The 70,730-nt window shown below is 50.2% G+C and overlaps 1 protein-coding gene across 1 annotated transcript; it reads left to right on the top strand.

The window, feature by feature from the left end:
• Nucleotides 1-16,501: 16,501 nt before the first annotated feature.
• Nucleotides 16,502-40,630, top strand: ADAMTS15 (ADAM metallopeptidase with thrombospondin type 1 motif 15; the record flags this gene model as incomplete). The annotated part of the gene is made up of 8 exons (XM_079708884.1): nucleotides 16,502-17,473; nucleotides 28,914-29,046; nucleotides 29,815-29,982; nucleotides 30,160-30,443; nucleotides 35,966-36,143; nucleotides 37,887-38,068; nucleotides 38,170-38,345; nucleotides 39,856-40,630. Exons 1-8 carry the CDS (start codon nucleotides 16,517-16,519, stop codon nucleotides 40,628-40,630), a joined length of 2,853 nt encoding a protein of 950 aa, XP_079565010.1. The 5' UTR covers nucleotides 16,502-16,516.
• Nucleotides 40,631-70,730: the final 30,100 nt, after the last annotated feature.

Raw genomic sequence — 70,730 nt, 5'->3', positions numbered from 1 at the left:
TTGGTTAAAGCAGCCAAGGACTTTGTGACTGCCCGGTCGGGGGCTGGGGGCAGAACCCAGCACGGGGGTAAATTATGCCAGGGGAGGTGGCAGCAGGGTGGAATCACGCCGGGCAGGTAAGCGCTTGGCGAGGAGGGCACCTGAGCTCCAGGGGCTTCGTGTCTGGCCCTGAAAACTCAACTGGAACAGTGCTCAGCTGCCCGGGGACCTCAAGAAAGGTGGCACTCCCACCCCCCATCGCACTGCCCATGGCTGTGGGTATCGGTGTGTATGAGAGTTGATTCATTCTGTCCCACGACGTCACCTCCCTGGGATGAGAGGGGCTGAAACCTGGAGAGGGGAATGTTACGGTCCTCTCTCAAGACCACAAAAAGCTGCACTGGCTGGCACCCCAGTCCTAATGGCACAGGTCTGGGCTGGGCCAAGGGTCCTCTTCTCTAAGGATGGGCTCTGAGTTGTCAGTGTGGGAGATTCCTGGGGCTCAGGGCCTTTGCCGGCTCACCTACCCCAGCTGCCCAGTTCTCCACCTGGGTTGTGGTGCCAACAGACAGTCGGGGTCGCCCCTTCTCCATCTTAGCCCATTCTGCTCCCTCACCGTCTATGCAGGATCAGCATGAATGTGAGACTCTCAGGGCTTCTTAATCCCGAACAGGAGCCCCTCACAGACACAAAAGTTCCTTAGCGACTACAGAATCCCAGGGCAAGTCCTGGCAAATTCCCTCCAAGTGTCCCCTCTCTCTGCTTTCTCAGAAACACAGAAGGCTTTGAGTTAGATGAAAGGAAGGATGAGCTTTTTATCGTATCATGCTCCCGAGAATTCTTTCCTGGATAATTTACAAGACAGGAATAACTGGAGTGTTGGGGAAACACTTCCGGAGGCAGGGGGATGGAAAGAATGGCCTCTTCAATCCTTTTCCAAAAATGAGCCAAACACTTCATCCCAGGACAATGGTATAACAGCCCTGGGGGAGTCTGACCAGGGCAGGCAATGAGTAATCCCATTTGCTTCAGGCCTTTTGTAACACTGCAGTCTTTGCTTCCTAGAGCCTAAAGTCCCCTATTCACCATCCCCCCAACCCCGGCCGCCCAGTAGAACTCCTGATGATCAATAGTAATTGGGTCCTTACGTTTTCTTTCTTTCTCCTTCGTTGGGGAGGCAACGGTTGTTCTCAGTCCCCTTCCTCCCATGTGTATATTAATGGCTGCATGTGGGAGATTTAACCAGACCAGGGAAAGTCTTGGACATCCTTGGGCCTCCTGGTTTCAGCTGGGAGGGCTCTGGGAGTTGTTGTTGTTTTTAAATAGAATAAAACGCCTCCAAAGACAGCTCTTTGGAAGTTCCTTTGGAGAGAGGTCGGGTAGTGGACTTTGGGCTGAGCGTGCGTGGCTGGCCTCCTATCTCCCTTCTGGATCCACCCTTCCCCGGAGCTGTATGTGCCTTGCTGGTAACTCCAGGGTGGTGCCTGCCACTTGCACTGCATCCTCAAGATGTCAGGCTTACCTTAGGTATGCTTCCGCCTAGTGCCCTTGCTGCTGGGACTGAGAGGGGGTCCCTGGCTTGTGGTGAAAACCCTCAGGAGAATGGCAGGTGGAAACAGTACAAAACAAAATGCGACAACGGGCCGGGGGGTTATCTGCCAGTAGTGGATTTCCTACGTTACCACGTTCTTTCCCAAAATGCATAATTACACCAGGGGCTGGCAAACCACAGCCCGTGGGCTAAATCCTGCGTGCTGCCTGCTTTTGTATAGTCCACAAACTAAGGATGCTTCCCACCTCCATTTTTTTTTTTTTTTTTTTTTTTTTTCTTTGTGGTACACGGGCCTCTCACTGTTGTGGCCTCTCCCGTTGCGGAGCACAGGCTCCGGATGCGCAGGCTCAGGGGCCATGGCTCACGGGCCTAGCCGCTCCACGGCATGTGGGATCCTCCCGGACCGGGGCACGAACCCGTGTCCCCTGCATCGGCAGGCAGACTCTCAACCACTGCGCCACCAGGGAAGCCCCCCACCCCCATTTTTTAAATGATTGAAAAAAATGAAAAAGAACAGTAAAATTTCACGATGCTTGAAAATGGTATGAAATTCACACTTCAGTGTCCATAAATAACGTTTTTTTGGAAAGCAGCTGCAGTCATTCATCTACACATTGGCTGTTCTTGTACTATAAGGGCAGGGTTAAGCGCCCCTAAAATATATATACTATCTGGCCCTTTACAGAAACAGTTTGTTGACCTCTGAATTACAGTAGAGCGACATTAATTTGGAGTCCTCAAATTTGGAATGTGGGATTATTTAGACTCAGTGTCTGTGATTCATGTGGAGTAAGAATTTTAACATAATTTCTTGCTCTGAATATGAAGGGGAAATTATATAAAAAATAAAAATCAAAATATCTCTGTCTTTAATTCTGTATCTAGCAATTATTTATTTAATTAGTCCTTAAATAATTAAAGGAAGTTTATGTTTATGGTACCTTATACTACAGGTTTATTATGAATTTCAAGTTTTTAATTAACTCATACTATTAGTAACTGGTTATCTCTTAGCTTATCACTAGAGATTTATAGAGTATATATTATAAATTTATAATGTATCCTAAGCTCTGCTATCTCTAGAATCTCCTTCCAATTGGAAGATCCATTATTGGCCATCTGATCCATTTCCACTCAAATTTTGCAGAGAAAAAACAAATTCAGAGGTTAAGTGACCTACCCAAAGACACATAATTAGTGGTAAAATTTTTCCTAAAATGCTATGGTACCCACTGCATGAAGATAAAAAAAATGTATTGCTTTAAAATTTCATTTGCAATTCATACCTTTCTGTTAAAAGTGAGTGCTTACTCTGAGCCAGGCAATGTCCTAGAGATTCATTTAAATTTAATGTCCATTAAATCCTCGGTAATAATAGCAGCCATCTTTTTTTTTTTCAGTACGCGGGCTTCTCACTGTTGTGGCTTCTCCCATTGCGGAGCACAGGCTCCGGACGCGCAGGCTCAGCGGCCGTGGCTCACGGGCCCAACCGCTCCGCGGCATGTGGGATCTTCCCGGACTGGGGCACGAACCCGTGTCCCCTGCATCGGGAGGCGGACTCTCAACCACAGCGCCACTAGGGAAGCCCCTAGCATCCATCTTTTGGCTGCTTGCTGTGGGCTAGGCACTGTGCTGAACAGCTCACAAAACGTGATTTCACTTTACCGTTAAGACAATCCTCTGAAAAGGGCATCTAACAGATAAAGAAATAGGTTGAGAGAGGTTAGATAACTTGCTTAGGGTCACTGAGTTAATAAGTGGTGGAAACAGCATTCTTAACTAAGGTCGCATTCATAAACTACTAATTAAATATAATATTTTTCTAGTGATGATGTCCTACACTGAATTAGTGTTTCTTTGTTTAGAGCCAAAGATTAAATCATGGTATTACAGAGCTGGAAGGGCCTCTAGGACTTCGATTTCAAAGAAGGGAATAAACAGCTTTTCTCAAAAGCCTGTGATGGCATTTAAATATAAACAGTTCTTTTTTTCTAAACAAAATAATACCGTTTTTTGCGTCAATTCATGTTCATTTTCTATAACTTTGGTTAATTGCTATGACCCACACATTGCCTATAACAGAGGGAGGATTTCCTGGTCCTTCCCTGTCTCACTAGTGAGCTCAGACCCCCAGCAGTTCGGGTTTGGTTTTTGACATCACTTTTGTGCTGATGTGCCTTTGTATTCCCTTTGGTATGCAGGGTTTTGTGAGCGCGACTTGTACGTACACAAGCATTCCTCTGTGTTTTTATTTGCTTAATCCTTTCTTAGTCCTAAATATTCTATCTTTTGGAACCTTTGGAACTTCACCCAGTATATGGAAAATCTTTAATTCATATTCTTGAGGCCACTTTAAGTTCAATGTCCTAACTCCTGTGCAGCGCTAGCTACTCTGATTATTTTTCCTACCTTCATCTGGCTGTTCTGGTGTTTACAGACAGTCTCAATGGGCACATTCCCAATCCTGTTATTTACATCACCGAGAACCAGATCTAGCGCAAACTTTAGTCCGATATTGACGTCGACTTGGTTGCTGACCAGACGTTGATTGATTTTAATATAACAAGCAGAAGCAAACAAACTTTTTTTGTTCCTACTTTGTATATTCAATGACTGACTGCCAAGTATTGGGCTCATTGTGGGGCACCCCAAATATAAGGTCGCCCCAGATCCATGTGGGCTGCATCCGTGATGACAATCTGTGGTCACTACCGTAACTGGCCAGTCACTTGCGCATTTTGAGCCTTACATGCCGTAACGATGGCCACAAAGATGAATGACAAGAGGCTTGGGTCATGTTTGCTTTACCACCAAATGGCCAGCAGGTGGCACTGTTCAACATGACATTTATCCACTGCAGAGTAACTTTTTCCAAAGTTAGAAATTTCTATCACATCATGCAAGTCTGAGGCGGCAGTCCTTCACAACTGTGCACATAAATCTAAGTGTTCATTCTATTTCTCACACCCAGTCCCCGGAGGAAGTTGAAGGAGGTGTTGTGTGGTTGTCCTGCTTGTTATAACCAGTGCTTCTCCCCTTCCCACCATCTTTCCTTCACCTCGATTTCCGGTCTTCATCAGACCAGTGTGTCTCAATTCAAATTACCTGGCAGTCTTGGAGAGCTGACCAAGCCGCGGTGTCTCCAGGGCCCAGGACCACCTTAATCGTGAGGATGGTTTGGCTTTCGTGCATCCTTTAATCATTAATGAAAACAATCCAGTTCCTCTACATCGTCATTATTGATTCTAACCACCAGATGGCAGTCTTGTCACATTTACTTTTAATAGCCGATGCAAGAGGGTCTGAAGTCTCTCTAAACAATGGGTCTAATTAACCACTTCTGATTATACACACACAGGCACACACACACATATAAATATATTTTATTGTACTAACGTGCAACGCTGCATGCATTTCTCCTTGTAACAGATGGAAGAAAAGAGGGATGAAGGAAAGGAGCTGGGATTTCAGAATGGAGGGTGACTTCTCAGGGCAGATGAAGTGCTTACTCAAGGTCATCAAGGGACTTGATATAAAAACGATCCACTTTTTATAAACATATTCCCAGTGAGTTAGGATGGGAAGTGCTAAGCAGAGTGCGTGGCCCACGGTAGGCGTATGTAAATGGCCACTGTTTTCCATCACATCGTCATCACTGTCATCATCGTTATCTACCCGCCCTGGTCTGGTAGACCAGTCGTAAAGACTCCGGAGTTTATCTGGGCCTCATTCCCCTCACCCTCAGCTTCCCTCTTCTTCAGAGTTGTCCAGGGTGCTTCCCTGACCTGCCCTCATTGACAGAAAGGAATCCAAACCAAATTCCTTTGGTTTGATAGCAAGTACCCCTAAGAGTGTTTGAATTTTAAGAGACCGGAGGAAGGGGAACCAACAGAAATAAACAACTAATGGTGGAATTTCAGACACCATGGCTGTAGCCTGAGCGAGAAATCTGGGGGCCAGGGACACACACCAGGGCTACTAAGTGATAGATGGGGGCACCCGAAAGGGTGTTAAAAGAGGATTTTAAAAAACTTTTTATTCTATATTGGAATATAGTTGATTAACAATGTTGTGTTAGTTTCAGGTGTTCAGCAAAGTGATTTAATTATACATACACATGTGTGTATTCTTTTTCAAATTAAAAGAGGATTTTTGAACTGGGCGGGGGATGATGTTATGAGAACGTGAGGGCCCCATCCATTCTATTTTCCTGGTGTCCTTGGGCAGTGGAGGAAATGAACATTCTCTTGATTCTGGATAAAAAATCTAGATATTTTTCTCTTAGACATCTGGGCCTAGTGCAAACTGTCCACACATCCCACTTCCTGAGGTTATAGGACTTATTTCTTTTTTTCAGGACATTGTTCCTTGCAGTCCTCTCTGTCTGCACCAAGCTCACTGGATTTGAGAATTTAAAGAGGACGGTAGACATTAGATGCGGCTGGCAGAGGTCATTTCTCCATCCTCCCGTTTTACAGATGGGGAGGTTGAGACCTGCAAGGCCGTCCTCCTCCCCGAGTCACACAGCTGGTCGGCAGACAGGAGATTCAGGGCCTGAATGTGCGTTCTCAGCCTGGCGTTCTCTCTGTGTCCCATCTAACGCCACCTTCTCCTGCAGAACAGGACCTGAGCTCAGAGGGTTCATCTGACACGACCCAAGTCCCAGTGCTGCCTGGAGACGGGCCTGGCGGCAGAGCCCCAGTCCGTGGGTACAGCGAGGCATGCGGGTGTATTTCAGCATCCTTCGTCATCCAGCATGTTATCTTCACTCAGAACCCTTCCTTGGTATGTTTGCTTTTTCTCCAGTAAAAGAACCTTCCATTAAGGAAGAATTCAAAGTATTTAGACTTTAGCCATACTTAGTGACTTACAGAGGACCGTTTCACCCTGAGTGATACTATCGAAGAATGTGGAGGTATCTTCCGAATGCCTCAGAAGGTGATGGGGAAACAGGAGAGACCTGAGGACTTAGGAAGAGAGTGGCATTTGAGCAGCCACGTGGCTGGGGAGGAAGAGGAAGAGGATACAGATGGAGGGCCTGGTGCCCTTGCGTGGAAAAGCTTTTTAATTAGCATCGAAGCTTTGAAATATCGAAGGCTCTTTTTCCACGTCTTGTCGTGTGTGTGTGTGTGTGTGTGTGTGCGTGTGTGTGTGTGCGCGCGCACGCACCACGCACCCGCTCATACCTATACCCTGCAGCGCGCGCGCGCGGGCCTGTGCGCACGCACGCACGCACGCATGCACACACACGGACATTAAAGGAGGTTTTGCGCTTGGGAAGGAATGGAGTTCAGTGCGTGTTTCAGGTCTGGAGCGGCGGAAGTGGCGGGCAGTGAAGCAGTCGCTGGGGCAGGTGTGAGGGGTGTATTTGTTACCTGTGCACTTGAGTGCGGAAGCAGGGAAGTGACATGACTGCATCCACCTTTTAGAAGGATGACTCCAGCAATTATGTAGAATGAGGATCGCATTAAGGGAGAGATTAGAGTAACACGGACCCGCTTTGACACACTTTCCAGCGGCGGTGTGCGCCTGAGGGAAGGAAGGGGCGGTGGAGACGCACAGGAACGCACTGGAGTCTTTGATCTCGTCTGGTGATGGTGCAGGGGGCCGAGGGGAGGGAGGAGGTGGGGCTGACGCACGGCGTGATGAGGTGGACAGAGGTGCCGTTGTCCCAGTTGCAGAAAACGGCACGAGGTGTACGTGTACGCGCAGGATGCTTTGGGAATGTGCGTGGGAGGGAGTGATACCTTTGGTTTCAGACCTGTTGAGCGCCCTCTGGGACGGCTGGTGGGGATGGATACACATCCACGAGGCTCAGGCAGGTGTGGGGCCGGGCGTGTGGATGTGGAGCTGGCTGCCAAGATGGGTAGTTGAAGCTATGAGTGTGCTCTGCTCTGCAAATGTGTGCGCAGTTAAGGAGCCTCTTTGTTCCCTCCTAAGTTTCTACTCGTCTTCCCAGCATCTCCCCATTCCCTCACTTTCCTCTCTTTTCGCACCTCCCAGGGTGCAGGTGAGGCCAGCCTGTCCGATCCCCGTTCTGGGGTCTTTCCCGAAGAGTCAGCACCCTTGGTCCTCCTTGATGAGATGCGGTGATTTTCACCCACCTGGGCTCTGTGGTCTGCAGGTGTCTTCCAGTTGGTCTGTTGGCTGACTTGGATGTGAGGGTGGGATGCCCTGGTGAAGGAGGAGATTCCTGGCTGGCCTGGAGAGAGCAGGGGAGAAGTCTTTACTTGGAGTGACTCGATGTCTGGAGTCTCACCAACCACAGCTGGAAAGTACTGGATGGGTTTCTGGGCTGATACTGCCAGGCTGGCTGAGAAGTGACATGACTGGATCCCATCACCTCTTGACTCTCGACAGTGACCAGGGAGACCGCACAGAGGTGCTGGGAGGAGGAGGCGAGCGCGGGCAGAGTGCGAGAGCCTTGATGAAGGGGATGGCATCCTGCCTCGCTACAGAGCTTTGGGGCACCCCGGCTGGGAGCAAGCAGGGATCTGCCGGGCACCCGGGCTCTGCTCTGGGAGCCCCGCTCAGGTGGGAGGAGGCCCAGGCCAGGAGAGCCAGAGCAGCTTGCCTTTTCCCGATGGACTGGTCAGGGGCTCATTCTATGTTCTACTTTAGTTTTTTTTTAAGTAAATAATTCTATTTATTTATTTATTTTTTGGCTGCGTTGGGTGTTCGTTGCGGTGCACAGGCTTCTCATTACGCAACTTCTTTAGTTGTGGGAGCACGGGCTCTAGGCGCTCCGGCTTCAGTAGCTGTGGCTCGTGGGCTCTAGGCACGCAGGCTCAGTGATTGTGGGGCACAGGCTTAGTTGCTCCGTGGCATGTGGGATCTTCCCAGACCAGGGCTCGAGCCCGTGTCCCCTGCATTGGCAGGTGGATTCTTAACCACTGTGCCACCAGGGAAGTCCCGTTCTTTAGTTAAATACCAGGGTTTTCTGCCATTTAATTTCTTTCTTTCTTTCTTCTTTTTTTGGCCAGGCCATGCAGGATGTGGGATCTTAGTTCCCCAACCAGGGATCGAACCCATGCCCCCTGCATTGGAAGTGTGGAGTCCTAACCACTGGACCACCAGGGAATTCCCGGTCTGCCCTTTAATTTCTGATGTCCTGTAAGCATGTCCGTGAATGCTGGGTCATGGAGGCTCAGGTGGGAATTGTCTCTGCTGCTCTGGCTCCTGCTCTGACCTTGGCCATCCATGGCACCTGTTCCCTTTGCCCCCTCGCTTCTCTGCTTCCAGGGTGAAGCAGAGAGGCCTAAGTGCATTGACCCCATTAGGGACATACGGGGCGGGGAGGCAGTTCACAAAGCATTTTTTTTTTTTTTTTTTTTTTTTTTTTTTGCGGTACGTGGGCCTCTCACTGTTGTGGCCTCTCCCGCTGCGGAGCACAGGCTCCGGACGCGCAGGCTCAGCTGCCATGGCTCACGGGCCCAGCCGCTCCGCGGCATGTGGGATCTTCCCGGTCCGGGGCACGAACCCGTGTCCCCTGCATCGGCAGGCGGACTCTCAACCACTGCGCCACCAGGGAAGCCCCTCACAAAGCATTTCTAAATGAGATGCCAGAGGAAAAACTCAAGGACAGTAGCTTCCTAAGTGGACACCCTCTAGTCCTGGGAGGTTCTGTAAGAACCCTTCCAGCCTGTTGGGCCCAGGGAACAGAGTGATGGGTGAGAGCAGTGTGGGGACACGAATCAGATGTGGCACAGGTGGTTTCTTTCTCATGGTTTTTGAGACCTGCGCCCCCAGAGCTGGGCTGTGACCCTGCCTGGGAAGGTCTCTGTGCCACCCTGTCGCCCTCCTACCCTCTTAAAGCACCTCACTTGGTGGCCACTCTCTATCTACTGTCAGAACTTTGTTTTGGAAAAGGCTTTGATCCTTTTAAGGTGTAAATATACGTGAATGGGAAACATTTTAAAACTGTTATCAGTTGCTTGCACCTTAGTGCAAATGAAGCCGGTGGCAGCAGCAGATTTTGAGAAAGCGGAGTGAGGATGCAGGAATTGGAGAGAGGACAGAAAGCCTGGCAGGGGTGGGGGGGGGATGGGGAAGCAGAGGGTGGAGGGGGCAGGGTGGGGTGCAGACGGGAAGAGCTGGCCCCCGGGGTTTCCACGGGCCACATGCCCCTCCCCCCGATTTCCCCACAGGAGCTCGCCTCAGGTTTTCCTGGCAAACTCCTGAAGTGAGAACTGTGCCATACCTTCTAATGACAAGAGCCCCAAATGATGCTCCTCAGTCTGTGGGCTCCATGGGTCCTTACTAATGACGGTAAGAATAGTCCTCCTCTTCCGTAGATAGATAGGGACCTCAAAGCTGCAGGAGACGGGGCCATTTAGCTGGCCCCCCCAAACTACCCATCACCAGAGCTGGGGCTGGGCGCCGGCTTGCAGATCTGCAGTTTGGGGCAGTGAGCTACCCTCAGTCACATAAGGGCTGCTTTTTTTTTTGCCCAGGTCCTGCTGTGGCCTATCTGATGTTCAAGTATTTTAACAACAGGTGTGAGAGGAGATTTTTCCTCTTGTTTGGGCACAGGCAGGACTTGCTAAGCCTCCAGGAGCAGAGGGATGGGCTTCTGAGGGTCTACAAATCTCCCAAAGTTACCGGCAAAGTTTTGAGTGTGTGTCTGCGCCTGGGTGTTTCCAGGGATCAGGTTTCTCAGTGTTTGGGACATCCTCTGTGGTCCCTAAGAGGCTCAGGATCGCTACATTGGAGCAAACTGTGGTCTATGCTGAGTTCCATAGGGTTGGGTTCCCTTAGTGCCCTAGCTTAGAAGGAAGGAAGTGAAAGTGAATACAACAGAAACAAACGCTCTTTGAATGCAAATTAAATAATACTCCTCTGCTATGTTAAGGTGTTCTCTGTGACTTTTTGTAAAAACTCCAAACACAGTAGCTCAGTCACTTTAGGGCCATCAAGTTGTTTTTCTTACCCATAGTGGAGACGTTACTCACTCCTGTCCCACCACTCCCCCTCCCCCAGTGTTTTGTGAGGATAAAGGGAGATAATATACATCAATATGAACTCCTTTACAGATCACATGCTATTCTGTACATGTCAAGAATTTTTATTAAGAAGGAGAATGGGTGGATGGAGAAGAACGTGGCGCTTGGGAGGAATGATGAAATTATCTTGGGGCCTTTTCTGACATCCTGATGTTTAGAGGTGGTGCTTCCTACTGACCGCGCAGGGGGCCTGGGGCTCTGGTCCAAGCCCAATCTTGAAGCTACTCTTCTGGATGCTGATGATGGTGGGAAAGCATATACTGGAGGAGCAGATCAGCGAGAAGCTTGCTTGGCAGAAAGAACGAGCTGCTTTCTAAATCCCCAGGCAGGAGTTGAGGATTTAGCCTCATTTCATCTCCATTCTAGGTATTGCTCCTGCACCCGTTCAAAGGCCAGCGATATCCCGAACAGCCAAGAGCTCCACAGTAATTTACACTGGCACGCGCGCGCGCGTGTGTGTAAATCTATGAAATAAGTTACTAAATTGGGGATCCTGAGATATGAGTGTGGTGGCTGTTATTTAAGATGGTTGAAGGGGAACTCAGGGTGCAAGAAGGGGGAAGCCTGGAGCTATTATCTGGTGAGTGTCCCCAGGCCAAGTCAGGACCCTTTGTTCTAACCTCCTAGCATCCAAGAGAAGAGGTACAGGACTTAAGTACCAGAGGGATGTCTATTAAATACTGAGCCCCAGAGGAAAAACAGAGTGGGAAAAAATAGAGTTAAATATTTCCTGTGAGCAGAAAAGAATGGACCCAGGCCCAGGGCTATAATTCAAGGGGCCTTAGGTGAAACTCCAGCTGCCTCAGCTGTCTCCACATCTGGGGGAAGACCCAGAGCTCTGGCTGGCCAAGAGCTCCAGCACTGGTGTGAGCCCGTGGATGATGCCTTTAACACTTCCTGAGCCTTCCAGAAAGCTTCCCTAATGCCTCTGTGGATGTTATCTGCTTTGCCCGTCTCTATAGCACAGTTTCCATGAAAAGCAGATTAAACACACCTGGGACTTTCAGGGATCTTTGCCAGCGAATGGTAGCGACATACAGCACATGCACAAAAATGGTACGTTCTTAAATCTATTTTCTGATCGAAATGCTAACATGGTAAACCAATGATTTAATAACACCTGATCTGAGGAGTTGAGAGACATCCCTCCCCACTGAAATCTTGCCTCGACCATAGGGCTTCTTCCTCCTTTCTCCCCCACTCTCTTTTCTCCTTAATTCTTATCTCCTGTTTGGGGAGATACGCCACGATGCTCGATTTTACAGGAGGCAGAAGTCATCCTTGGTTCTGATGTTGGTGAATAAGCAGAATCTGAAAGAAGTGAGTTCTAAGTCTCCTAACGGAATCCTGTGGCTGTATCCTCTGGCCTCAGTACATCGCCCTTTGAGGCTGATCTTCTACCTGGAAACTTCAGCACCCTCCTGGCTCAGCCAAGCCACCCACAGCTGCTCTGAGGACTGTCATGGAGACTCATGTGAAAGAAAAGGAAGCCTCAGTTTTGCTGAGTTTCCGGTCCAGTGTGGCTGTAGCCCAGTCCCAGGAAAAGGGTTTAATATTTAATTAGCGAAAGGTAAGCAAGTTCAAATTGAATGTTCATTTGCTAGAAATGGAATACACATATGCTGAAGGAGCTAAGAGAAAAGGTATAATCAAAGCTGTGAGAGTTAAATGAAGTGGTTTCCTACAGGAGGTGAGAGTTATAGAGACAAGCAGAGGTGACGTTGGGAGGGCATCCCCCGTCGGGGAGATGGTGAGCTGAAGTAACAGTGTCGGAGCAGAAGAAGCCAAACTAATTAATTTAGCTAAAGCCAGGTTTTCATGGAAAGCGTAAAGAGAAATGAGTTTATAAGATGAGCAAAGCAGCTCGCTGGCAAGGAACTTTCTCTCTCTGGACCTCAGCAGCCTCAACTATGACACGAGGGTCCTGGGCTGGGTGACTACGGTGCTGGGCTGAGTTTCCATCACAGAGGTGTAGGGAATTAATAATTATGGGAGCAGATGTTAGGCGCTCCCAATTCTCCTAGGAGATAGCCTTACCCCCATTTTGGAGCTGAAGTTCCTCGTCCACTGTGAGTGGCCGAGCTGAGATTAGAATCGGGTGAATTCATTCATTCACTCAGTATTTATGGAGAGCTCCCTATTGGCCAAATGCTGGGCCAGGCCCTGGGGAGGTAACAGTGAAGGAGACAGAGGAGGTCCCACTCTCATTCTGTAGTTGGGGGGGGTTCAATAAAGAAGTAAAGATCCAAGTGAACAAAATAGGTTTAGATGGAGGTAAATGCTGTGGAGAAAAATAAAATATGGACTCATAATCATGATTTGGGGCTTTTTAGGTTGGGTGGCCTAGCAAGGCCTCTCTGAGGGGGTGGCACTTGGGCTGAGGTCAGAAGACCAGGAAGAGGTCAGCCTAGTAGGTAAAGGGCATGAAGGCCAAGCTGAGGTATTCAGATCTGACAGCAGGGCCAGGCCCCAATCTTTCTTTGGGGGAAGAGCTGTTTTTTATCTCCCAAAGGTCTTAACGTCTGGGAGGACAGGAAGAAGTAAGAGGGTGGCACTTGCAGTGTCCTAGCATGGAAGCAGGGCCACCAAAGTGACATTGGGAGGCCCAGCAGAGCTGGGAGAAGGTGGTCCCACTAGCTTTCTTCCTTTCCCGCTAGAAATACCAGAAACTTCAGAAGGTGATGATGCAATCATCTCGGAAGGTCAAGTAAAGCTTGGTAGTAATAATAATTCACAATAATAGCTAATAAGTATATTCACAGCACTACTAGATAACTTTGAGAAAGCTTTTTTATGCACCAGCACTTCCGAGCACTTTTTAAGCAATCACTTATTTAATCCTCATAATAAGTACAGGACATGGGTAGTATTATTGCGCTAATTTTAATAATGAAGAAGCTGAGGCTTAAGGAGGTACAGTAACTCACCCAAGATGGCACAACTAAGATGGGGTGGAGCCAGGATGCACACTGGGTCCTCCGAACCTGGGCTCCCAATCGTTACGCTCTGCCGCCTTCCACAGGCCTGGAACAGTCAGGTGGTATTTGATCTGGATGTGATCATAGACATCACCTAGACCAGAGATTTCCAATGCAGTCTTCCAACCGAAGACCTCTGATGGAGGAGAATCCCTCTTCCTTTGACACGTGAGAAAGTGTAGGGTCAGAGAATCAGATCGGTGATAGCACTGGAGCGTTCATGTGGAGTTCTCCTACCTTCTGCTCAAGGGTTCTATGTGTTTTACCTCGGCATTGTCCTAGAGCCTCAATTCCTGCTTAGGAACCCCTGGTAAAGGTGCCTGGACAGAATTGCAGCTTCCCAAGCGTGAAGAGACCAGCGTTAAATAAGAACGCATATAAAACTCAGTGCAGTGCTTAGCGGCGAGTAAGGGCTCAGTGCATGCTCGTGCCTTTGAGGACGTCCACGTGTTTCTGTGGTCAGGGGTGAGAGCAGCTGGGGTGAGACTGGGGAAGGGGAAGCGAGGCCCACAGGTGGGGAAAGGCTTCCTCTCATGGGCCTGCCATCGTGAGTGACATGCCATGGCCCCCTACCAAACCCCATGGATCACAGTGAAAGTAACCTTGTAACTCACCATTAAAACTGCTGGGTGGGGCTTCCCTGGTGGCGCAGTGGTTAAGAGTCCGCCTGCCGATGCAGGGGACGCGGGTTCGTGCCCTGGTCCAGGAGGATCCCACATGCCGTGGAGCGGCTGGGCCCGTGAGCCATGGCCGCTGAGCCTGAGCGTCCGGAGCCTGTGCGTCCGGAGCCTGTGCTCTGCAACGGGAGAGGCCACAGCGGTGAGAGGCCCGCGTACCGCAAAAAAAAAAAAAACAAAAAAAACAAAAAAACGCAAACAAAACAGTTGCTTGCCCTAAATAAGTGACTTATGATTGCCCTTGGTTGTCTGAGTTTCTCTTTAATTATAGGCCCTCTTTAAACACTCAAACACAGAAGGCCTTTGGAAATGTGGTGAACTCTCTCTCTCACAGTTCTCCATATGCACACCCTCTCTCTCTCTCATTTGCAGAGCATAAACACCATCTCCTGCTCATTCACAGAATGAATCTCAGCCCCGTGCATCTCGGTTGAAGAGGGGCCCCAGGAGACTCGCGGGGCATCCGAGCGCTCTTCCTGTTCCAAGGCCCCAGGGGGCTCTTGCAGATGGGATCCTTTATGGGGAGAAGATAATGGGCAGAAAGCGCTCTCCGCCATGGACCAGTCCCAGCTTTCTCTTCCCTTCAACAACAGGGTTGTTTACTCACGAGCAGCCACTTTCCTGAGAAAATTCCAGACTTCTTCCGAACACCGCCTTCTCATGCTTCACCGCGTCACATACTCTCCTGCCCCCTCCTCTTGCGAACTCAACCCAGAGCCCTTTGGTTCTGGGAAGATGTTCTCGGTATCAGGAGAGACTAGGAAAGGCTTCCTTCCTCTACTTGACCTCCTCCCTGGTCAGAAGAAAAGACATGGATTTTACAGTGAGCTAGGGAGGACCTCGGGGCCCAGAGCCTGACCCCAGGCCCCTCAGACTCCCCGCACAGTAAGCAGGAGCTCATGGACAGACAGACATCTTGCCCACACACCCTCAGCATCGCACTCCAGGGTCCTGCGTCTACTTGGTCAAGGATGATTTTCCCACCGTCCACCAGTGCCTCAGCCCCTCTGGGGCGGGAAGGACACCTCTTACTCTGCTTCCCCCCCTGCACTGGTGCGCTGGTCAGTGCTGAGCACGGAGGCTCCCCTCCCTCCCTCAAGCCCTGAGTGGCAGCATCTGCCCATTTGGGTGGTGTACACATCCCACAGGACCTGGTCCGAGCCCCCGTCGTGACACCCCAGCTTGGGGCCATGTGGAATGGCGCACCACTCAATCCTGCCATCATACTCCCACCCCTCTGCTCTCCTGACCCGGGGGCTGGGGGCTGTCCTGGAGGGTTGGTGGCTCCCGAGGTTCAAGGGCACAGATAACTCTGCACAAATAATTAGGAAGTGATGGGGCTTGTTATTAAACATAATTTATAAGTTCACATAATTAAAATGTTAGGAATGACTGTGTAAGAGCCGACTGGCAAAGTTCTTGAAAATTAACCGTCAGTATCATCCCAGCCAGCCCACCACCGCCCCCATGGCAGACTGTGGACCTGGGCGGCCCTGGCTTCCAGAAGGTCCCTCCATGTGCCCGGGAGTGTGCACATTTACAGGGGCAATTCTTGGTTCTGGGACTTTTAGGGGACCCTAGGATGAGGAAACAGCAGGGATGCTGCAACGGTAGGGATGAGGGGGTCAGTGGCGGGTCTTCATGTCCAACTCCTGACCCCGACTGCCTTGAGATAAAGGCTAAGACCCAGAGAGCGGCCGGATGGTGGGTCCGGACTGATGTGTCGGGCACTGGGACTTAGCGTGAGGGCAGGACGCGAATCCAGACTCCGGCGCTGGTTTCTCTGGCCAGCCCACGCCTCCAGCCTCAGCTCAACGCCACTCCCTCCCCGCCAAGTGGCTCTCCGCTCGGGAGGCGGGACCGAGCTCTTCGGTGGCCCCAGGAGGCTGCAAGCTTTGGGAGGCTGGGAGGGGAGGGAGGGGAGGGAGGGAGGGCGCTGACTGGGCAGTCCAAAGAGGAGGGGGCCTTTAATAGGCTCGCCCAGCGCCTGGTTTGCGGCGCTGCGAGCGGAGCGGCTGCGGTTCGGAGGAGCGGCCGACACCTCCCTCTAGTTCTCGGCTGCAAATCTTCGTCCTTGCACTTGACAGCGATTGTACTTAAGCTCCCAGGGCGCGCTTTGCTTGGAAAGGCACAGGTAGGAGGCGCGAACTGCCCGGTGCACGCTCGCTGCTCTGCGAGGAGTCTCCCTGCCTGGGGCTCTCCTTTCTGGGAGCTGCGGGCGGCCCCAGGCGTCGGTGGTTCCGGTGTACGGGCTGCGAGGAGACAGTGCCGGCGGCCGGGGAGCCGGCCGAGCCCTTCCCAGAGCGCTGCTGTGCGCTGCCCGGCGCCATGCTTCTGCTGGGCATCTTAACGCTGGCTCTCGCCGGGGCACCCGCTGGCGGCTCAGAGCCGGAGCGAGAGGTGGTGGTCCCCATCCGACTGGACCCGGACATCAACGGCCGCCACTACTACTGGCGGCGTCCCGAGGACTCCGGGGATCAGGGACTCGTGTTTCAGATCACAGCATTTCAGGAGGACTTTTACCTACACCTGACGCCGGATGCTCAGTTCCTGGCGCCCGCCTTCGCCACTGAGCATCTGGGCGTCCCCCTCCAGGGACTCATCGGGAGCTCTCCGGACTTGCGACGTTGCTTCTACTCTGGGGACGTGAATGACGAGCCAGACTCGTTCGCCGCCCTGAGCCTGTGCGGGGGGCTACGCGGAGCCTTTGGCTACCGAGGAGCCGAGTACGTCATTAGCCCGCTGCCCAACGCCAGGGTGCCGGCGGCGCAGCGCACCAGCCAGGGCGCACACCTCCTGCAGCGCCGGGGCACCCCCGGCGGGTCTCCCGCAGATCCCAAGTCTCGCTGCGGGGTGGCCTCAGGCTGGAACCCCTCCATCCTGCGGGCCCTGGACCCTTACAAGCCTCAGCGGATCGGCTTAGGGGAGGGTCGCAGCCCGCGCAGGTCCGGGCGCGCCAAGCGCTTCGTGTCTATCCCGCGGTACGTGGAGACGCTGGTGGTGGCGGACGAGTCGATGGTCAAGTTCCACGGCGCGGACTTGGAGCATTATCTGCTGACGCTGCTGGCCACGGCGGCGCGACTCTACCGCCATCCCAGCATCCTCAACCCCATCAACATCGTCGTGGTCAAGGTGCTGCTTCTCGGAGACCGCGACACGGGGCCCAAGGTCACGGGCAACGCGGCCTTGACGCTGCGCAACTTCTGCGCGTGGCAGAAGAAGTTGAACAAAGTGAGTGACAAGCACCCTGAGTACTGGGACACCGCCATCCTCTTCACCCGGCAGGTGAGTTGATTTGTCACCTCTTTGGACCCAGATAGCCCCCATTTTTTGGGGGGGGAGGTCACTGCCCTTAACTCTCTAAATGCCCTCTGTGGCGCGCAATCACCTCCATCCCCCACCCCCGAGTTGAAATCTCGTTGATCTCTTCCGACTGCCACTCTGGATCTTCCGGGGAGAGCCGGCTCCTAGGCTCGGTGGAGCTCCGGCTCTTGTGCATCCGGATGCACGTGGGCGGTCAGAGGAACGCCTGCTCCTTCGGAAGGTGTAGGCCCCGCGCGGCCAATGAGCGCCTCCTGGATCCGGCGCCGAGGGGCCGGAACCCAGGAAGTTGCCGCCCCGCAGCCGGAGTTTGTCTCCAAGGCAGATAGGAGGCGCTCTAAGGATGGTGTTGGCGAGGTCCGCCCCTACTGTAAGGAGGCGTCTAAGTCCTTTCGGACGTATCCTTCCGAGGCTTCCTTTTTTTCTGCTTGTGGAACTGGAAGTTGAGCGCCTGCTGCTTTTCTCGTGGGTAACACGCCGTTATCCTCTATCTGTTCTGGGCCTGGGAAAGCTGGATTGGGATAGAGGGGCTCATTTGGGATTTTTCGTGGGTTGCAGTGAAAGGACAGACTCAAGTACAGGCAGCATGTCCGTCTGCCTTGCTGCTTCTCTTACATCCGTCTGTGCTGGCCCTGTCTCCCCTTTGAGGAGCTTCTGGTCCATTCAGAGCAGGCAAACGGTTCGAGGCTTGGAGTTTCAAGCGGAGCTTCACTTAGAGCTGAGTTGAGAACATCTCCTTCACTTTTCCCATATCCCTGTTGGTGGAGTGTGACCCTGTGCCCTGATGTAGGCTCTGGGCAGAGCAGGCAGGGCTGCTCATGACCCAGACTCACTGACACTTCCTATGACGGGGCTTGACTACAGGGCTCCAGCTCCTGGCCCTGGCAGTGAGGAAGTGGAGAGAGCTCAGGGCAGAGCATCTGGAGATCCCAGCTGTAGGGTTGGAAAGATACGGAGTCTTGGGATTAGAAAGACAGATCAAAAAAGCAGATCAGAAAAGCAGCTCTGCCGTTTGCTATGGATCTACTGAAAATTTAGATTCATGATGTTGCAGGGACTGGGTGCTGTGTTTTTGGATTCTTGAAATTTCTCAGATACAGGAGACTGGGAGGAAAGCGAGCATCCATGTGACCTGCTGCTTCCTCTGATTTGGGGGGCTGTGGTTTGAATCTGTGCCAGGCTCTTGTTTTGTTGACATCATAACCACAGGCTTCTGGGGGTGGCAAGGAATCCTTGGGTACCTACGGGGCCCTGACTCTCCACTGTATCCAGATGGACTGGCGCGCATGGGGCTGGAACAGGAGCTGAAGACTTCCACACTAACCCATTTGGCACAGCTGGTCCCTTCCTGGAGCTAAGCTTCCTCCTTTCCCAGCCTTCTCCTCCCACCACCTGGTTCCTCTAGGGAGGCCTTTGGCCCGAGTCCGTTTCCTTGCGCTCATTCTTCCAACTGAGGTCTGTGGAGCCATCACTGCCCAGCCCCTACAAGCACTGCCTGAGTCACGGGGAAGCTGCAAAGGAGGTGGCTTCAACCTCTGCACACAGCCCAACTCGGCAGTCAGATGGCTGGGGAAAAAGCAAAGGCCAAGAACAGGATCTCTTAATGGGCAAAGCAGCTGTTGCCCCATCTGCTACCTGGGATGCCCCTGTGGAGGCCATTCACTGGTCTAAAGTAACAGACCTTCGTCTCTACTGCCTGGTGGTGAGGCTGACTTTTGGAACCAGCCCTAGGAAGAACACTCCTGCTGGGAATATGGGCCACGCCGTCAGAAGGATCCGCCTTTTGAAGAAGAAGCAATCAAACAGCGTGACAGCTTCTGTTTGTCAGCGGTGTGTGCTAGACCTCCCCTAGGGGGCTATGTTGACCATGCATAATGGGTACAAGATGTATGACCGCTTGGGTCGGAAGCAGGGATGTGCATGGTGTGATTCTTAGAAGCTGTCTTTCCCTTAGGCGTGGAGAGGGCAAAGCCAGAGAGTGGGGAGGCTGTGTCGGCACGCACATCGTGCAGGTATGCGCTTCATGCTTCAGAGCAAATGTCTCTCCTCCTCCTCCTGGCCAGTACAGACTTCAGGGCCTGCTGCATTCCCAGAGTCTCAGGAACGGCTCATTCCTGAGCTCCCCGGGGAAGGTACAGTATGAGATGAGAACACCAGCGCGCAGCTGCTCTTTCTAGGCGGAGGCCGACGTGGTCTCCAGGAGCCTGGGGCCTCCTCTGGGCTCCAACGCAAGAGGGACTTTTGTCTTACTTTGTAAAGGTGGGGAGTAATCCTTTAAATCAGATGTGTGAGCGTCTCTGCTTAAACCCTATTTATTGGAATAGTGGTGTAATCCATGCTTTTTCCAACTAAAATTTGAAAAGAATATATATAATTTGTTTGGATAAGACATTTTTTAGAAAGGTGCTTATTTTGTAAATTACCTTTTGTCTCTAAAGGACCTTGAACTGGCGGACACCGTTTTTTTTTTTGTTGTTGTTGTTTTTAACATTTATTTATTTATTTGGCTGCGCCGGATCTTAGTTGCAGCACATGGAATCTTTTTTTTTTTCTTTTTTTTTATGGTATGCAGGCCTCGCACTGTTGTGGCCTCTCCCGTTGCGGAGCACAGGCTCCGGACGCGCAGGCTCAGCAGCCATGGTTCACGGGCCCAGCCGCTCCGCGGTATGTGGGATCTTCCCGGACCGGGGCACGAACCTGCATCCCCTGCATCGACAGGTGGACTCTCAACCACTGCGCCACCAGGGAAACCCAGCAGCAAGTGGAATCTTCGTTGCTGTGTCCGTGATCTTTAGTTGCGGCATGCGAACTCTTAGTTGTGGCATGCAGGATCTAGTTCCCTGACCAGGGATCAAACCCAGGCCGCCTGCATTGGGAGTGTGGAGTCTTAACCACTGGACCTCCAGGGAAGTCCCTTTAGAGTCACCTGTTTCTTGGTTGCCCCAGAGAAATTGGAAAAATGGCGATTGCCTCTTTCTGATTGCACTCCGGTTGTGTTTCTCACGGGGAGGAAGCAGTTAGGAAGGGGTCGGGCTTGGCCGGACAGTACTTCCTCCCGTGAGAAAGAGGTTAGAGCAGCTCCAGGGAGCTCCCAGTGCCGGGGTGCCCAGCAGAGAGCAGGAGGAGGGCAGGCCCAGCAGGCGTGGAGTTCCCCTCCCACGTCTCAGAGCTGCAGCGGTGGAAACAAGCCCGGGCCAGGCTGTGGGGAGCCTGCTGTCCCCTTGGCAGGCGGATGGAGGGCTGTGAGGTATTGAGATGAAAACACTGGGAAGATGAGACCCAGGGAGGATCCTTTACTGTCCACAAAGGAGAAACAATGGATCCTACAGCAAGGATTTTGACAATTTGAAGAGTTTCCTTAAAGATTCGGAATAAGTCCATTCCCGTAGGGGGAGTGCACGTTGGATTCTACAAAGCGATCAGCCTCCAGCTCATAACAGCAGGGTGAGGTCACAGAGGACTGGAACCAGGATCTGTGGAGAATGAGAGCCAGCCGTTCTGTGTGCACATTTATTTCTGAGAGGAGGAGTTTCTGTGGCTTCTGCTGTGCTGGGCAGTGGTCCGGTGGGACCGCACTTCTCCGGGTCTTCTCTCTGTTTAGATCTAGCGCCTCTGCTGTTTAGGCAACTTTGTGGTCCACTGGCTTCCATTCATTTATCCATACATTCTCATAACACTTATTGAGCATCTATTATTTCTGGTACTAGCCTGGGCCGTGGAGCTACAGATACTCCTAAGATGTGGCCTCTGGCCTCCAGGAATTCACTGTGTGTCAGGGACCCCTGACAAGGAAACAACCCATTACAATGCTGTGTAAGTGCCCTGGCGAAGGCTCGGACCCTGTCTTCTGGAAGCCCAGAGGGGGGTCATTCTCTTTAACACTGGAGTCTGGAAGCTGAGGACAAGGGACAAACAGATGCTGGGCCGAAGGAAAGGCAAGAAGGAAGGAGGTGGTGGTGGTGGGACAGGAAGCTTGTCTTCTCTCTTGCAGGAGGCCCTTCCTTCAGGCCACCTTCTGGTTTGCTATCTGTGACATTTCCTCCATGGGACTGGCTGTTTTTTAGGATTCACAGTTTGTGGGGTTGTTTTTGCCGCTTATTCCTTCATTTACTTGTTTTCCTGTCGCTCCGAGTACCGTGCTTGCTGCTGCCTCATCCCCTTCTCTCCCCGACTTCTTCCGCGCTGTCTTCTTCCTCTTGTGGGGTCATCGAGGCAGGCTCTCTGTCCTCGTCCTCTTCTCTTCCTCTCCTCACTCATGCTCTCACCTTTCCTCCTCTCACGTCCCAAGGCTGGTGCTTGTCTTCCCGTTCTGGCCTTGGGTTTTGTGGGGATGTGTATGTATTCTACACTGTGCAGAAAGGATCAGCATTCTGGACCCTCATTTGAAACAGAGGCCAGTTCTTTCCATAATCAGCTAGTTGCAGCATGGTGGTGACATTTAGTGTTCCGACAAAAGGAATACTAATAATAAAATAATAATATGGATTTTACACACATCTCCCAACACAATAAAAAGAATCATAATTTTGTCAGGATCTTTTAATTTAAAAAATATTTACGTATTTGGTGGCATTGGGTCTTAGTTGTGGCAGGCAGCCTCCTTAGTTGCAGCTCGTGGGCTCCTTAGTTGTGGCATGTGAACCCTTAGTTGCAGCATACATGTGGGATCTAGTTCCCTGACCAGGGATCAAACCTGGGCCTCCTGCATTGGGAGCATGGAATCTTACCACTGCGCCACCAGGGAAGTCACCAGGATCTTTTAATTTTTTTTGATTTACCATGTTGTATTAGTTTCAGGTGTACAGCAAAGTGATTCATATATATATATATATATATATATATATATATATATATATATATTCTTGTTCAGGTTATTTTCCTTTATAGGTTATTACAAAATATTGAGTATCATTCCCTATGCTATATAGTAGGACCTTACTGTTTATTTTATATATGTACATATGTGTTATATGTTTATATATATATAAAAACATATGTAAGTGTATATATGTAAGTTCCAAACTCCTAATTTATCCCTCCCCCAACCCCTTCCCCCTTTGGTAACTGTAAATTTGTTTTCTATGTCTATGAGTCTATTTCTGTTTTTGTAAATAAGTTTGTATCATATCATAAGTTTTGTAAATAAGTTTGTATCATTCTGTTACATTCCACATATAAGTGATACCATATGATATTTGTCTTTCTCTGTCTGGCTTACCTCACTTAGTATGATAATGTCTAGATCCATTCACGTGGCTGCAAATGGTATGATTTCATTCTTTTTTATGGCTGAGTAATATTCCAGTGTATAAGTATACCACATCATCTTTATCCATTCATCTGTTGATAGACATTTAGGTTGCTTCCAGGTCTTGGCTATTGTAAATAGTGTTGCTATATAACATTGGGGTGCATGTATCTTTTCGAATTAGAGTTTTTGTTTTTTCTGAGAAGTTTTTTTGAAGTCAGGTCTTGGAGGAGGATGTTAGCAGAGAGAGAGAGACAGCTGTAGATTTGGCATTTAATAGTTTGTAAATCTTTATCACTAAATGGAAACTTAACCCCACTCCCTCTGGGAGGGAGGAGGAGAGATGATTCTCCCTGGCCTGTACGGTGATAGCTCTTCTGCCCCGTTTCTTACTTACAGCAAATAAGCAAGCCGGGAGTGATGGGGGAGGGTGGGGAGGAAGTTTGGAGGGAGGAATGTGCCCTGGAATCTTTTCTTTCTTTCTTTTTTTTTTTTTTGCGGTACGCGGGCCTCTCACTGTTGTGGCCTCTCCCGTTGCGGAGCACAGGCTCCAGACATGCAGGCTCAGCGGCCATGGCTCACGGGCCCAGCCGCTCCACGGCATGTGGGATCTTCCCGGACCGGGGCACAAACCCGCGTCCCCTGCTTCGGCAGGCGGACTCTCAACCACTGCGCCACCAGGGAAGCCCTCTTTCTTTTTTTAAACTCTGGTTAGTCAGGAGGGCCAGCGAGGTGGGTCCCTCGGTAGGTCCTGCCCTTCCCCTGCCTTTCAACGTCTCTGTAGATGTTGGCCTCACGTGGGGCCCTCACGCTCACCTTCCTGTGACACCTTGCCCAGGTCTCAGGGCGCAGTGGAAAGAACACAGGCGTGACGTCGGGCAGAGCTGAGTTGGGATCCTGGCACTTGCGCTTTTTGCAATGACCGTGAGCGAATCAGCCGTTTGAACTACTCTCCCCTCATCTGTAAAACAAGGATAATGAAGATGACAAGGGTACCTGACCGGCAGGGCTGTTGAGGGGGCGAGCTACCGAGTGTTCCAGAATTGGTGCCCAGTTATGGCAGCTAATACTATCACTGCCTTAGTCTTGCTCAGTATGTTTGCTGTTGTCCAGTCATTACCGATGGGTCCCTGGCCAGAGCTTAGGTTTGAGACGGTCCTGCTTCAAAGCATTCTGCCCCCCACCCCTGCAGGTATGCTCAACACTTACTATTTGTGTGGAAGCTCTGGGCTCCACAGTTGCCAGTCCCGCTGATCTTCCGGGCAGGACCTCTCTACATCTTTGTAGCCCCTCCGATGGGCCCATGCACATCGCCATTGTTCAGTGGGCTTGCAGGAGGGAGGTGCTGATGCAGCAAAAGGACCACAGAGCTCAGGTAGTTTCACCTCCCTTCCTGGGGACTGTTCATCCAACCTTTGAGGCTGCAGGGCTGGGAGAGGGAGGCTCGGGTTCTTTGGCATTTCATCTTGGCTCTCTACCATCAGGCTTTGCCCAGGAGGAGCCGGCAGACGGTGCACGGCAGGGCTGGGGTCAGTGTGTCTGTGCAGGTGTGGGGCTGGGACCTGGCACAGACCCCGTTCCCAGAGCACTCGTGGCCTTTAATCCTGCCTTCCCCTCTCCCCACCCGTGACCCACCTGCGCTCTGGGGGCAGGGGGTCTGGAATGGACGACCTTGCCCTCTTGAGACCCCCCAGCCCCTTCGTTCTTTGGGAGCACGTGCCCTGGAAGTAGCATGCAAGGGTGGGGAGGGCCCAGCTCTGCTGATGCACTGCCTGGGTTCGGCCCTCCCTCGGCCCTTCCCTCCTAGTCTAACCTGGGCTTGCCGTTTGACCCTGGGCTGGTTACACATCTTCTCCGGGTCTCATCTGTAGAACGCGGCCTGGTAATGGCATCTCCTTCATAAAGCTGCTGTGAGGATTCTGTAAGCAAGCAGGTAAAGCGCTCAGAACAGCATCTGTGCACGAAGGCCAGCTACTGTTGGACGTGGTACGCACGCTTCCTTGAAGTGACGGCTTCTGGAGAAAGTTGTTTGGTCCTCCTGCAGTGAGGTTGCTCTGTTTCCTCAATGATGCAATTCTTGCTTGGTTTTGTCCATCTCTTGCTGGGATACCACTTTGTATATCTTGAGGTGTTTATATCCCAGTGGAACAAAATCTGCTGATAGAAGCTGCCTGGGTGAGCTAACCTCTTCTTCCAGGCGTCCTGAGTCACACTGCCCAGGCACTGAACTGCTAGATTTTTTTTCTTCTAGCAAAGCCATGCCCTCCCATCCTTGGAGATTACAAAGAGAAGTGGATTCTGAGTTGGATGAAGAAATCCAGTGACGCCTGAGAGATTCAGCAGGGTAACAAGCTGTGGGACAGTGTTAATACAAGTGCAGGGTGGTTTCACCAGCGATTAGGATACCCTAACTCGTGTGGTGCCATCCAGACCAAAGGCCACTGCTGGCCTGGTGTCAAAAGGCATGGTTGCGGACCCCATTCTTTACGTCATAGCGGCATGGCCTTGGGGGAGTGATCTTAGCTCACGGAGCCTCAGTTTCCTCACCTACAGAATGAGAGGGCGGCTCTGAAGTTCTGCGAGTAGAATTCTTGGAAGCTGTGACGTGGCCGTGAACATGATTGCTGGTTCGCACGCATAGGAGTTCAGTGTGAGCAGGAAGTTGGCTCCATCAGACCGTGTATCTTCTGCCACATTAAAAAAATGAATGTGCTTGATTTTTGTGGATCTCCCTCTCTTCCTACTGTTGAAAACACGAGCATCTCAGCAGATGGCGGGGGAAGTGAGAGGAGGTGGAAGGAAGGCAGCTGCCCGGGAGGTGTGGTGCGTGTGTAACTCACAATCTTGGTAAACGTGGGATGGGCCGCTGCGAGGTGTTATCCTTATTTATTGATTTGTTCCCAAAATGTGGCTCTAGTCCTAAATTATTTTTATAAAAAGAGACAATTAGAAAAGAATAATCCAGGAGGATTAAGTGGTTGGCCAAGATGATTCTTGGGTCATTTGGAAAGGCAGTTGCAGCTATAAGAAGAAATGGCAAATCACCAGAAATAGTGAGGGGCTGGGCTGGGCGGTGCCTACGCCCTCCAGGTGGAAGGAACCAGAACCGTTTCAGTTTCTGGAGACAAGTGCCTGAGCTGAAGAGGTTAAGGCAGCTTGAGTGCATCTGAGTTTGTTCCAGAGGGTGGAGACACACAGGGCCACAAACGAGGCACCATGGGACCCTGCACAGCCACCTGTGGGGGTTCAAAGCGTGGAGGCCCAGCGAGGCTCCATCTGAGTCCTGACTTGGGGCAAAGGGCCAGGCAGAGGGCCAGGCGGCACCTCTGACCCCAAGCAGCTGGTCTTCCCACAGCGATGGGCTGGGTACTGCAGGACAGCTGCTGTCAGCTGCATCTGACCCTCAGGAAGTTTGCCGGCTCTTGCCTTGTTCTTCTTGTTTGATCCAGGGAAACTGGGATTTCTTGATGGAACAAACAGGTTGCTCCTGGCCAGGAAGGGCCTGCAGCTGCATGTCTGCTTCAGGGAGAATCCACACTCCCCGAGAGGAAGGCGGCTTTTGGCTTTAAGGACCTCCTGACCACAGAGGCAGGCGGCCCCGCGGCCGCCGGACTCCGGCCTGAGCTCCCACTCTGCTCTAGCCTTTTCCGCTGAGCAGGGCAGGGGATGGGGCTCTGAATCTCCGTGGGAGTGACTTCACGTTTCTGTGACTCAGTTTTATCAACTACACAGCATGGGTCAGCAGACCGCATCACCTTTAGGGTTGTTTCCATTCTACAAGCAGACCGTTCTGGGTGTTCCTTTTATAACCCCAAGGCTGGGGTGGGGGGTGGGGTGGGCTGAGCACCCTGGGATCGGGAAGGAGCAGCGGCTTCAGGTGCTGGGACCCTCTGGGTTTTCGTTGGGAGCTGGCCCTTCCCCAGAGGAGGAGAACGAGGGGACAGGAGTGACTTGCCCGAAGGGACACACCTGCAGCGTGATGGGCCAGGACCAGACTCTGGGCTTCTTGGTGCTTGTTGCCGTGCCCTCCCGTACACAAGGCCAGTGCTGGGTGCACATGGTGGCCCGGGGACAGTGGGACACGCTCGTCCTGCAGGCTCTCCCTACGGGCTGTGACCGCCAGGCTAGAACTTTCAGGGGCGACCACCTCTGTGGGCTCCTGTGCTCTCATGCCCGCCTCCCTCTGGCCCTGCACGAGCCTTCCTGCCTCCCTTCCGTCCTCCGCTCCCAGGCCGCTGCACCGGCCCAGCCTGCTCCTGGGCGGCCACGCTCCCTCAGCCACCGGTCAGGTGAGCCTCCCCCGCGCCAGCCCCCATGCGTCCTGACAGCAGGTGTCTTCTGGGTTTCAGAACTCTGGCGGAGGGAGAACTGTCTGGGGAGTGAGCCTTTGGAGAGGGAAGGGGACTTGGAAGAGACCGGAATTCGAGGTCCCCCCCGGGGGCTCCCAGAAAGGACAGAGGAGCCATGAGCAAGTGCGGGACAGCCTTTTACCCGCCAGTGACTCGGGTGCCCTTGGGTTCAGTCTGATCACCCTGGAAGCTCTCTGGCCAGAATCACTGTGACCTCATGAGGAGGTGTGACTGTCACCTGACTGTGGGAAGCCAAGTCTAACTGCTCAGGTGGTAAACTTCTGAGCGCTTGGGATTAAATTTTGCTGATTTTCTGTACTGTGACCACATTTCCTCCTATGCTCCCTGGCCCCCCTTACACGCCCTGGCTGCCCACCTTTTCCCCACGTCAGCACATGTGCACACACACACACAGGCACACATACACCCCTAGGGAGACACACAGCTGAGGACAGCTCTCTGTGCCTGTTGTGTGAGCCCCTGGGCTCCCGGGGGAAACACCCGCAGTACGTGGACTCAGGAGACACTGAGTAAACAGCTGCGATGAAGTGGACAGAGAGAGTGACTGTCCAGTCCTCAGACCCTGCCTGGGACTTGAGCTTCTCTGAGCTTCAGGGGAGTCTGAAGAGGTGTCTGTGGAGGGTGATGGCGCCGTCATTACTCTAGTGGATGCTGGAGGATTAACTAGCACTGTGTGTGTCAGGTGCAGACCTGGTGTCAGCACTTAGTCGCCACCACGGTGATTAGCTGTGATCATGAGTCGCGGTCTCCACCGTCGACAAATGGGTGTAATAATACCTCTGCCTCCTCAGACTGTGGTGGGGATTACACGAGATGCTGCACGTCAACTTTGTGGAAACTGTCAAATGCCCTCCACGTTAAAGGCAGTGATGTGAGGTAGAGAGTACCAGTGTCACCCGTTCAAAGCATCTTCTCAGGAGGAGCAGAACGTGTACAGGTGTCTCATCCTGTTTCCAACTCCGGGCTCCGAAGGCACCTGGATGCGTTGCTGGCCCATAATGCTCCTGAGTCCTGAGAGCTGTGCCCCCAGGAGACCCTTCCACATCCATGAAGTGTATTCCGTCCGGGCTGCCAGAGGCTCTGGCCCTGCTGCAGGCTGTTTCAGTACAGAAAGAGGGACCTTCCTGCTTAGGTCGCGACTCATGTAATGTATCTTCTTCGGAGCGGCCGCGGAGCCCATGGTCCCCCAAGCCTCTGTGGCCAGTGGAGCTGGGTCTGTATCCGGGCTTGTCTCTGCCCCTCCCTGCTTACTCCCAGCCCATGGAAGCCGGGCCTTGGGCAGGTCGGGCCCTTGGCCAGTGACCCTTTGGCTGAGAATCTGAGCTTAATTCATGGTGGTCCAAAGGCAGTCCCGCATCAAGGATTGAGGCTCCCAGAGCCGACCCTGGCTGGGGTGGTGCCAGCCTTCCACCCCGTCCTGCCCAGTCAGCCACGACCGGAACCTCACCCGGCTGGGGAGTCACCATTTTCGGGGCTGGAAGGCTGTGTCTATAGAAAGCAACGGTCCTTTCAGTGTAATCCTGTACCTCCTAATTTCCTCCCAGGGCCTCCCTGGGTAGGATTTGGGTCGCATCTTCTCAGCGAGCCACCGAGCTTCCCTCCTGAGGTTTTTTCCCTGCATGCATTCCATGAATGACAGCCCTGCAGCCCCCTGGGCAAAGGGCCTGGTTGGGAAGTGCCGGGCCTGCTGGGGCCCAGAGCCGGGTGAGTGCCCCTCCTTCCCATCTGGTCCTTCTGTTATGTCTCTAACTTCTGGCCGGCTTCTGCTTCTCCCCAACCTGGGCAGGACCTGTGTGGGGCCACCACCTGTGACACGCTGGGCATGGCCGACGTGGGCACCATGTGCGACCCCAAGAGAAGCTGTTCCGTGATCGAGGATGACGGGCTTCCCTCGGCCTTCACCACTGCCCACGAGCTGGGTGAGGCTGGGGGCTCTTGGGGGAGGGAGGAGAGTGCCCTTCTGGGTCTGCACTGGGTGTTCTGGGCAGGGGTGGATGTCTATCTTTGCTCCCTTGGGCTCCTTCCTTAGGGTCAGAGTCGCCCTTGGTGATGGCTCACTTTCCCGATCGCCCCAGCCCAGGTGGCCGGTGCCACTGTCTGTGTCGGTCAGTGGTCAGAGTGTCTCATCAACTAGGGGCCAAGGGGAGAGGACATTCCCTACCCTGCTGTCCTCACTGAGCCCACAGCCGATGGGCAGGGCAGGACCTGTGAGATCCTGCTCTCTCTCTCTCTCTCTGTTTTTTTTTTTTTAATGTAACAGCAATAAAACCCCAACATGATTTTTAAAAAAAATATTTATTTACTTATTTGGTCGTGCCGGGCCTTCGTTGTGGCAGATGGCTTCCTTAGCCTTGGCTCGTGGGCTCCTTAGTTGTAGCACGCAGGCTCCTTAGGTGTAGCACGCAGGCTCCTTAGGTGCGGCATGCACGTGGGATCTTAGTTCCCTGACCAGGGATTGAACCTGCGCCCCCTGCATTGGGAGCGTGGAGTCTTATCCACTGTGCCATCAGGGAAGTCCCCAGGAACATGATCTTGAGGACACTTGCAAAGCAATCTACCGTTTGGAAGAAATGACCTGCCTGAAAGCCGTAGACCCAGGTCCTCTAGCTCCCGCCCCCCACCCGCCCCTCGGGCTCCTCCACGCTCGCCCGCGGGCCGCCCTCTGAGGCCTCTCGCCTCCCCCGCAGGCCACGTGTTCAACATGCCCCACGACAACGTGAAGGTGTGCGAGGAGGTGTTTGGGAAGCTCCGGGGCAACCACATGATGTCCCCGACGCTCATCCAGATCGACCGCACCAACCCCTGGTCGGCCTGCAGCGCCGCCATCGTCACCGACTTCCTGGACAGCGGGCACGGTAAGCGGGGCCCTAGGGAGACTGGCTCGGACCCGTCCCGTCTGTGCCCCGTGACCCACGGCGTCTGACGGGGCGCATTCTGTTCCCCTGGCTTCATCCCTGCTCCCGTCGAGACCCTGCGTTGGCCGTGGCCACCTTTCTGGCTCACCCCTGATGAGCGCCGTTGGCCCCCTGCAGGCGACTGCCTTCTGGACGAGCCCAGCAAGCCTGTGTCCCTGCCCGAGGACCTGCCGGGTGCCAGCTACCCCCTGAGCCAGCAGTGCGAGCTGGCCTTTGGCGTGGGCTCCAAGCCCTGCCCCTACATGCAGCGCTGCAGCAAGCTGTGGTGCACGGGCAAGGCCAAGGGCCAGACGCTGTGCCAGACCCGCCACTTCCCCTGGGCCGACGGCACCAGCTGCGGGGACGGCAGCTTCTGCCTCAAGGGGGCCTGTGTGGAGAGACGCAGCCTCAGCAAGCACAGGGTGAGTGGGCTGGGGGGCGGGGGGTGGACTCCGGGGACCTGCCCTGGGGACCAGCCCCGGCACACACTGCTGTGTGGCCGTTAACTGTATCTCACTGCTGCTCTGTGCCTCGATTGCCCTGGCTGTGGTCCCGGCCCCTTCTTGACTCCAAAACCAGAGAGAAAAGATGAGGCCGGTCAGAGAAACTGGTGAGGCCGTAGGCAGGTGGGGTGCTTTCCCAGGGGCAGTGGGCCCAGCCCTGAGCTGCACCCTGGGAGGAGCTCTGGAGCCCAACACCTGGAGCCCAACACCTGGAGCTCGGACTGGCTCACTGCCCGCTCCTTCCTTTCTGCCCTCAGCGGGTGTTTCATGGCCAGGGAGCCGTGGGCTCAAGATGAGCCGGGCTCAGAACCCTATTTGTTACATCCCGAACCAAGCTTCAGTTTCTGTTGTGATTGGTCGTTTTTGAAGTGGAAACATAAATGAACAAAAGTTATTTTTTCCTGATAAACAGGAATAGCAACCAGACCGGAACAAATTCAGAATCCAAATATTCTCTGAATATAATAAAACTTTATTTTCTCCAGATCTTGGGTTAGGATAGCAAAGGGATTTGCGCTTTTCCACCAAAAGGAATAAGAAAGAGGCCCATCTTCTCCCTTGATCCTGGAGGGGATTTTCCAGCCCTCTCCTGCCCCTGCCTTGGCCACGGGAGGGCTTGCCTTGGGGTTTTATGTACTCAGAGGCCATGGATCAATAATAAAAAAGCATTCACCAAGCACTTTATCCATTGCCCCGAGATAGGCACGGTACAGAATTATGTAGAATCTTCTGTGTTCTGGGAATATACGTTTAATTAAAGCTTCATTCATTCATTTGGCAACAACCCACTCTATTCAGGGATCTGGGTAAAGTACTGTGGTGGTCAGAAAAACGAATGAAACATGGGCCATGTCAGAGAGGGCTCACAGTCTAGTGGGGAAGCTAGAAATGTAACTGTAATCCAAGACGCAGAGGGGTGTGTGTGCTCTGTGTGTTGAGACAGAGTGTGAGAACGTGTCATGGAGAACAGGGACGAGAGCTGAATGATGACTAGAAGGGCCTGAAAAAGGCTTGATGAGAAGGTGGGATTTTTTTTTTTTTTTTTTTTTCTGCGGTACACGGGCGTCTCACTGCTGTGGCCTCTCCCGTTGCGGAGCACAGGCTCCAGACGCGCAGGCTCAGCGGCCATGGTGCACGGGCCCAGCTGCTCCACAGCATGTGAGATCCTCCCGGACCGGGGCACGAACTCGTGTCCCCTGCATCGGCAGGCGGACTCTCAACCACTGTGCCACCAGGGAAGCCCCGAGGAGGTGGGATTTGAAGAGAGCCTCAAGGGATGAGTAGGGTTTCAACAGGCAGAGCTGGAGCAGAGTCTGGGAGGTGGGCTGAGCTGGAGGCTTGCGTGGATGAGCACTCCACTGGGGGCATCTTTGGGAGGGTGGTTTGCTACTGGCCCGTAGTTGCCTTGACCACCAGCCTGATGCATTGAGGCTGGAAGGTCCTGAGGACAGGCCAGGCACTGCCAGTTCCTTCTCTTGGGAAGATGAGTCAGAGGATAAAGGGATTGGTTAGGGGGATACTGGATATAGGAAATGTGATGGGAGAAGCTCTATGGACCTCTCAATCCCTCAGGAACCAAATCCACTCTATCCTCAACCTTCTTTCTGAGCGAACTGTCCCTCCTCCACCCTGGCCCTTTAGGGAGGACACTGCCTTCATCAGCTAAGGTCAAAGCACAAAACTTGTCCTATTAATCACCCCAGAGACCTCATTTCAGGGGTCCCACTTTGTCCACTGAAGCCCTGTTTTCCCAGCTCACTCCCTCCAATTTTGGGACTCCAGCAATTCTTCAATCCCATCTGACCGAAGTCCCTTGATCCGACATCTTTCCATCGTCCCTCAGGCGTCTCAGGCCCTCACCAGCCTCTTACTGAGCTGAGACACAGGAGTCCATTGTTGGAACCACTCCTTCACGTACCCTCCTCTGCCCCTGTCCCCATTCCTCGTACTCACTGGGCTAAGCCACCACCCTGGTGGCATCCAACTCCCTCACCTTCTCAGTGGTGCCAGCGTAGGTGAACATGGCCGGAGAAGCACACGCAGTCCTGCTCGCTGGCCTCAGCTTGAATCAATGACCTGGACACTGCGGTGGGCCTGTCCTGCTGCCCAGGGGTCACATTACGTTTTATTTCCTGAGTTCTCACTCTCCCAACCACCTAAGCTGTTACTTCACACCTTCACTTCTGTCTTCCATGACCAGCTCTTTCTTCCTCATTTTTCACTTTTGCCAGTGACCTTTCTTCCTCTTTCCCTAAGAAAAACGAAGCATTTAAGTTATCAGACGTGAACTCCCACCAGCTCCCAGCACCACATCCACCATTGGACCTGCTTCTGCGCCCATGGTGCTGCCTTTCCTCCTGCACAGCGGACGAGCTGCCCACACGCTCACCTGAGGCCAGGCTTTGTGCTTTGCACTCCGATGCTGTCCTCTCCCGTCTCTTCAAGGAAAGCACCCTGTCAATCTCCTCTCTCTCTCCTGCAGCATCAGATTGTCCCCTCTGTTGAGTCGGATCATTCCTATCAGGATGCATGCTTGCTGCAGTTTCTTCCACCTCAAACTAAACTTCTCACAATCCTCCTGTTCTCATGTATCACAGTCTCTCTCCTTGACGCCCCCACCCTTTTTTTTTTTTTCTTTTTTTTTTTGCGGTACGCGGGCCTCTCGCTGCTGTGGCCTCTCCCGTTGCGGAGCACAGGCTCCGGATGCGCAGGCTCAGCGGCCATGGCTCATGGGCCCAGCCGCTCCGCGGCATGTGGGATCTTCCCGTACCGGGGCACGAACCCGTGTCCCCTGCATCGGCAGGTGGACTCTCGACCACTGCGCCACCAGGGAAGCCCCTACTTGACTCCCTTTTACAGCAAAGTTCCTTGAAAAAGTTGTATGAACCGGCTCTCACCAACGCCTGTCTTGCCACTTTTCTCTGGAGCCCATTCCAAACAGGCTTTCAGTCCTCCTGTTTCTCTGAAAAAACTCTTCTTAAGGTCGCCAACGACCTGCACGTTGCTGCTCGGTGATTCCTGCCTGACCTGCGAGCAGCATTTGACCCGGCCATGGCTCTCTGCCCTGAGGGCACAGCCTCACCCGCCTTGGTTTCCCTCCTCCCCCCAGCTGCCCCTTCCCCACACTCCTGTTTCCCAGCGTTGGGGTGGGTGCTGCAGAGCTCGGTCCTCGCTCCCGTCAAGATCCACGCCACCCTCTGAGGTGGAGCATCGAGATCGCTGTCTGTAGACACCATTTACACATACATGTTGAAGACTCCCAAGTTTGCTGCCCAGACCTCTCTCCTGGACACTGCCTGTCTCCCTGGATCTCTGTCTCCCCATCTGGATAACTGATGCCCATCCTAAATACATCTGTAAAATGCAGCTCCTCGTCACCACCCCGAACCTGCTCTGGCGTCTTCCAGGCGCTCAGGCCAATGCCTCTTTGCCCCAGACTCGTGTCCAGCAATCCCTGTGGACTGTCTTCGAAATCGATGCAGAGCCTAACCATTTCTCACCACCTCCTCTGCTGCCACCCCCCCACGCCACCGCCCCCTGCCCCGTGGATTATCACCCCTGCTTCCTAACCGGTCCCCCTGCTTCTGACCTTACTCCTTACAGACTGTTCCCTCCAGAGCAGACAGAGGGATCCTTTGAAATGCAAGCCAGGTCCTCTCGCTCAGACCCAGTGAGCCCCGTCTCTGTCTTCAGCTCTTCCCGCTGCCTCCTCAGGGTCTTTGCGCTGGATCGCTCTTTCCCTGGTATCGACATGCTTCACTCCCATACTTCCTTCAGGCCTCTGTACAAATGTCACCTCAGCGGTGAGGCCTCCATGCCCCCCTGTAACACAGGGCAGCCCCCTCGCCAGGGCCCTCCCCATCTCCCGCTCCGAACACCTGCTTTAACCCCATCTGACACTATATGCACAGGCTTATTTTTATTGTCTGTCTTCCCTGCTGGGATGCAGTTGCTTCAAAGGCAGGGGTTTGCTGCACATGGTGCCAGGCTTGTGGTAGGAATTCAACAAATGTTTGGCAACTGAGTGACTGAATGGCACATGGCAGGACTGTTTCCTGTTGGAATGGGTAGGAAGAAGTGATGCCAGGTAAAAAAAATGCATAGCATTGTCTCAGAAGCCAAAGGAGCACAGTTAAATATTGAAGGTTGGGGACCACGGGCCTGGGCACGGACTCTTTCATTCTTTGGGGGGGGTCACTGCTGACCTTTGAGAGGGGACACTGCTGACCTTCGAGAAGGGTCACTGCTCGAGAAGGGTCACTGCTGACCTTTGAGGAGCAGCTCCCGTGGTGCGATAGGGACAGAGCCTGTACTGCAAGGCACGGAGGAGGGAGCCGGTAGAACGAGCAGGTGTGGCTGATTCTCTGAGGAAGGGAAGGCGTGAATGAGGTGGGCTGTGGTTTGAGGAGAAAGCAGGGTTGAGGGAAAGTGTCCTTCCTCAGGATGAAACTCTGAGTATCTACCTAAGTTAAGCTATCTGTCTTACCTGCAGCCAGATCCTGACTGGCTCCGTGCAGGTTCGCGGCTTTGGGTGACCTGTGACAGCCTCTCCACCAGCCTCGTACACCTGGGCCCTGTTGCCCAACTCGTGTGTATTCAGGGCTGAGAACTGGCTTTACTGTCATCCTAAGAAAAACATAATGAAGACTATAAATTTTCTCTCCCTTCTCCACCCTCTTGAAAAGTAAAGCAACACTGCATAATTCACCCCAAAGCCAAACAGAGTTTCAGCATTGCTCAATAGCCTCCTGTCTTTATCTCCTCTTAGCACAAACATTACATCTGCTTGTAGTGAAACTTTCTCAAATTTAACCCCGGATTGAGGTGAAGACCAGTCTGGTTTGGTGAAAAGTCTGAATTATGGAAACCTTACAAATAAAAATATTCAGATATCTATGGCGACACGGTTTACTGGCCATCCTTTAGACTCAGAGACTTTTGTAAGGACACTAATGACACAGAAAGAGAAACCCTGAGCTCCCTCACGGTGGTAAGCACGGAGCTAGGAAATTTCACACACGCTGCATCATTTAAATCTTCCATCTGACCTCACACCCGAGGTCGATGTGCTGGCCCCATTTTTGCACACGAAGCACCTTGAAACTTAAGGAAGTTTCTCTGCTTACTCAAGACCACCCATGTGGCGAGGGCAGAGGCCCGGGTGGAACTTGCCTGCCTGACTCCACAGCCAGGAGCCCTGTCCTACGCGTGGCCTCGTGTGTAACTGGGGGCAGTGGGCATTCGCTAATCAACGGGCTGAAGTGTCGTGTGCGTCCCAGGCACAGGATCATTTGCTGCTCATTTTCTCCCTCGTGGCACAAAGTGAGTTTCGTTCCGGTGGGATGGCAGGGCGGAGGCTGTCCCCGAGGGGCTCCTGTGCAGGCTCAGCGTGTGGGTGCGGTGCCCCGACCCCGCAGGGACATAACAGACCCTTCCCACAGGTGGACGGCTCCTGGGCCAAGTGGGAGCCCTACGGGCCCTGCTCCCGCACCTGCGGCGGGGGCGTGCAGCTGGCGCGGAGGCAGTGCAGCAGCCCCTCCCCCGCCAACGGCGGCAAGTACTGCGAGGGAGTGAGGGTGAAATACCGCTCCTGCAGCCTGGAGTCCTGCCCCAGCTCAGGTGAGCGGGGGTGGCCGCGGGCTGGGCTGGGGAGGTGGGCGGGAGGCCACAGAGCTCCTGCAGTCGAGATTCTCAGTCCCAGGGCACAGTCCAGACGTGCAGCTGTGCAGAAACCTTGGGATCATTTCTTGGCTTAGCCACCTTTGCCAGGGCTGTTTTCCTCTGATGCTGAGGCTGGGAGTCTAGATGGCCCAAGGGGACAGGATACTAGAACCCTCTTAGTTAAGCACAGACAAGCCCATCTTCATAAGCAGAGTTTTTTTTTTTTTTTTTTTAAATAGGTTAGCTTTTAATTTGTTTTCTGAGAATAATCCTTTGCAATAACAATAGCAGAATGGAAATAATATGGTTTAGAAAAAAAGGAACTGTTACATATCTCTTGTTTGACTTTCCTATAGACCACGCTCAGCTGTCTGTAACTTGCTGGGATAAAAGTAAATTACATCTTTTCCACATTCTCAGTTTCTTGCTATTTTTAATGAGATTGGGATAGGTACAGCCCAGTTTCAAACTCAGACACCATTCTTACTTGTATACAAGCAGGAATTCTTTCTTTCTTCTTTCCTTCCTTCCTTCCTTCTTTCCTTCCTTCCTTCCTTCTTTCCTTCCTTCCTTCCCTCCTCCCTCCCTCCCTTCCTTCCTTCTTTTTTTCTTTCTGGCTGCGTTGGGTCTTCATTACTGCGCCCAGGCTTTCTCTAGTTGCATCGAGTGGGGGCTGCTCTTTGTTCCAGTGTGCGGGCTTCTCACTGTAGTGGCTTCTCTTGTTGCAGACTCTAGGCCCACGGGCTTCAGTAGTTGTGGCCTGCAGGCTCAGCAGTTGTGGCTCGCAGGCTCTAGAGTGCAGGCTCAGTAGTTGTGGCGCACGGGCCCAGCCGCTCCGCGGCATGTGGGATCTTCCCGGACCAGGGCACGAACCCGTGTCCCCTGCATCGGCAGGTGGACTCTCAACCACTCCACCACCAGGGAAGCCCCCCAAGCAGGAATTCTTTATCCAAGCCTCATGAACTTGGGTGGGAGGAAAATGACATCTCTATAGTTACTAACCTTTTAATCTAAAATTTAGTATTTCCTTCAGTTAGAAATTTAGTAGTTTTTACTAAACTTTCCACCCAAAATTTAGTATTTCTCTTAATTAGGCAACAAACTACAATGCTAGTCACAGTACCTGTGGCTCTGCCACTAGAAATCATGGGTATTTTCATATGTTGCATATTTTCAGTTGTCGCAGATTCCTTAAAATGGCATTTGTGCTTGTCACTGCCTCACAATTACAGTGGGTTTTAGACTCATTGTTGGATCTTGTTATTTAACGGGTTAACAAGGAAGCACATAAATCACGAATATGTTTCAAAATATATTGATAGCTGTACATAAGTATAATTGGTGTTCTTTGTAATCTATCTATGTATTTTATGCATTTAAGAACGTACTGAAAGCAGTTTCAATAGACTGCTGGGGGGTTGTATTTAGGATTCCTGTTCGAGGGAACTTAAGGCCAGACTACTGGGAGAGGCGGCACACTGCCTGCGGGATGCATTACCATCTGTCTCCTGCATCCTTTGGTCCCCGCCTGCCTTGGTCCTCTGAGGTGGGGTGGCTTCAGTGATGAGGACCACCCGGCTGAGGCTGAGGAGGAACTGTTTAGAGCCAGGGGAGGCTGAGCACCCCTGGGGTGCGTCTCTCCTGTGCCCTCTCCCCAACTGGCCCTCCCTTTAGATTCCTGCATGTGTTCCCCCTCCCCAGCCTCTGGCAAGAGTTTCCGGGAGGAGCAGTGCGAGGCCTTCAACGGCTACAATCGCAGCACGAACCGGCTCAGCCTGGCCGTGGCCTGGGTGCCCAAGTACTCAGGCGTCTCCCCACGGGACAAGTGCAAGCTCATCTGCCGAGCCAACGGCACCGGTTACTTCTACGTGCTGGCACCGAAGGTGGGTGACCCTGGGCAGGAGACCAGGGCAGGGGCAAGGTCTTGGGGAGCATCAGGCTGAGCTGCCCCCGTTCCTCTTCTCCCCATCCTGGGCCACTGCAGGTGGTGGACGGCACACTGTGTACCCCTGACTCCACCTCGGTCTGCGTCCAAGGCAAGTGCATCAAGGCTGGCTGTGACGGGAACCTGGGCTCCAAGAAGAAGTTCGACAAATGTGGGGTGTGCGGGGGAGACAATAAGAGCTGTAAGAAGGTGTCAGGACTCTTCACCAAGCCCATGTGAGTTCTGGGCCCTGGGGGGTGGGGGGAGGGAAGGAGGGCAATTCCCGTGGCATTGCCCCCAGGCGTCGGAAGCTTGGGCTAGATGGAGTAAATGTCAAATCCTGGCCAGTACCCTTGCTTCAGAGGCCACTGATGCCCGGCTACAAGTATGATGTTCATTCAGTCATTCATCCAACAAAGACGAAGGCTTGACTAGGATGCCACTTAGCTGGAGATGATATTCAGGCATTTGGCAGAGTTGTTAGGGTCTGTTTAGAATTCTAGAGTGAGAGTGACCTGTGTTCATGTCCCAGTTCCCCATTTTCTGGATGAAGCTGGGCAAGTGACACAATCTCTAGAATTCTAGATTTCCTCACTTGTAAAGTGAGTACGATGCTAATATATTTCATGTCCTGCTATTGTGAGGATTAGGGAGTTAATTCAAGTAACATGCTTAGCATAGTACCTGCTGAGTAATAAATGCTCGCTAAATGTTCATGATGATGATAACAAAACATACCTGGGGACAGATGTGACAGCCTCCCACTTTTCTGAGCCTGAGGCCCTGGCCTTGGGGACAGGATTAAGTCAAGAATGGCACTAAACTGCAGGGAGACGGCGGAGTGAACGGCTGGGACTGAGGGAGCCCCCTCGGGGGAGATGGGTGCCCAGATCAGCTGAAGAAATGTCTCTGCTGAGCCTGGGCTCCTGCCTTTCCGAGGTCCAGCACGTTCCCTTTATTTTCAGGGGGATGTGCTCCTTGCAAAGTCCGGATCCAAGCTCTGGAAGAAGCAGGGGCAAGCAGAGTCCCTGCTGTCTCAGTTGAGGGGTGTGCTTGGATCTGAGGACTTGGGGGTCCAGGTGCTGGTGGGAGTAAGGCCTCGATGGCTGTCCAGGAGCCTCGCCCGCCCCCTGGACACAGTGCCCTCTGCCGAGCCCTGGGTGCAACCTCTCTGGGCACTTGGGTGCTGCAGGCGGATGGTGTTGCAGGCTGTCCCTCAGGGGCCTGCAGGGGAGACCGGGCTGGGAATTAAAGGTAGATCCCCGGACTCTCTTCACAGGCTAAATGGCAGGTGTCCCTTTCATAGACTAGTGGAGTGGGAAGGAGCAGAGACATCATCTCTTTTAACCTGCTCATTGCGTAGATGAGGCCCCTGGAGCCCAGAGAGGCTGATTTGCTTGAAGCCACCAGGGAGCTGGCGCCCGAGCCAAGGCTTGGTGTAGGTCCCTGACCCCAGCATGTGTACCTCCCTGCATCAGCCCCAGCCCTGGCCCCTCCCATCCTCCTCCCCCTTCCTCTCCGCTCCCTCTGGAGGCGATAGGTGCAGCCAGCATATCCGGGGCTGGCCGATGTGCCGACAGCCTACCCACCTCTCGGTTTGTGTGACCCATGGACTGGGCCAGGCCCTGTACTCTGCCACCTGTGTGACCTGCCCGGGGTTTGGGAAGGGGAACCCGTCTCGGCGTCGGAGGGCAGCGAGGTCCTCCTTCAGACATCGGTCTAACGTTTACTCTTCTGCCGCCGCAGGCACGGCTACAATTTCGTGGTCGCCATCCCGGCGGGCGCCTCCAGCATCGACATCCGCCAGCGCGGCTACAAAGGGCTGATCGGAGACGACAACTACCTGGCCCTGAAGAACAGCCAAGGCAAGTACCTGCTCAATGGGCACTTCGTGGTGTCGGCCGTGGAGCGGGACCTGGTGGTGAAGGGCAGCCTGCTGCGCTACAGCGGCACGGGGACCGCAGTGGAGAGCCTGCAGGCCTCGCGGCCCATCCTGGAGCCCCTGACCGTGGAGGTGCTCTCCGTGGGGAAGATGACGCCGCCCCGGGTCCGCTACTCCTTCTACCTGCCCAAGGAGCCCCGGGAGGACCGGGCCTCGCCGCCCACGGACCCCCGGGCCCCCTCCGTGCTCCACAACAGCGTCCTCAGCCTCTCCAATCAGGTGGAGCAGCCGGACGCCCGGGCCCCCGCGCGCTGGGTGGCGGGCAGCTGGGGGCCGTGCTCGGCCAGCTGCGGGGGCGGCCTGCAGCGGCGGCCTGTGGACTGTCGCGGGCCCCCCGGGCAGCGCGGGGCATCCGCCTGCGATGCTGCCCACCGGCCGGCGGACACGCGCGCCTGTGGGGAGCCCTGCCCGGCCTGGGATCTGGGCGCCTGGTCCCCCTGCTCCAAGAGCTGCGGCCGGGGCTTCAAGAGGCGTCCACTCAAGTGCGTGGGCCACGGAGGGCGGCTGCTGGCCCGGGACCGGTGCAACCTGCGCCGGAAGCCCCAGGAGCTGGACTTCTGCGTCCTGAGGCCGTGCTGAGCGGAGCGCTCCGCCTCCTCACTCTGCAGCCCCTTGCGCTGCTGCCTCCGGGGCGGCCACGGGCAGAGGGCAGTGGCCGGGGCCCAAGCCGCGAGGCCACCCACATCCAGGGACAAGGACCTGGGCAGGAAAGCGAAGTCACTAAGGCACAGTCTACCTCACGCCCGGCTCCTCCGGGGCCAGCCTCGGGGTGAGGCTGAGAGGGGCTTGGAGCTGCGCAGGAGGCACCGGGCCCAGTCTCCCAGGGACCTGGAGGATGGGCGCCTCCCAGCAGGACTTCAGGGACCTTGGCCCCCGTCAGGGAGGCCGCAGGCTGCTGGAAGAGCCAAGGCCCGGCAGCTTGGCAACTTCAGGGGGCCCCAGGGCTCTGAGCCGTCTCTGAACAAGGCAGGTTTTTATGGTGCTTTCCTCCACTTTCTTTTCTGACCGATGTGGACTGAACAGTGAAAACCAGCTGGGGGTGGGCAGAGCTGAGGGGCAGGGGGCAGGTATAACTGGAGCCTGGGCCGCTCCATTTGGGATGAGGTGTGTGGGGGACAGTCCCAAGTTCCTCATCTTCCTTCGACTCTCGGCCATCCCTTAAAGGGTCACCTCCTCTCCCTGGGTCGTCCAGTCTTCGGACTAGTGGGAGGGCTTCCGCATAGGTATCCTCTGAGGCTTTGCAGGTGGAGGTAGGCGATCAGTAAGGAGACTTGTCTTCTTCAAGAGGGATCCGACCATCAAAAAAAAAGATGCTGGGGTGATGGATTCTGTGCCCGAAGCAGGGAGTTTGAGGAGAGATCTAGAGGGTTCTGCTGTCACTGGGGCTGGGTCTGAGCTTTGCAGGAACGTCTCCCTAGGATGGGGAGGAGGGAGCCCCAGTTCTGATGGCTTCTTCCTCCAGGGAGCCAGATATAAGTAAGGCTGTTACCTTAACCCAGCATTGCCACAGTCCTGATCCCACTAGGGGGACGTGGGACATGCCCAGAAGGGCCAGGTGCTGAACAAACAAGTGGGCATCATCCAGACAGCTACATGCGGTCTTGCCTGGGGCCTGCCACGTTGCATCGCAGGCTGTAGTTTCTGCAGTTGGATAACGGGGTTCACTGTTTGCTACCTCAGGCTCTGCTCTCTGGGAACCCACCCTTGTCCCTCCCCGGGGCAGTGGGGACCCTGGTGCTTCCAGCAGCCCCCCTGTCCTGCCCTGTAGACTGAGCTGCCCAGACACAGAGATGAGCTTGGGTGCATGCTTCCTGCTTCCCTCAGCCCGCCACCCCCCGGGCCTCCAAATGCAATGACAGGGTCTCTCTCTTCAGGTGCCATGGGGACAGGTTTCAGGAGACACCAGGAATCACTTAGCTGACCCAGGGGCCCTTGGCAGCCACCAGTAGGAACTGCCGGAGACTTGTCTATTTCGGAGACACAGTAGCGGAGTGGAAACCAGATGTTTCCTACAGCTCCTGGGGGGGACGATGTTTTGGAGTTAGGGATTCTTTGGCCAAGCAGGGTATTTCTTGAGGGTGCAGCTGCCCCAGCACGAAGACGGGAGATTCTGCTTCTGAGAGTAGGTAGTGAGTCCTGGACCTCGATGAGGTGACAGCACAGCATTGCCTTCCCTGGGAAAGGCAGTCAGCCTTTGGTTTCCCCTGATAGAATCCACAAACCAGCCGACCAGCCAGGTGAGCCTGGGATGGTGTTCTAATCCCAGTCTGACCCTGGCTGAGCCCTGAACAAGTTCCCGTAGGGGGCGAAGGGCGGGAGGATCTCGGAGGCTGGGCTGCAGCCACCCTTGAAGAAGGGAGCGAGGAGGAACCCCCCTCCCTGCCCGAGCGAGCACTGGGGCTGCAGGGCAGAGGTGGACCCCCGCTAGCTGACGACAGCACCGCACCCTGTGCTTGGTGCAGCCCTCCTTGTTGAGGAGAGGGTGGCGCGGGGGCGTGCGGAAGGGGCGGGGACCGGGTGGGTGGGAAGGGAGGTGCCGTCACTGGGGGCGCCTGGCCCCCAGGAGAGCGGCTTGACGGATCATTTCCAGGAGGGACAACTAACCTTGTTCCTGATGTAAGCTGGGTCTCAGCGCTCTTTTCTGTCGTGATGTTTTCCTTTTACCTTTTTTTTTTTCCTTTTTAAAAGAAGTACGAGCAAGACAACTTGGGAGGTGTGTCTTGTCTGGGACCATTTCACTAATCCAACCATACTCTGCAAGGCTGAGCAGAGACAAGCCTCAAGGCACAGGTTTCTGGTGATGGAGAAAAAGTTAAGGTGGTCTCTCATGTCTGTGGAAGAAGAGGAACATTCTGGGGCTGCAGCAACCTCTTCCGAGGGGTGTGGACCAGTAAGGGTCTGGGCTCAGGAGCCCCTGCCTCCTCTGCCCGTTGTGTGCACTGATTGCAGGATCTCAACCTCGTGGGCCTCGCCATGCTGGGGCAGGGGCAGGGGAGCCGAGGACGGGAGGAGGGACCCGAGTGCCCCCAGCTTGGGCACTGGCTCCCGAAGGCACTAGACACTGTCGTTTACCGAGACCCCCTTGTGTTTGGTTCTTTTGCATTCCGTGTGTGTACTGCAGAAGGATGGAAGGACCTGGGTACTGGCTGGTCTCTGTATACTGTGTATACGTGGGAGGTGGCCGCTGCGGGGACAACGGCCTGCTCCCAATAAAGTTGTATTTAAGACCCGTGTCCTGCCTCTGTGACTTCATCTCATCCACACACACCTTTCCCAGATCTACTGAGCACCCACCATCAGCCAGCCTGTGGGTCCCTGTCTCGCGCAGCGCCCAGGCTGGCAAAGACACAGATGGTGACGGGTGTGGTGAGTGTGAAGAGGGGTCGGACTGGGGCCGAGAAGGAGCACTTGGGTCTGGTGGTGTGGGGAGAGGGGCCAGGGGAGGGCTCCAGGGGAGGGGCACACCCTGCTGAGTGGCGGAGGGGATCCAGAGGAGCGGGTGTGCAGGTGGCCTGAGGGGCGGCCTCTGGGGCTGGACCGAGGTCAGGGGACCAGCATGCTCCTGGGCACCTCCCTTAGGAGGGATCCCAAGTTTTTAGAGGGAAGTTTCATCCTGTTTGGAGAATATTCCCTTCTTCCTTGTTTTGTTTTGGTCGGACCACGTTAGCAGACGTACGGGCACAGCAGGGGCGTGACACATTTTAAAGAACATCCAACTAGGAGTCCAGAAACTTGCCTTGGTCTCAGATCTGAGACTCTCTGGAATCCCATTTCCTAATCTGCAAAGTGAGGAAGGTAGATTTCCTGTTTCCTTAGGGCGTTTCCAACATTCTCAGTCTGGGTTTCTAGGCACTGTTACGGTTTACACTTTGGTGGATGATTATTTGGTTTCAATTTGGGATTCAGAGATGATTGAGGGGTCTAAAGGAGGGGGGCTGGGACAAAGCTTTGGCACTTGATAGAAAGTCGTCGTGGAAGGAGTGGGGAGCCAGAAGGCGCTGTATGACTCTCTGAGCTAGTTGGAGGCCTGGACGGGATCTGGAGGGGCTGAGGGTTGATGTCTAAGCTGGCAGTCAGCAACTGTAAGATCTCTGTAAAATTACCCAAAACCTTGTCACATTTCTGGGGTTGTTATTTTTGGTATCCCTTCTGTTTTCCATTGTGGCAATTGCCAGCAAAAGCTTTGTGAGGAAAAGTTCCCATGGGTTGGTTTGGGGGTAAAGGAAAAACCGTTTCTCTGCCTACAACACTTCTGACACCAAATGCATGCGGTTTTTTTTTTTTTTTCCTCTCGCCATACAATTTTCCAACTCTCCGGGCACCAACTGGGTGTCGTATAGTTTAATTCGTTTCTGGCATTAGCATCAGTCTCCACAGGTTAAGAGCTCAGTCCCACAAGACTGCCTGCACTTCAGACACATCACAAGTAATGCGTCCCCAGGATCCACACACTTCTGACCTACTTGGCTACAAAGTTGAGGGTTCCCACAGTTCCCTCTCAGGCTTGATAATTTGCTGGAATGGCTCACAGGACTCAGGGAAACATTTGCTTGTGTTTACTCGTTTATCATAAGGGACATGATCAAGGACACAGATGAAGAGTCAGACGAGGAGGTACATAGGGCGAGGTCCAGGAGGGTCCCGACGCAGGAGCTTCTGTCCCTGTGGACTTGGCGTGTGCCACCCTCAGCATGTGGATGTGTTGACCAACCCAGAAGCTTCCCAACCACATAGTGTAGGGATTTTTATGGAGGTTGCCTCACACTGGAAACTGCAAGGGATTGAAAAGGAGCTCTGTACCATGAACCAGCATCAAAGACCAAATATCAAAACAAAAAGATACTCCTAGCACCTCTATCACTAAGGGAATTACAAGTGCTTTAGGAGTTGTGTGTCAGGAACCAGGGGACAAAGACCGATATATGTTTCTTATTGTGTTGCAGCAAATAACAGAGGAAGGGGAGAAGGCTGGGTCCCACTCCGCAGCGGGTCTGGGGGCTCAGGAGCACCCCAGGCAAGGTAATAGGGGCAGCGACTTACACTGAAACGTTGAAAGCAGACAAACCTGCCTGTGTTTTCAAGCTTTCTGGAGAAGGAAGGAGCAGTTTCCTAACCTCACTGGCCTTTAAAGAGAGGCAGGAACAATTTGCTTTGTAATTCCTCCTCGGGAGAGGAATGTCTTCTTGCCCCAATAGAGAAAAAGCCTCTATGACTGCATAAAGGTCTTGACTCCCTGGGCCATGCTCCCTGTGCCCAGCGAGCCCTGGCTGTTCCCCAGCAGGCTGAGCTGGCACAGCCCACGGCCGGGTGTGTAACCCACAGTCTTTCCATGGCCCTTGGCTTGTGCCCAGCCCTACCAGCTGAGTCAGGCCTGAAGCCGGCTGTCCTCGCAGCAAGTCCGAGAAGAGCCCCACATCTCCTTCAAGCTCCGCAGATGCCACCCTCACTTGTCAGCCCACGTGGCCCGGAGGGGATTGCGGTGGCATCCTCACTGCACCCATCATGAGGCCCAAGTGGGAGGAGACCCCTTACCGCCTCCATCGTGGGGCCCTGGAAGGGGAGGCTCCTCCCTGCCTGCATCACGGGGGCTCCGGCGGGAGGAGACCCCAAGCTGCGTGGGAAGCTCAGCTCTCCCTCACCTCCCACCCGGCAGCACCGCTCAGCCCCTGCATGCAGCTGGGAGGGCCTCGCATTGTTTTCTTCTGCGCTAGTGGTCAGTAATGTAGATCACATTCCAAGCACTGGCCAGAATGTAGTTTAGGGAGATAACAGTCCCTGGCTTCCAGAGGCATTCCAAGGACGAAGCAGAGCTATTGGTTTCCAAAGGAGAGTGATTTTGGCAGAAAGGGCAAGATAGAGGGAGAGGATGAGGGAAGGCAATCTCCTCCTGAAAAGTGGGATTTGGGAAAATGGTGAAAGTATTGTGATGGCAAATGCTTGGAGGTTGATGAGGTTTCAGCCGCATCCCTGAGCTGTCACAAACAGTCCCCTTCTACCCACCCCTCTCCCCTGTCCCCACGAGGGCCACAGTCCTAGACAGTATATGCAGGGGTTTAGGTCACCGCTCCCTGGGACTTCTGACCCCACGGGACTGGGATTCTAGACTCATTGGAGAGGACCTGTCTCCACCACAGGTCATCAAGCAGAGACTCCTGATGTGGTGCTGCTGGTGGTGAGGATTTTGAGGAAAGAGTCTTTGGGAGGCCTAAGGACATGTATCTGAGGGATGCCATGACCCCGTCAAGGACCCTCCTGAGCCTGGGTCTGCAGAGCGTGGGGATCTGGCCCAGGCAGCAGGTACACACACATGGAGAGCAGGGCCTGGGGCCAGTCGAACACCAGGGAGCGATTCCCAGATGGAGGCTTCCCTGGGAACACGCGTCAGACCAGGAGGGGTGATGGAGCTTGTCTCCTCTGGGACTATGAGGACCCTGCTCCGTGCAGGCAGCGTTTAACCTACAAACACGATCCCACTTGGTCTTCACAGCCACCCTCTGTGGGTTGATCAATCCAGCCTTCTAGGTGCTGAAACTGGTCTTTCAGAATATGACGTGACTTGTACAGTTACCCTGGCAAGTGGCGGAGCAAGGATTCAAGCCCAAGTTTGCTTCCTTCCAGAACTAGGCTCTTGCCTACTCCACTGTGCTTTAGGAGGCCTTGTCAGCCTCTTGGTATGGCAGGGAGACAGTGACCTTTCTTCAGTGACCAGTGTTCCATTCTTCTGCCCTGAAAGATTTCTTGGGATGACTGAGAGCATGTTCTTGAGGCAATGTTTTGTGGTTTCTAAAGGACTTCTTAACACAACCCAAACATGCCCTGATTCCTATACAGGCAGACCTGGGAGATGTTGCAGGTTCTGTTGCAGATCACCGCAATAAAGTGAGTATTGCAATAAATCGAGTTGCACAAATTCTTTGGTGTCCTGGTGCATATAAAAGTTATATTTACACTATTCTGTAGTCTATTAAGGGTGCACTAGTATTATGATTAAAAAATGTACATACTTAGATTAAAAAAGACTTTATTGCAAAATAAAAAATGCAAACCATTGGGACTTCCCTGGTGGTCTAGGGGGTAAGACTCTGCTCTCCCAGTGGGGGCAAGTGGGGCCCGGGTTCGATCCCTGGTCGGGGAACTAGATCCCACATGCCACAACTAAGGAGTCCATATGCCGCAACAAAGAGTCTGTATGCTGCAACTGAAAAGATCCTACATGCTGCAATGAAGATCCCGTGTGCCACAACTAAGACCTGGCACAGTGAAAGAAAGAGAGAGAGAGAGAGAGAGAGAGAGAGAGAGAGAGAGAGAGGAAGAAAGAAAGAAAGGATGAAAGAAAAAAACTAAAAAGAATTTACTAAAAAAAAAATGCTAACCATTATCTGTGCGAGTCGTAATCTTTGCAATACTAACATCAAAGATTACTGTCACAGATCACCATACCAAATATCAAAATAGTAATGAAAAAATTTGATACACAGTGAGAATTACTGAAATGTGACACAGAGACACGAAGTGAGCAAATGCTGTCGGAAAAATTGTGCTGATAGACTTGCTTGACATAGGGTTACCACAAACCTTCAATTTACAAAAATGCAATATCCACGAAGCATAATAAAGAGAGGTGCAATGAAAGGAGGTCTGCCTGTAATCTCTCCTAACAGGAAACCCATGCACTTGACTGCCTTCTTGGTATGTTTCCCAGGGGAGCGTTTTCTGAGGATTTTTAGGGCTGGCATTTGGCTCTTGGAAACATTCTGCCACCAAATGAACCTAGAGTTCAGAGAAGCTCCAGAAGTCTCGGATGGCTTGAGCTACTTTGAGTCAAAGGAGCAGAAAAAAATGATGAGATGTGAGTAAAACTGGCAAGGGAGTCCATCAACCCCCATGACTCTTTATTTTCCCTGAAAACCTGGCAGGGAAAAAAAAAACAAGCCCAGAAACTTTTTTCATTTTTTTCCTTAAAATAATTATTAAATATTTAAGTCATACACAAGGAACAAAGAATATAAAATAAAGCCTAGGTGCTAGTCACCCAGTGTAAGTAATAACACATCACCAGCAGAGTCAAGGCCCTCTGGGGATGCCTGCCCTTTCGTGCCCCTCCCCACCTCTGCCCAGGGTAGAGGTGGAGCAACCATTACCTTGAATTTGGTGTTTATCATCCCCAGCCATTCCTTCATTGTCTCACTACATGTGTCTGTACCCCCAAACAATGCCTAGTTTGCTTGGTGTGCTTTTCAACCGTCCATGCAGGGTAGCATGTGCATTTACCTGCAGGGACCTGTGTTCTTCAACCTCTTACCTTCTTTGCTTAACGTTCTGCCTGTAGGCGTCATTCACGTGGGTACATGTAGTTCTAGTTTGCTTGCTTTTGAGTCTGGTATATTATTTCATTATTTAGATAGGAATGATGGACATTTAGGTAGTTTCCAGAATCCTGCTAATACAAACAATTCTGCTGTGAAGATTCCTGTACATGTTTTCCAGAGCATGTATTATGTGAGAGATTTTAGGGGTGGAATTTCTGGGCCACAGAGTATTTGCATCTTCAACCTCATTATGAACTATTTCCAAATTGTTCTCCAATGTGATTTTACCATGCCCAGTTTTCCCAATTTGCCTTACTATTTTTTAGGGGCTGCCTTGCCCACCAACCAAGGTTGCTTCTTGACCCACTAACCTGTTGGGTAATGATTCACCTGTCTCCAATTTCTTTCTCTTTTTCTCACCCTCTGATTCCAAGGATTCCAGCAGGAAATAGGCACACTCAACTTAGGAAAATTAGAGGAGAGAGTTAAATAAAGAGCAGGTCACAAAGGTGTGGGCCAGGGTAGGGAAAACCCAAGGGCTCGTGCAACAACCCAGGTAGTAACTGTTGGGCTTAGTTTCCACACCCGCTGAAAGGTGAGGGGAGAAATGTGGTGAGGACCAGAGTTAGGGAGCTCCGTGTAGACAGGGCAGCCAGATACGTGCTGAGGCTTTTGACTGGGGGACACAGCTTCAATTGCTTTAACTATAAAAGAGGGAGGGCTTCCCTGGTGGCGCAGTGGTTGAGTCCGCCTGCTGATGCAGGGGACACGGGTTCGTGCCCCGGTCTGGGAAGATCCCACATGCCACGGAGCGGCTGGGCCTGTGAGCCATGTCCACTGAGCCTGCGCGTCCGGAGCCTGTGCTCCGCAACGGGAGAGGCCACAACAGTGAGAGGCCCGCGTACCACAAAAAAAAAAAAAAAAAAAAAAAAAAAGAGGGAATAACGGTACTTACCTCTGAAGCTTCTGTGTGAATCAGTGGACTGATGTGTCCAGCAGAGTGCCTGGGCTGTAGCAAGCACTCAGTAAATGCCATTAGTTGTTACTCTAAACCTGGAGTAAGTTACACTGCCTCCAGAATTCTCAAAGAATTTTCATAGCTGTTATTTCCCAATCTGTGTTGAAATGTAAGTGGCTTAAGGTTATTCCTTTCATAGCTGTGTCCCTGACATTTTAAAAAATAGGAAATGGGTCACCTCCACTTTCTGTACTTTGCTGGGACGCTGCCTACTGCCTTTTCTCTAGCACCTCAGGAGTCCACATGGCTCCTGCTTCCTAGATATGGCAGAATTATTTCTGGGGGATGACTCTCCAAGGTTCTGAAGAATGAGTTTCTCAATCTTTCCCCCGATTTTTATAATGAAACATATCAGACATACAAAACTGGAAAGAGTAGAGTTATCCTCTGCTTAGAATCTGTGATTATTATTTTACTGTATTTTCTTCATCTCTTTCATTGAGAGACCTTTTTTGTCAAACCATTTGGGAGCTGCATCCTGACACTTCACCCCTAAATACTTCAGCGGCATTTCCTGAGAATAAAGATTGTCTTCTATAAACATGATACCATTATCATACCTAAGAAAATGAACAGTTCCGTGTCAGCATCTGACATCCAGTCCATATTCGCATTTCCCCAGTTGTTCCAAGAATGTCATTTATAGGATTCAGTCAAGCTCCTCACCTGGAATTTCATTCCCTGGTTGTTTCCTCACGGTGCCCTTTGACTTGTTCCTTTCCCCCTGTATTCCCTGCGTGGCTCTCATGCTGTCCCTGGCCTGGTGTTCCACTGTTGCTGAAGCTGCTGGGTTACTTGGTCTCCTTGACTCCTTTTTAGGTGCCTTGAGGACATTCACGCTCTCTGTCATCCGTGGAGTGGAGTTCAGCCAGCCATCTCTCCTTCAGTTCCCCTGCTCTTCACTGAAGTCCAAGGTCCCTTCTCCTTTTTACATGTGCACTTCCTTTTTCTTTTCCCCCCACCGAGTGGCTTGTGGGATCTTAGTTCCCTGACCAAGGATCGAAGCCGTGCCCCCTGCAGTGGAAGCGCAGAGTCCTAACTACCGGACCGCCAGGGAAGTGCCATCTCCTTGATCTTCAATACCCCAAGACGCTGTTAGGGTAAAATAATAGGCATGCACCTACTCCTATGAAAGGCCTTTCATATGTCTTCGCTTTTAAGTGGGTCATTTAAATTCAGTGATTCACTCATTTACTCCACAAACATCTGTGTATCTGCCAGGTATCGGGCACCGGGCACTAAGAATATCCAGAATATTCTTTTCTCTGCTTCCCTGCTGTTTCTGTGCTGGGTTCCTCTGCTCTGTCTGGCTGTTGCCCTCATGAGCTGGTCTTCCTCCTTTGGCCCTTAAATGCTGCTCCAGTGCAGCCCTCTGCGCAGCTCATTTCACACGCTCCCCTCCCTCCCCCCGCATCACGCGCTCTCCGGTTGCTTCAGTTAAAACCAGCACAGGGATGGCTCCTGAGTCTGCATTCTAAACCTCCCCCGGGCCGGTGCTCACAAGACTCTCCCTGGCAGGGACCCCACATCTCATCGCTCCCTAGTCACATGACTTAATTCCACCTCCCAGATGTCTTTAAAGCTGTCCCCTCCGTTCCTGTCCACAGCTGCTGCCTTAGTGCAGGCCAGCATCACATCTCATCCAAGAAATGTCAGGAGGCTGTTCCCTGTCCTCTGTGGTTTCAGATTCATCCCCTTTCAGTCCTTGCTCCAGGAATGACTTTCAGCCTCGATAGTAGATGGCCCACTTTGCGCTCTCCTGGAAACTGTGTCCTTCTGACACTGCACTAGTGGTTTGTCTGTCTCTTCAGTTATACTCTGAGGACCTCGAGGGTGGGCCCTAATTGACCTTGCACTTCTGCTTGACACAGAGCCATAATATAACACTAATATCCATCCCTCAGCATTAACCATATACGAGGATTCTGGTAGTGGCTTTACTTGTATTATTGTATTTATTCATCATACTAACATTATGCATGATGTTAAATTACTGTGCCTGTTTGCATATGAAGAAGCTGAGGGCCTAAGACGTAAAGGACCTAGTATGTGTTCTCCCAACTTTTAAGTGGCAGTCAGGTCTCCATGCTCCATATTTACTGAATGAGTTATAGAATGAAACCTCTTGTGCTGGCTCTCAGGGGGCTCACATTTCACTGGGGGGCCAGGCGGATGACTGTGATGTAGAGTGGGAAGGGCTATACTCAAGGTATGTGTTAGGTCTACAGGACTGTAGAAGAGGAAGTTGCAGTGATAACTTTCAGAGGATCTGGGAAGACCTCACAGAGGAAATGATGCCAGAGCTGGGTCTTGAAGAGTGAATAGAATTTGCTAGTAGCTAAGGAGGGAAGGCATTCCTCAAGTGGGGCCAGCATGGACAATAGCATGAGAGTGTCAGGAATGGAAGTACTTGCTATGGTTGGACTCCAGGGTGCTTGGGGTGGAGTGGTGGGAGATGAGGCTTGAAGGTTGGGCTGGGGTCTCATCATGAAGGTCCTTTATGCCACCTTAAGGAGTTTGTGCTTTGTTTGGTGGGCAATAGAGAGCCATGGAAAGATTTAAAATCAGATATTGAACTCAGATCAGATTTTAATCAGCTCACAACTCCGGTGAGCTTGAGCAAGCATGGATTAGGATAGGAAAAGACTGTTTTACAGAAACACCAAGTAAGAGGCTCCAGCAATAATCCAGATTCAAGACCACGAAACTTAGACTAGGGCAGTGTAAGTGGATTGGAGAAGATGACATAAATTCTAGAAATGTATACGGTTAAGGGTGAGCTGGTCTTGAAAACTAACTCTGTGCAGAGTATGACAAGGAAAGAAGTATCAGAGGAAACAGCAGATTAATGTTTTCCCTGTCAGTGACTTCCGTGCTTTACAAAGGAAGTGTAAAATGAGGTCATTCTTTGACACATGGATATGACCATGGAACAAGGGGAGTGGAAAGTGGAAATTCTTGATCTCCTGTCTGGATTAAGTTTTGAAAATATAGCACTGCCAGGATTCAGAGGGATGGGACGACTGATAGTTTTCTTTTTTCCTGTTGCCCCTTACTCTCAGCCACACCTTCTTACTAACTGCCTTCGTTCCTGGAATCACATCCCCCTCCCTCTAATCTTACTATTCTGTGGTTAGCTTGGCACCAAGAAAACATACAAGGAGACATGGGAGGTTGAAAGGAAAAGGGAAGAGCAATCAGAGGAAAAGACAGTGAGATAGTTCACTATCTTTTCCTCCACATACAGTGGAAAGCAACTGTATGGTATTTCACACGTATTTCAGCATAGGTCATATAAACAGATTTATTTTTTAATATACCCCCTGTATCTTTCCATTAACCATACACTGTGCATAATATATTTCAATACACATCTCTCAGGATGGGAATAGCAGGAACATATGTTAACAGAGTTATATTAACTCTAAGGACAGTACCACTGGGTTACGAGATATTATGTCTCCATATGGTACCCATAAATGATCCTGTGGCTTTAATGTGTAACACATCCTGCTTTGGATTGGCAAATGGATTGGAGTCAGGCTGAGAAAAATGAGGATCTTCCGGATGAGAAGGTTTATGTACTGTCCTGGGCAAGAAAACCTTCTTAAAAGCAAACTGGGTAAATCTCCTTGCTGCCCAATCTCTATCTAAATGAAGATGCCAATGGTTAGGCCACTGCTATTTTCTCCCCACCATGCTGGGAAAGTCTGACACATACATATTGCTTTTGAGATAATTAGATAAATACCTAACTGCTTAATGGGAAAGTCTCTCCATCAGTCTAGGGCACCATGTCTGAGTCACTTTGCTCTTATTTCTTCAAAAGTCACCTATCTACACATGGCTCTGGTAGCCTGGACAGTCATGGCCTGAGAGTCGGGAGACCCAACCTTCTTTCTAGGCTATGCTACCACCAGGTGACTTTCTGCAGGTGACTTGTCTTTTCTCGGTGTCCATTTCCTTTTTAGATGAGGCATTCAACTTGATCAGTAATTTCATGGTCCCTTTCAAGCTTTAAGACTCATCAATTCCATAAATTGGAAATCTCAGCTCCAAGGGGATTTTCAAAAGCTTTTGTCTGTCACTTTTTCTGAAACAAAAGAAGATGTATTTTTCGGCTTTATACTTTGGAAATTTCCATGCTTCCCCACTTTTTTGCTAAGTGTCCCATCCGAAGCATGCCTACCTACTCTTCCATCTGCAGGTAGCCCTTGGAAGGAGAATAAATATTTAAGAAGTCTCACTGCAACATAGGTTTGCTACTGCCTCTGGGGTTTCCTTAGTCCTTTTTTTTTTTTTTTTTTTTGCGGTACACGGGCCTCTCACTGTTGTGGCCTCTCCTGTTGCGGAGCACAGGCTCCGGAAGCGCAGGCTCAGCGGCCATGGTTCACGGGCCCAGCCGCTCCGTGGCATGTGGGATCTTCCCAGACCGGGGCACGAATCCGTGTACCCTGCATCAGCAGGCGGACTCTCAACCACTGCGCCACCAGGGAAGCCCCTCCTTAGTCCTTCTTGACTTCTAAAGTAGTTTTGGATGTCATGGACCAGGAAAGTGATATTAAATATTTCCATTTCTTCCCTCTACTTATCAAGCCCATACCTAGACACCAAAATCTGTTTTAAACTCTGCACTACTGCCCAGTGGGTAGCTCTCATCACAGCATTCTCTTTATACTGGGCCTTGGGGAGAGAAACCTGGACACCTTTTGGAAAGTGGGATAATAATAAGGCTGCTGCTGCTAATAATGGGTTTTTTTCTACATCCCATCCAGGCACTGTTAAGTCTTTATATGTTGTGTGTGTTTATAGCTTATAATTATTTATATGTTACATGCGCTCTATCCTCACAGCAGCTTGATGGATAATAGAACAATAAAGTTAACTATTATTCCCCTTCTGCAGATTAGAAAACTGACATTGGTTAAGTGACAACTAGGTTGGTAGGATTTAGGGCTAGAAACAGTGAGAATCGTTCCTCCTGGGTCTCTGATCTCACAGAAGTTCTCAACAGCCGAGTTTCTGTCTCAACTGTTGTCTCAGGCTTCAGAAGAGAAGGGATTTATTCCTGGACAGTGTCTTCAGTTTAGTCTGATAACTGTCTATTGTAGTGTGTGCTTGGAGCTTTACAAGAAAGAAGCCCAAGAAATGCTCCTTGCCCTCAAAGGGCCTATAGTCCAGTTCAGAGAGTCCTGCATAGTCTTAGGAAATAAATAAATAGTGCAGAGTGGTCCAGAAAGTTTCCTAGAGGAGGAGGAGTTGGGGTGGGTGAGGACAGCCCAGCTTGAGTCTGGAGGCTGGAGAGGGATGGGAGGTGGCAGCGTGTGCATGGAGTGGAAGGGCATCATCTCCTCGAGGCAAGCACTGCGTCCTTCCTTATTCTTTTTTCTCCTCTTTCCCCCTTTTCCGTATTTATCATTTTCTCACCAGAATCCAGGAATATGGAATATGAGACGTAGACTCTGCACTCAGAGAGCTCACAGTCGAAGGGAGCGACTGTATGATTAGCCTGAGCAAGGGCAGCAGCAGAGGTGGTGAGGCCTCTGCAGAGGCAGATGTGCTGTGCTGGAGAGGGGCGGTGGGAGAGGGTGGATAAGAACCGGGCCTTGAGCCTTCACCCGGAAAGCTGGGGCTTTATGCTGAGCCACAGACATGGCGAGTCTGGTTTCTGAACAGGGACTAGCATTCTGAAATCACATGGTATTGACTGTTTCTAAGAAAGAGAAATGAAGAGAGGAGAGAAGAATATAGACTTATATGCTTTCTGACAGAGATGAGTCTCTGTGTTGATGCGTTGAACTCTTTGAAGCCAACTACAGGGAATTCTCCATCATGGCTATGCCGCTGCCTCTCTCCACCGGCAGCTGCTTCTCGAGGGATTTGGCAACGACAACTGAATTGACCTCTAGTGTCACATGGCTTCCTAGGTCTTCGTGTGGCCTCTGTGAGTTTAAGAAATTGCATAGGAACTCAAGGAACGAAGAGCTGGAGCTGGACACAGAGCAGCCTCCTTGACGTTGGTGAGGCTGAGGGCTACTGTCGTCCTCCTGGAGTTAAGCCTTGGCCTGACTCTTTTTCTTTTTAGCTCCTTCTCTATGAAAAAGGTCCAATGCAATCCAAAAAATGAAACGGGCAACATAAAAGGGGGAGCAGGAAGCCAAGAAAGTGCAGAAAAAGAACAGTAATGAATTACTTAACAAACTACATGCATGCAAAACTCAAAGCTCCCGGGCGATAGATACTGACTTACAAAACATGCTTCTTAGTTGACATGAAAACTCTTCCTTGATGAATTTAACCTATGGAAACACTCACTCATAAATGTGCACGAACATTCCTAGGGATATCCATTATAGCACTGTGTGTAATTGAAAAGGAAGAAGGAAGAAAGAAAGAAAGAAAGAAAGAAAGAGGGGAAGGAAGAAAGAGAAGGGGGAAGGAAGGAAGGAAGGAAGAAAGGAAGAAAACAAGGAAGGGAGGCCTTAGATTCCTACAAAAAGAGAACTATTTAAATCAATCGTGGTACGTTTATCAAAAAGAATTCCATGTGGCAGATGAAAAGAACTGTGATAAAGCTGTGTATTAGTTTTCTGGGGCTACCATAGCAAGTACCACAGACTGGGTGCCTTAAGCAATTTTCTCATAGTTCCGGAGGCTGGAAGTCCAAGATCAAGGTGTCAACAGGGTTGCTTTCTTCTCAGGCTTCTCTCCTTGGCTTGCAGCTACCTTCTCCTTGTGTCCTCACAGGGTCTTCCCTCTGTACCTGTCTGTGTCCTTTACTCTTCTTATAAGGACACCAGTCATATTGGATTAGGGACCCTAATGACCTCATTTTACCTTAATTACATCTTTAAATGTCCCATCTCCAAATACAGTCATATTTTGACGTACTGGGGATTGGGACCCCACCATATGAATTTTGGGGGAACACAATGTAGCCCATTACAAGATACACATACTCATATGGAAAGGTGTCTAGAATTGTTAAAAATAAATAAATTGAAGATCAGTATAATAAGTGTGATACCATTGTGAAAAAACTAGTATGTATGTAACAAATATGAATGTACGGGGACTTCCCTGAGAGTCCAGTGGTTAAGACTCTGCGCTTCCAATACAGGGGGCGTGGGTTCCATCCCTGGTTAGGGAACTATGATCCCACGTTCTGCAAGGCGCGGCCAAAAACAATTGAAAAATATATGCATGTATGTACACCCAAAAACATTTGGAAGGACGTGTGTCAAACATTTAGCAGTGGAAATCTGTGTGAAAGAGGTGGGCATCGTGGTGAAGGGGAGACAGCTGTGTAACAATGGATTATGGGGATTTTTTCCCCATTTATTTATTGTATGAATTTCATTTTTAATATGTTTATTTTGGGGATTAGCTTAGTGATAAAGAGCACAAATCCCTAGACCGGGATTTTTTGACTCATGATTTGAGCACAGACTCAAATCCTAGCTTTGCCTCTTTGTAACTGCTTCTCTAAACCTCTGGGGATTTCTTTGTAATGGGGAAAATAATAATAAGATTTTTATGACAGTCACATTAGATAATGAATGTGAAACATTAGGCACAGTACTTGGCACCTACTAAGACCAAGGAATGTTAGCTATTTTTATTACCGTGTTAATAAAGAAAGAAAGCTCTCACTTGCAACTTGGGGTAAAGAGGTATGTCCTTAACCCCGGAGTGTTGTTAATTGAATCTGGTTCAGTGGAACACATAATTGAAAGTCTGCCATGTATGCAAGGCGCTGTGATAAAATCTGCAGAGGAGCAACTCAGGTCAATGCCTGCCTGTGAATAGCTAACAACAGGCAGACACAGCTTCGTCTACAAAATAACCCTAACTCACAGGAGTCTTGTGACTGAGGGAGAAACACCTATAAAGCACTTAGTAAGAATTCAGTATAAGACAACCATCGCTATTGTTATTATTGTCCTCTCTTTTGCAGTAAAATCTACTTGGAAAATTAAATTTAGAAGGCAGCTCAGGAAGGACAGATTCAGGGAGATTACTTAAGGGAAGTGAAATCAAGCCATGCACATTCTGGCCTGTTCCAGCCATCTCTAGAAGCAGATAGGAATACCTGTGATGGCTGGTCACTGTGTGTGGTCTGCTCGGGTGAGGGGGATGGCGGTGGGGTGGGGGTTGCTGACAGACTTCCTTTTTCTTTTTTTCTTTCTTTTTTAACCTTTTATTTTGTATTGGAGTAGAGCCAATTAACAACGTTGTGATAGTTTCAGGTGCACAGCAAAGCGACTCAGCCATTTGTATACATGTGTCCATTCTCCCCCAGCCTCCCCTCCCATCCAGGCTGCCGCAGAACACTGAGCAGAGTTCCCTGTGCTGTACAGCAGGTCCTTGTTGGTTATCCTTTTTAAATATAGCAGTGTGGACATGTCAATCCCAAACTCCCAATATTCCTCTTTGGTCACCAAGAGCGTCTTTGTATATAGCTGCAAGTTATAGCTACTTATTGACCACTGTCCCACCCTGAGAGACTGGTCTTTTCCTGGCACTTCCTCCACGCGAATGGACGCGTTCCTGCAGACTCTCGTTCCTCGCCCTGTGCCTTGGAGCGCACTTTTGCTCGTGGCCCCCTGTTAGCCAGTCCTTGCTCGGGTGCACTGTGCTGGTCACCGCTCAGAAGTGACAGCGACGTCCCGGCACTGGGGCTTTTCCCTCCTGGGCTCATTAACAGGCCCGGGCTCGTCATCTGCGAGTGGGGCGCGTGCCCTTCCTGCCCGCTCTGCTCCGTGTGCCCCCTCCTCCTCCGCATCTGCGCCTTCGGACTCCTCCGTGTAACCCTACGGGGCTGGCTTATCAAGACCCACTTGACTGAAAAATAAAAAGAATATTTGGGATAGAAGAGGGGAGCAGTTCATTCCTCCTTTCCTTTGAAGGAAGTCCTGTGGAATTGGCCTTTGAGTGAAAGAGAACGTATATATACATATATACGTACCCGTATGCGTAAGCGCGTATATACGCATAGGCTTTGGGCCCGACGCCGGAAGCTGGGAGGGGTCCGGCCAACGGGCCGCAGGGAGAGGCCCAGGGAGCCAGCGGAGGGAGAGGGACGGAAGGCAGCGCATGCAGGTGGAACCCTGGTCTCCAAGGCAACAAGCGACAGGGAAGCTCAGGTGAGCGGCCGGCGGTCGGGCTCACACGCACGCACACCTGGAGCAGGTGTGGGGCCTTGGGGAAGCCGGGCCGCGGAGCCGCCCTTCCGCTCAGGCTCCAGAGCCAAGCGTCAGGTTCAAGGCGGGTCTGCTACGAACACGTGTGACCTTGGCTCCTTATCTGTACCTGGAGGTGATAGCGGTACCTGCCTGGCAGGTACGCCGAGTGGACTAGGTGAGATAACCTGTGAGAAGCACTCGGAATACCGAGTGCCTGGCGCTCTTCGTGTCGCCCGGTGCGCGCGGAGCGTGAGTGACGCAGGGCGCAGATGGGGGCGCGCGGCCGGCGGGGAGGGGAGGCGGCGACGGGTCACCCCCGCGGCTCCCGAGCCCCGGTGGCTTCCGGCCTCTCACAGCGGGTGTGACTCAGGCAGATTCTTAGGGGAAACGTCCCCCTCCCCACAAGGTCACTTTTCCAAGCCCCCAGGGTCGGGAGGGGCACCTCCTGAGCTTCAGGCATCAAGGGCCCTCTTTCCTTGTTGGATCCTGGGGGCCCGACCGGCAGAGAAAAGTCCCTCGGCTGCTGGTGTCGCCGGATCAGAGCAGACCCCCCCTCGCCAGACAGGCGTTTCCCGAGAGGAGAAGGGGCCACGGCTGGCTCCCCGGGGCCTGCGTGGTGGAAATATGAAGTGAGACTTCCCTTGCACAGGGGAGCCTGAGCCAACCCCGGCCCAGCTTATCTCTTTGTTCAGCACAGTGTTTGTTTTAAGAAAATCAAAGCACGTTCCTCTTCTGCGTTCTTCGAAGGGAGCGAGCTGGCTGCTGCCTGGGGAGGAGGGCTGCCGGGTGCCGAGGGGTCAGCTCACAGCTTCCCTCTTCTAGGCCCCCCTAGGGTCGTCCCCGTGCCCCTTCCTTGCGCAGCTAAGCGGTGTGGCGTCAGATTGCATCAGAGGCCCCAGACTTACGGCTGTGCATCTTGCAGTCTCTCTGAATTTGGCTCTGTGAGGTGAGGCTGCCTGGAGTTCACCCATCTCTGAGGACCTCCTGGCTCCGCGGTCGCAGCCCTTCCCCTCCGCGCAGCTGTAGCCCCTCCTCCGCTCCAGGCTCTGCAACCCCAGGCTCCTCCTTGCTGGACCATCCCCCGTGACTCTAGCTTCTAACTCACGAGTCTGCAGGCAGAGAGGCCTTGGCTGGACAGGAAAGTTATCCCTGCCGTCCTCCGATTTCTGCTGCTTCTCCTTCCTCCCATCCCAGACCCACTAGTGGTGGAGCCAAGGCCATGTTCTCCGTCCCCTGCTCCTGGGACGGTCAGAGCCCCTGGTTTCCACCACCCCTCCCCCCCACTGAGGGTCAGAGTTTCTTATTGGCAGCCACTGAAGGGGCTGAGACCAGCTCTCCAAGGCCCACCACTGGATTGGGAACAAACAGCTCATTGTTTGAGGTGCTTTTAGGACCACTCAGAGTCCACTGGGTCACCGGGTGCCCTGGGCCAGGACTCGGACGAGGCCTGCATGTGAACTCTGGAAGGCCACTTGGGGCTTCGTGGAGCCGAGTCACAGCAGCAGCAGTGAATAGTGGGTAACCCGGGGAGTGCTTTACAGGGTTCAGATCGCTTTTCATGGCCAGAATCTTGCAGTATAAACTGCAGTGCACCTAGGTTTAAACTTTTTTTTTTTCCATTTTAAATATGGGTATTTTCAAACACACAAAAGCAGAGAGAATAGGACAGTGAAAGCCCAGGTACCTGGTCACCCAAGATTCAGAAAGCCCTGACTTTCTGCTGCTGCTGTTTCCTCAGCGCTGCCACCCCCATGCCCAGTTCTCGCCTCTCTCTTTGCAGCACTCTCTTCTTTAACTTGCAAACAGTTGATGACTTTTAAGATGAATTTGTCACATGCCCTTCTGCCACAGTAATTATGGTTTATTATCGTGGCTTTTCTTTTCTACTCAGGAGACATGATCTGTTTTAATAGATAGCTGAATCCAATGGCAATGTATTGTCAGAGAGAGCAGCCCAACCTCATGCCAAATGGAAAACAGTTGTTTGAGGCAGGCATTTTCCGACACCCAGTCAGACAGCATTAAATAATGATGTGACTGGCTGATTTCCCAGCTGTGTGGGGCTGGTGGGTCGGTGGGGGGCTGGCTCGTACTGGAGCCCTTTCTGATCCTCCCCCAGAAGCAGGGCATCCCTGGGTTAGAGGCCTGTCCGCAGCCTTGCTGGTTTGGGGAGGGGGCAGCTGAGGATGCTGCCCACAGTGTTACTTATCAGTCTTTTAAAAGGATTGACACCCTAATTCCTGCAAAAGGCAGCTCCTAGAAGGGTTTATCTTTCCCAGTGTCGGTATGATCTTTTTTTCTGACAATGAGAGCTAAGAACGTTATCCCATTTTGATTTTTGCCTTGGCTACCAGGAAGCTTAGCACTCAATTTAGAGCCCACTTGCAGTGACTGTTTCACCTATGGTTCTAGTTAACTTATCTCCCTCAATTCTTCTCTCCATTTCCGATTTCTCAAGTTTGTCTTTATGTGCCTGGGGCTTAGGAGTTTTATTGTACCCAACCTTCAATTTCACTCCTTTGAAATTAGGAGTGGTAGAAATTAAAAACAAAAGCAAACAATGCAACCTCACCTTCCCTGTGATCCTTGCCCACAGAGCCTTGTTTGTGAGAAGCCAAAGAGGTTAAAGTACTAGGCCCAGTTCACGTAGTAGGTGGTGCATACACACACACACACACACACACACACATATATAAAATGCCTTTATATACATACACACACACACACACATACATACACACATATATATGTATATACAATGCCTTTACACTTTGTAATTTATGGTTTATACTTTTAAAAGGGCTTCCTCATCGGGAGCAAATTGTCTCAGTTTGTCCTTGATTTATTCTTTCAACAAAGAACTCACTGCCCACTTTATCTGTGTCCTACTAGGCAGTATGGGGGGACAAATAAACGTAAAACAAACACGTGTTCTCAGGGAATTTACACTTTAATAGGGAATATCAGACATGTTCATCTAATTATAACACAAGATAAGAAGTGTGGGAGTGTTTTAAATAAAGTTTTTAGGGGTTGAGAGGAGGGAGAAGTTATTTAAAGATGAACGAGGGCAGACTTTGTGTAGATGGTTGGCATCTAAGTTGATTTTTTTTTTTTGATGTGGACCATTTTTAAAGTCTTTATGGAATTTGTTACAATATTGCTTCTGTTTTATGTTTTGGTTTTTTGGCCCCGAGGCAAGTGGGATCTTACTTAGTTCCCTGACCAGGGATTGAACCCATACCCCCTGCACTGGAAGGTGAAGCCTTAACCACTGGACCACCCCAGAAGTCCCTAAGTTGATTTTTGAAGGTGAGGGAAGGCATAGATATAGACCCTCCTATCTTGCTATGACCTCCATGTTACGGAGGATGAAATCAGTGCAGAGAGGAAGGAAGTTTTCCCACATCACCCAGTTAGAAGTTACTACTGTTGTAACCACCCCATCTGCCTCTCCGTGTTGAAGCTGGTCCTGTGGCTTTAGGGCAACTGTAGCCTGGATTGAATTTGTTCGTAGGTGACAATTATTTAATTCATGGTATTTAAATTGTCAGAGCCCAAGCCTTGGTTTTTGAGGCAGTGCGTTTTTTTATTTGCAAGGGACAAAACATTATCTTGAGCTAACTTAGGGTAAAAAGTGGGAATGCATGGAGGCCACTAAAGTATCTCAGATCATTTAAGGAAGTGTTGAAGAACCAACTGGGGCTCAGGGACAGCTGGGACCGGGCAGGACATGTCACAAGGAGCCACTCTTTGTATCTGTGGTTCTATCAGAGTGTCGGCCTACCTCCCCCCAACCTTCCTGCCCTCCCCAGCCTGCGCCCAACCTTCAGGGCTGAGCTTGAATTAGAAAGTTGAGACATGGATGTCTTTTTCCTGGATGTCTGCCCTTGCTCTGGTCTGATATAGAGCTTATTCTTTGTCTGGCTCCTTTGAAAGCAATTGTATGTACCCCCTTCCTTCTGCCTGACCTCCCATACCCCTCACAGTCCTGAAGGAGAACTGGCTTCACGTGGTTCTTAGGACAGGGGGAGGCAAGGTGGCCCCGACAGCTGGTGTTTTGCATCCCCTGCTGCTATGACTTTAGGATCTGCCGTGTTCCATTTCTGGATCTCTTCAGCTCTCCTTTTGTCATTTTTTTAAATAAAAATTTTTACTTTGAGATAGCTGCAGATTTCAGGCAGTTATAAGAAATCAGAGAGAACCCACGTGCCCTTTACCCAGTTTCCCCAATGATAACATCTTGCAAAACTGTACTGTAATATCGCAGCCAGGATACTGATGGTGATACAGAGCATTTCCAGCATCACTGGGTATCTTCATGCTGCCCTTTTATAGTGATTTCCCCCTCACTCTCATCCCCTCCTTAGCCCCAGGGGACTGCTAATCAATAGTTTGGTCCTCTTTGTTGTGAGTCGTATTCCATGGTATGGCTGTACTGCAGTGGGTTTCAGCATCTGGGCTGTTTTTAAGTTTTTGGCTAACATGAAAAACCCTGCTATAAACATTTGTGTACAGGTTTTTGTGTGAAATGTCTTTATTTCTCTGGGATAAATGCTAAGAAGTTCAACTGTTAGATTTATGGTAGTGGCATTTAAAAAAAATTAGACATACTTAAAGAATTAGACATTTTAAAGTGCAGTATTAGGTTCACAGCAAAATTGAGCAGACAGTGCAGAGATTTCCTGTATATTCCTGGCCCTCTCACGCATGCAACCTCCCCACTATCAAGGAGCCTACTTGACACAGCATTATTGCCCAAAGTCCACAGTGTATATTAGAGTTTACTCTTGGCTTTGTACATTCTATGAGTTTTGACAAATGTATATGGATCCACCATTAAAGTATCACACGGAGTATTTTCACTTCCCTAAAAACCCTCTGTGCTGTACGTATTCATCCTTCCTTCCCTCCCCGCCAGGCCCTGGCAGCCACTGATCTTTTCATTACGTCCATAGTTTTGCCTTTTGGGAATGTCATACACAGTAGTTGGAGTTGTACAGTATGTAGACTTTTCAGATTGACTTTTTTCACTTAGTAATATGCATTTAAGTTCCCTCCATGCATTTTCATGGCTTGATAGCTCATTTATTTTCAGTGCTAAATAATATTCCAGTGTCTGGTTGTACCACAGTCTATGTGGCCATTCACCTACTAAACGATATCTTAGTTGCTTCCAAGTTTTAGCAATTATGAATAAAGCTGCTATAAACAATCATGTGCAGGTTTTTGTGTATACACACATTTTCAACTTATTTGGTAAATACCAAGGAGTGTAATTGCTAGATCATATGGTAAAGTATATTTAGTTTTGTAAGAAACTGCCCAATTGTCTTCTGAACTGACTGGCTGTACCATTTTGCATTCCTACCAGCAGTGAATTAGAGTTTCTGTTGCTCTACATTCTCACCAGAATTGACTGTTGTCAGTGTTTTGGATTTTGGTCATTCTAATAGGTGTGTAGTAATATGTTGCTGTTTTAATTTGCAACTTCTTAATGACATGTGATGTTGAGTATCTTTTAATATGCTAATTTTACTTCTGTATATCTTCTTTGGTGAGGTGTCTGTTCAAGTCTTTTGCCCATTTAAAATCAGGTTGTTCAGTTTCTTATTGTTGAGTTTTAAGAGTTCTTTGCATATGTTGGATATTAGTCTTTTATCAGATATATCTGTTGATAAGATGAATTATATTAATTGATTTTCAAATGTTGAACCAGCCTTGCATATCAGGGATAAATTCCACTTAATTGTGGCATATAATTCTTTTTATACATTGTTGGATTATATTTGCTAATAATTTGTTCCACATGAGCTTGAGAAGCATCTGTGTTCTTCTGTTGTTGAGTGACATAGTCTATAGATGTCAATTATATCTGGTTTATTGATGCTTTTGAGTTCAACATAGAGTTCAACTATGTCCCTACGATTTTCTGTCTTCTGGATCTGTTTCTGATAGAAGGGTATTGAGTCTCCAACTATAATGGTGGGTTTATCTATTTCTCCTTGAAGTTTTATCACTTTTTGAAACACATTTTTGATGCTCTGTTGTGAGGCTCATTCACATTAAGGATTGTTATGTCTTCTAGGAAAATTGATCGCATGTCACCATGTAATGCTCCTCTTTATCCCTGATTACTTTCTTTGCTCTGAAGTCTGGTCTTTTTTCTTTTTCTAACATCTTTATTGGAGTATAATTGCTTTACAGTGGTGTGTTAGTTTCTGCTTTATAACAAAGTGAATCAGCTATACATATACATATATCCTCATATCCCCTCCCTCTTGTATCTCCCTCCCACCCTCCCTATCCCACCCCTCTAGGTGGACACAAAGCACCAAGCTGATCTCCCTGTGCTATGTGGCTGCTTCCCACTAGCTATCTATTTTACGTTTGGTAGTGTATATATGTCCATGCCACTCTCTCACTTCGTCCCAGCTTACCCTTTCCCCTCCCCGTGTGCTCAAGTCCATTCTCTCTGTCTTTATTCCTGTCCTGCCCCTAGGTTCTTCAGAATCATTTAAAAAAATTTTAGATTCCATATATATATGTTAGCATATGGTATTTGTTTTTCTCTTTCTGACTTACTTCACTCTGTATGACAGACTCTAGGTCCATCCACCTCACTATAAATAACTCAATTTTGTTTCTTTTTATGACTGAATAATATTCCATTGTATATATGTGCCACATCTTCTTTATCCATTCATCTGTCAGTGGACACTTAGGTTGCTTTCATGTCCTGGCTATTGTAAATAGAGCTGCAATGAAAACTGTGTTCCATGACTCTTTTTGAGTTATGGTTTTCTCAGGGTATATGCCTAGTAGTGGGATTGCTGGGTCATATGGTAGTTCTATTTGTAGTTTTTAAGGAACCTCCATACTGTTCTCCATAGTGGCTGTATCAGTTTACATTCCCACCAACAGTGCAAGAGGGTTCCTTTTTCTTCACACCCTCTCCAACATTTATTGTTTGTAGATTTTTTGATGATGGCCATTCTGACCAGTGTGAGGTGATACCTCACTGTAGTTTTGATTTGCATTTCTCTCATGATTAGTGATGTTGAGCATCCTTTCATGTGTTTGTTGGCAATCTGTATATCTTCTTTGGAGAAATGTCTGTTTAGGTCTTCTGCCCATTTTGGGATTGGGTTGTTTGTTTTTTTGATATTGAGCTGCATGAGCTGCTTGTAAATTTTGGAGATTAATCCTTTGTCAGTTGCTTTGTTTGAAAATATTTTCTCCCATTCTGAGGGTTGTCCTTTCATCTTGGTTTCAGCATTCACCCACTGAAGGACATTTGGGCTGTTTCAAATTTTTGGTTATAATGAGAAAAGCTACTATAAATATTTGTGCATAGGTTTTTGTGTGAAAATGTCTTCATTTATCTGGGATAATTCCCAGGAGTGCAAATTGCTGGGTCATACGGTTGTTGCATGTTTAGTTTTTTAAGAAACTGCTGAACTGTTTTCCAGAGTGGCTGTACCATTTTATATTCCCATCAGTCATGTGTAAGTGATCTTGTTTCTTCCATCACTATTTTTTATTTTAGCCATTCTGATAGGCATGCAGTGATAGTTCAGGGGGTTTTAATTTGTATTTCCATAATGGCAAATAATGTTGAACATCTTTTCATGTGCTGATTTGCCATCTTTAGATCCTCTTTGAATATGGCTCTTCATGTCTTTTGCTCATTTTCTAATTGGGTTATTTATTTTTCTACTGAGTTTTGAGTGTTCTATATATATTCTAGATATTAGTCCTTTGTTAGATATGTGTTTTGAAAATATTTTCTCCCAGTTTGTAGACTTCTTGATAGGGTCTTCTGCAGAGCAAATGTTTTGAATTTTGATGAAGTCCAGTTTATCATTTTTCCTTTTGTGGATTATGATTTTGGTCCCATGTCTAGGAACTCTTTACCTAGACCTATATCCCAAAGATTTTCTCCTATTTAAAAAAAAAAGTTTTACAGTTTTATGTTTTATATTTAAGTCCATGATCCATTCTGAGTGAAATTTTTAATGAGGTGTGAGACTTGGATTGAAGTTCATTTTGTTGCCTCTGGGTGTCTAGTTCCTCCAGCACCATTTGTTGAAAGGCTATATTTGCCTCCATGAATTGCTTTTGCACTTTTATCAGTAAACAGTTTGGCATATTTGTGTGGATCTATGTCTGGGTTCTCTATTCTGTTGTATTGATCTGTGTAGTTTTCCTTCTGCCAGTACACACAGTCTTCATTACTATAGCTATATAATGTCTTGAAATTGGGTAGATGATTTCCTCTTATTCTTATTTCTCAAAATTTCTTTTAGCTATTCTAGTTTGTTTGCTGTTCCATCTAAATTTTACAGTAACTTTGTATACAGCTACAAAAATCCTTGATAGCATTTTGATAAGAATTATGTTAAATCTGTATATAAATTTGGGAAGAATTGACATATTTACTATGTTGAGTCTTACAATCCATGAGCATGGTATGTCTCTCCATTAATTTAGGAATTGTTTCTTTCATTAGCACTTGGTAGTTTTTCATAAAAATTCTGTACATGTTTTGTTAGATTTACACTTAAGTGTTTAACTTTTTTCAGTTATTGTAAGTGGTACAGTATTTGTACCTTTGGTATCTATGTGTTCATTGCTAGTATGTAGAAGTGCAGTTAACTTTAAAATGTTTATCTTGTACCTTGGAAGCTTGCTGAACTCACTCAATTCTAGGACCTTTAAAAACATAGATTCCTTGAGATTTTCCACATATATAATAATGTCATCTGAAAATAGGGATATTTTTATTTCTTCATTTTGGATCTGTATGCCTTTTATTTCCTTTCCTTCCCCTATTACACTGGCTAGAACTTTCAGCACTATGTAAATGAGAGTAGTGAGGGCAGATGCTCTTGTTTTGATCCCAGACTTGGAGGGGCGATAACATTCATTTTTCACCATTAAGTACATTGGCTGTAGGTTTTCGTAGATGCTTTTTTATCAGTTTGAGGAAGATCTTTCTATTGCTAGTTATCTGAGTGTTTTTATCATATATAGGTGTTGAATTTTGTCAAATGCTTTTTCCATATTGACTGATATCATCATGAGCTGTTTCTTCTTTAGCCTGTTACATGGAGGCAACACTGACTGTGAATTGAGTCACCCTTGCATACCTAGAAGACACCCTATTAAATTATACACTTAGTTAAGTCAAATTCTTTTCTGTATGGCTAAATTCTATTTGCTAATGTTTTATTAAAGATTTTGGTGTTATATTTATGACAGATACTGGTGTGTTTTCTTTTTCTGTGTTGTCTTTAGTATCAGGATAATGCTTACTTCATTAAATAAATTGAGAAGTGTTTCCTTCTCTTCCATTTTCTGGAAGAGATTGTATAGAAGTGGTGTTAAATCTTCTTTGGGTAGAATTCTCTATGAAACCGTTTGGGCCCAGAGATTTCTTTTTGGGGCATTTAAAAAATTACAAATTCAATTTTCTTAATAGTTAAGGACTATTCAAACTGTCTATTTCATTTTGGATGAGTTGTGATAGTTTGTGTTTTTCAAGAAATTAGTCTATTTCATTTAAGTTGTTAAATTTATGTATGCAGAGTTGTTCATAGTATTCTCTTATCCTCATGATGTTTATGAAGTATGTAATGTTAGCCTCTATTTCATTCCTAATATTATTAATTTATATCTTGTCTTTTTTTCATCTTCTTAGAGTTTTGTCAATTTTATCGATCTTTTCAAAGAAGAAGTTTTTTGTTTCATTGATTTTTTCCCTATTGTTTTTTAGTTTTCAACTTCATTGATTTCTGCTTTTCTCTTTGTTTTCTTCCTTCCACATTTTGGGTTTATTTGTTCTTTTTCTAGGTTATTGAGGTGGGAGCTTAGGTCATAGATTGGAGACTTACACTGTTTTCTAATGTATCATTTAGGCCTATAAATTGCCCTCAAAGCACTGCTTTATCTGTGTCCCACAAATTTTGATATGTTATTATTATTGTTTTCGTTCAGTTCAATTTAAAAAATTTTTTCCTTGAGAATTCCCCTTTGACCTATGTATTATTTAGAAGTGTGTTGTTTATTTCCCTGTTATCTTTCTGTTATTGATTTCTAGTTTGGTTCCACTGTGGTCAGAGAACACACTCTATGTGATTTCAGTTCTTTTAACTTTGTTGAGGTTGGTTTTGTGGTCCAGGATATGGTTTATCTTGGTATATGTTTTGAGGGAACTTGAAAACAGTATGTATTCTGCTGTTATTGGGTGGAGTGTTCTGTAAATGTCAATGAGATCCTACTGGTTGATGATGGTGTTGAGTTCTTTCATACTCTTGGTGATTTTCTGTCTAATTTTTCTATTAATTTTTGGATAGTGGTATTAAAATTCCCAAATATAATTGTGGGTTTGTCTATTTTTCCCTCTCAGTTCTATCAGTTTTTGCCTCACATATTTTGCAGCTTTGTTGTTTGGTACCTACATATTTAGGATTGCAGGGGAAGGTCACCTTCTACTGCCAGGTGAGAGTAGAATTCTGAATCCCTCACTGGATCTCTCTAGTGACACCTGAGGAGGCTCCTCATTACTGCTGGGCACGGGGGGGATTTCTGGCTCCTTGCTAGGCCTCCACTGAAACTTCCTGGCTGGCAGGGGGAGGAGTGCCTTTTTCTGCTTCCCATGTGGCCTCCACTGACTCTAGGGGAGGGAGGGTGTGGTGGTTTCATTACTGCTGGGTGACAGTGAGTCCTGTCTTCTCTGACACAAACTCTGCAGGTTGGGGGTCACCTCATTATTTCCATGTGGACTTGAAGTCCAGGTCTCCATTGGTCTCCACTTGGACCCCAAGGGAAGATAACATCACTGCCCGGTGGGGATGAAGCTCCCAGCACCCTTCTTGACCTTCTAAGTGACAGTACCATGCAGGGATGTTGAGGGTGTCTTGTTGCACCCTGATGGAGCAGGTGAGGGGTAGCTCCCCACCCAGCTTTCCTGGATCACAGCCTTTTTCTGTGGTATTTGGCTAGAGTAGAGCGGTGATTGACTACAAGTTTTCTGTCTTTCTAGGCTCCCTTTTCCTCGTTCTTTGGCCAAAGAGAGAAGAGTTTTTCTGGGAGTTTGTCTGTTTTTTGGTCTGTTTGCTGTCTTCTTCAGCTCCAAGTCTGGTACATACGAGGCAAAAAATAAGCTCAGAAAACTGACTGCTGTGTTGTCATCAGATTCTGAGGTCCCTTCGCCAGTCTGCCTTTTTCTTTCCACTTTTCAGAGTCTTCTTGTATTTGTCTTGTATATTCTATCCAGGGCTTTTAGTTGCATATGGTGGAAGGAATAGGAAAAATATCTCTACTCCATCTTCCCAGAAATGGAAGTTCAGCTCTCTCTTTGAACCCTCACAAAGTTATCACAATAGTCTAAATTGGGGACTGGGATCCTGGGGAAGGGCAGCTTTTACAATTTTTAAATTTAATTTTTTTATAGTTTAAATGTTTTAAACCATATATTAAAAATATATTTAACACTTAATATTAACAGCCAGGAACTGTGCAAGCTGCTTTACAAATATCATCTCATTTAACCCTCACAATTACCCTTTGTATGGGCATTGCCTGTATGCTCAATTTACAGATCAGGAAACTGGGGCCTGGTAAGCAGTTTACCATGAGTTGCTCAGATGGTGAGTTTAGAGTTGGGCTCTGAACCTGTACCTGATTTCAGAGATTCTCTTGAGATGCTAACCTCTCTGTTGTCTGGGAGGCCTGGCAGGCTGCTGGCTTGTTGATGGTTGTTGACTGAAGGAGTTATGTCTGTTTGGCCAGAATCTTACTTGCTGTGGTCGTTGGTGTCTTTCAGGACTCTCACTGACCCAGGAAGGTACTGGGGACAATTCTTAGACTGTCAAAGGTTGAGCTCAGGATCTCAGGGACGATTCTCCCTTTTTTACAGTCTCCAAACCAAAACAAGTCCTTTCCTTATAAAGGGTCTGTTCTATCTGACTTCCTCATGGAAACTTGGATTTGTTTAAAAGTTTGGCCAGGTTCTTTAACCAGTACCTAACTTTATTTGTACCCTTGAGTCTCTAAATTAGAAAAGAAAGTCTTCCTCAGCCTAAGGAGGCCTCTGGCTGTGCCCGTGAATGCCTGTAAAAGGAGATTTTTCCCTGTCATATGCTTGCTGGTTTTTTTTACTC

The sequence above is a fragment of the Hyperoodon ampullatus genome (assembly GCF_949752795.1).
Source record: "Hyperoodon ampullatus genome assembly, chromosome: 7".
Taxonomy (NCBI): Eukaryota; Metazoa; Chordata; class Mammalia; order Artiodactyla; family Ziphiidae; genus Hyperoodon; species Hyperoodon ampullatus.
Note: the sequence above shows the minus strand (reverse complement) of the source record. Positions and strands in the feature narration are given on the sequence as shown.